The sequence below is a fragment of the Scatophagus argus genome, chromosome 16 (genome assembly GCF_020382885.2).
Source record: "Scatophagus argus isolate fScaArg1 chromosome 16, fScaArg1.pri, whole genome shotgun sequence".
Taxonomy (NCBI): Eukaryota; Metazoa; Chordata; class Actinopteri; family Scatophagidae; genus Scatophagus; species Scatophagus argus.
Window position 1 is genome coordinate 11,749,633 of NC_058508.1, and position 62,784 is coordinate 11,812,416.

The following is a 62,784-nucleotide window of genomic DNA, read 5'->3' on the forward strand; positions in this document are numbered from 1 at the left end:
TTCACATTGCCCTTTTGTTTTGTTAACAAGGCCGTCGTGTGTCCCCTCTCCAGCTCTCTGTGCAAACTATTAACCATCAGCAGAGAAGGCCTTCATACCTCTCAAATCAGAGGGGTGAGTTTTCACTCTTTGATGCTGTTGTCTATCAGGTAAACCTTAGGATAAGGATTTATGCTCTTGCATCAAGGTGTTGTGGCGGCCACACAAGGAGTCTCTGTTGCTCTGCCAATGGTACTGCTTTGACGTGCACCTGTGTCTACACATCAGCGCTACAGAGATTCCACAACAACGGAGATTGGCCAGCTTGCTTTTGCTACTGGTTTTTGATGTCAGAAGAGAGTGTTTAAATTGAAGAAAAAATCTTTAAGCTGTAAAAAAAAAAAAAAAAGGAAGAAAGAAATACTCGGCAACCTTCTTCTTTCCAGTAGCTGAACAACTTTTCACATCTACTTTACATCTACAGGCGGACTGCAACACCTGGATGAAGTAGCATTAACTTAACTTAATTAACTCTCTGGTAAGGAAGTTGAATTCAGTCTATTTTATCATTCTTGCCTCAAATTAGTGCAGTATATCTTCCCAGTCTCCTGCCCTTCTGCTTGTGAATAGCTGCAGCATCACACATATGAATTTTTTTTTTTTTCATAAAGTCATAAAATTTTCAGTTTGAGGGTGTTTGAATAATTTTGACATGGATGTTATTACATCACTTCAATGCACTCAAAATTTCTTGTCCCAAATATGGTTCCATCTTACTACAGCAGCATAACTTCATTACATGCCAAGAATAAAGAAGAAAACGCATTATATGGAGATGTAGATGTTTATTATGGGTGACATTTTCATCCACCAGCAACAGTTGGGTTTTGCACACTTCACTGGAGATCTAAATGGTTATTTTCTGCTCATACAATGAAACCAGAACATTACAAATTGGTCAGAGCAAAACAAACAAAATGTAATGTGACACGGCGCTCGGTTATAACAATTCCATGGTCTGTCAGTTATACCAGGTCCCAGTAAAGCTCTTTAAACCACAGTACAGACAGTCTCCTATATTACGTAATGTATACCGACAGAAATGCTGGCCTACATGAATATGTTGTTCATTCTTCTTCTTCTTCTCACACCCTGATTTGTTGAAGGTAGACCTGCATTTAACTGTTTGGCTATAACTTCCCACAGTCCAAGAAGATGTATGCTTTGCTTTCAACCTCAACAAAGAAAAGTGTCAATTTGTCATATTTGAGAAGCTAGAACCTGGGAATTTTTGCCGTTTTTGCTGTAAATCGATTATGAAAAATCATTTATTTTCTGATGGTCAACTAACAAATTAATCCACTCACCATTGCAGCTCTGCTACCGCTCTGAATTATCAGATGTGCTTGTGAGAAGTTTTGTTTGAGAGCTCAAAAGCACATTTTTGCTTACTGATGGATGGTGATAGTTAATTAACTGTGCATTGCTGCAGAGTGTTCAGAGTGCAGCACAGTTATCAGTTGTCACACCCAGCACAGTGTTTAATTTAACATTAATCAAGTTTCAGTAGACAAACACATTGGAAAGAATGTCAGCAAATTTAGCTTCTTTTTCCTTTTTCTCCCAGTCTTTCCACCTCATCTTTATAAAACACTTTGAATTATGCCCAATCATTTTTAAAAAAAAAAACCTAAAACAACTATACGTGTAGGGAACATTTCAGTTAGGCTCAAACCGCAGCCATTCATGTAACAGTTTTTCTAAGAGTGATTACGTTAATTAAAAGTCCATGAAGTGTCACATCATTTTGTCTCCTGCCTCAATGACTGCAACCTCTCAGCCTAGAGTGGTAGCATTCACTCTGCAGAGGAGACATGCTGCCTTCAGGGTACAGACATCCATGTGTGATACGGGAAGATCATTGCTTTATTTTAATGGGAGATAAAGAAAAGAGGAAGAAAAGTAATGGAGTGGAGGTGACATTTTGAAGCTGTTTGCTTCTAAATTTATAAATGTTAAAATGTATTTTAATTTGGCTTCCCAAGGTGGCTCTTCATAATTTCTGCTCTGCATAAATTCAGATTTTGGGCAATAATGTAAGAGTAAACAGGGAATAGCTGAATGAAACACTCCTCTACTCCTTGTGATTAATGTAACTGGGGACCAATTTCCAACCCAATTTGAAAATAAATTTAAAAAAAAAGAATGTTTGTAAGTTTGTCACCAATTACTTAAAACACAGTAAAGCTGCCAAAGATTGCAATACCTAGAAATGCAGATGCCAAATTAACTACAGTCTGTGCAGATTACAAACACACACACGAACACACACTCACACAAGCACACACAAACGTATTTCATGTCTGTCTCTCAGTGGCCCAGTAGTTTTATGCTGCATTCAGTAACCACAGTATCCTCACAAAGCTCCAAGCTGAGCCATGGATTTATGTCTTCATTTTGTTCCCTGTCTTCTGATCCCTTTACATCTGTATGTATCTGCATATCTGCTAAGTATATTTTCTTTTCTGCTCTCAACAATTTAAATTCGATTGTGTATGAGACAACTCTATAATTTCAAGAAAGGACTGATTTATCACAACTTCACCAGTTTATTTAGGCTTGCTGATAAAGGCTTATTTAGACTTTTAATGTAGCAGCTACTGTAACTGTGTCAACTCCAACAGCTGCATTCTCATGAGCTTCTGTTGAGCCAGACGTGTTATTTCAATGTCTCATGGGCTGCATTCAAATATAGCAGCCACCTGGAGAGTGTTTAGGCTGTCAGAGGAGGCATCATGTTGTGCTGCAGCACCAAAGGAGATGGTAAGGAGGCCAAATACAGCCCCTCCACATGAGCTCCAGCCTTTCCAGTTTCTTGTGATGCTCTTTCAAAGCCAGGGAAGTGCACCCTATTTTAATCACTTATTAACTGTAGTATGAAAACTTGTATGGCAAATACTAAAGTGCAATCTTAAGTCTTCAAATAATAACACAACAATCTGTCAGGTGTATTTGTGTGTCTGTGTGTGTGTATGTGTGTGTGTAGATTAGAAATAAACATCTTATGTTCTGTGCTTAAATAAATCTACAGCTCATCAACTTCTTACTAGGACAACAATACTCACACTGACACTAGTCTTTGGCCTATATGTTACTATCTATGTAACGCCAAAATTCCCCTCTGCTTGCAGTGAGGTGTATACCGGCCTCCTCTGTTCCCTCCCACGTCTGACTGTCTCTTTACCTGCAAGGAAAGAAGAGTGTGTGTTTGCAAGTGTGGATAGTCTTACAGATCTGATTTGTCAAGCCATTACCGTGGGTATGTGCTTCGGTGGCTTTGCAAAGCATTGCTACTCAATGAAATAAATGCACATTAGCCCCTGTCTGCATCAACCTACAACATTTCTCTCATCATCCATCACGTTTTTGAAACATGCGCAAATCGCTCTCTGTCGAAAAAGGCGCAGGGGACAGAAAGCTGTACTGAAAAAGAGAGGAAGGATGCTGGGGAGTCGGTAGAGAAGAGTTCAGAACTCTTGAGCTGTGATAAAAGCATTAGTGTCTTCAATAGAGTGTAAAAAATGTGTGGAAGGTGTGAAACCCATGGATGAGGGGGCAGAAAACACAGCACTGAATCAGTCACAGAGAGGCTGAGTGTCAAAGAGACAACAGATGAACCACAACTCAATCTTGTTATTTTGACTCATCCAAATTCCATATAGTATATAGAAAATATAGTAATATTAGATTCTACCTCTCAATCAAGTATTTTTTCCTATGTGACAAGCTCTATGAGCTCCATTCAAACAGAAAGAAATAGTATAAATATAGAGACTGTTCTGTCTGTTCTCAATGAGGTTGATGACTGCAAAGCTACAGCTTTTTATTTTTCCACAGAGCAGTGACACATGTCAAAGGGGCTCAGAGCTGCTGTGTGAGCATGAGGGCGAAAACTGGTTTGACAGATTCTGCATGATCATGTTCACTGGGATGCAGGCCAGCAGAAGAAAAAAAAAAGATAAAACCAAGATATAATATTATGTTTTTTTCTTGTGTCCGTCTGCGTGCATATATGCATGTGTGCAGACATACCTCTAGCACGAGCATGTGTAAGTTTAGACTTTTACGGGGCCTAATGAGAGCCCTGAGTATTTGGAGGAGTGTGGGTGGCAGGATGATGCTGTTTATGTCGGCGTGCAGTCACAACTCTGTGTTGACTTGATGTGTGTTTGAGGTCAAGCTGTGGAATTCAGACATGTGGGCGTATGTGGTCAGCTGTGGTGAATCGTGGATTTCCCCTGTGTGGTTATGGCGAAACTGGGTTGCTCAGGAACTACTGTCACTGTTCTTGGACACTGGCCACTGTAAAGGAAAAGAAGAAGACAAAGTTCTTCTAGTACATGAGCAAGTCACTGTTTCCTTTATTTTCTGTGTAGGCTGTGTGGAAGAAGAGATGCCATCATTAAAACTCCATTACATAACCAAACACAACATTATGTCCACATGATATTTGAGGAACAATTTGTGTAAGAAATTATTTTTTAGTGCTGAGCAAAGAGAAGCTTGTGGTTGTGACAGCTTATGAAATAAATAGCAAGACAACATTTTTAAGCTTGAGGGTCAGGAAGTCACTTACAAATGGTGAGATTGTGAGATTGCTGGCATTTCCATCCCACACTCAGTAACTCTTCCTGGCTGGCTGTGACAGCTGGTCCTGGACCTGCAGACCACGGAGGCCTAAATGTCACAGCGTCTTCTTCTCCACAGAGGTGAGATAGCAGGGCACCCTAAGTGCTGGTGTACCCACTCACATATCCAACGTTTAATGCTTTTAGCGGAGCGGACAGAAAGTGAAATTATATGAATTAAAGCATTTACAATGTGAAACTTTGAAAGTGACAAACTCTATAAAAGCATTTTACCGAACATGATGTCACCAAGGGTTGACACTTTTTTCATTTTTCTCATATTTTTTGATGCACAAAACTCACTTCTATTTATGCCTTTTCACACAGGCTTCTCCCTCATATACTGTATTGGCAATTCATTGTTCTAGGGACACAAAAAAAGGGGTAGGTAATATCATGTGTAGCTAGACAGTAGGCAGTCTCAAAGCTTGGCACCAATAATACCTTTGGAAAGCTTGTAGTGCTCATTTATATTTAAGACTGTGCCAAAGAGGTGTTAACTCAACTTTATGGATTTTTTTAGACATGTTAGCAGCACAGCTCTAGAGGTGTTGGTCCAAATTGAAATATTTCAGCAACTGAGCTAACTGCCACAACATTTTGTACAAAGATTCAGGGTTCCCAGACAACATATCCTCATGTTGAACTTTTTTTTCGGCTTTTAATGAAATCTCTCCACAACTATTTGCAACCAAATACCCGCAAATGCAGCCTCATCTGTGGTTTGTGTTGTATGCTGATTAGCAAATATTCTCATGCTAAATCCCTGACTAGGATAGTGACCATGGTAAACGTTAAATACACTGTGAGCATTTTGGCAAGCCAAAGTTAGCTGTACAGCCTCACAGAGCTGTTGTAATGACTGTAGACTCTGTCTTTTTTAAATACTACATTGGCACATGCTATACATAACCCTTTTTTACCTTTCCAGACAAAAAGTTGAAGTTGCTGCCACACAAGGCATTGGTAAACTCACAAAAGACATCTTTTAATATATGTAATAATTTACTGCAGTCAAGTTTAATTATGTTGAAAGTACTTTTACTTTAAAAATAATTAACAAGTAGTTTGCTGGAGAAAAGACAAATATGCATCTAAGTGTCACACTATTAAGTGCAGATCTCATCTGAAAAATGAGACTGCAAGGTTTAACTTTGCAAAGCCGCATCAAATTGTGAAAAACTACATAAAATGTATGGAAAGTCTAAACTTTTACTTATGCCACCTACAAGCTTCTCTTGCATATTTGAGAGATGAGTTTGTTATCTTACATGGGAGATTTTCATGCACAATATGAGGTACAAAGAGTGAGAAGGTGAGATAGTTTTTTTTTAATCATTTCCACCCCCACAGTGACTGAAAACTTGATTTAGAGAGGATCACAGATGTATTTGCTAGTGTGTGAGAAGTACTCAGATGTGGTGAATAAGGGCTAGTAAAGTATCTTTGAGAGGATAGACGGTGAAGTCCACAGATGAGATAGAGGAAATTGGAGGGTTAACGGAGACAAAGCTTACTGTGGAGGATGTGTAAAAAAGAGAATGAGAGAGCACATGAGCCAGATAGAGCAAACAGAAAGCTACCCAGAGAGAAGAGACAGGCCGAGTGGTGGAAGAGAGCAGATGGTGGGGTAATACTACTCTGCTCTCATTACTCCTCCTTCCCCAACATTATTGTTTGGGAAATGGATATTACAGCAGAGATAATATCCTTTATCGTAAGTTTTCCCCTGTATAATTCCCTTGGTTCTGCTCCTTCAAAGGCAGATGAAACGCTTACCGGATGAGGGTAGAGTCAGTGCTGTGGAGGAGAGATCTACTCCACTGGCATGGACAGCGTGCAGTTTATTTCAGCTAGTCTTGGTGCAATGCATACAAAATCAATAGAGTAGTTTAAAAATCCATGAGGGGTAAAACGCTTCCAATAACCTCTCATCTGGCTGTATTCTTTACCAGGCTGTTTGGTGCCATAAATATAAATCCTACAGTACTCCTTAAGCCCTCAGTCACAGCAGCATTTTTTCATACAAGAGAAGCCACTCTGTGTCTGGATTACAGAGCTCCATCTTCACTGTATCGTGGCTATTTGCAAACTATGTGCTGTGGCTTTGCATATGCATGTGGATAATGGCCACTAAAAGCATAGTGACCACTTAATGTGTCTGTCTTTGAATAACCATTCATTCAAAACAATAAATCTAACCATGGATAATCTTCTAAATCCTGTGCATGGCCATGCAAGGCAAACCAGAGCTCTGTCATAACAGTCCAATGAATATGTATACCGGTAATGTACAACTGCAATGAGTATTTGAGGGGGGGTGATAGGCTTGATAAGTTCTTTCATTAGCAGAGTGGTACGACCAGAACGGCACTGTGGGCCTAATTGGAATAATTTAACTTCTTACTTTGAAGTGCAAAACACATGTGCGAGAGATGAGGTTCCTGAAAGGTCAGTGCTAGAGGCAGTACACATTGCTGCTTTAGCACATAGAGATGATATCATTATTTGGATTACTATTTGATTACCAATGAAGGAAAAATCTTGTGCATTTTGACCCCGGGGTCAGCTGAGAAAAAAAGATCCATGTGAAAATCTGTACTTTTGGTTTGCAAATGAGTGTGCATGGTTTATAAATCGATTGTAAAGATTTACACATGGTTTTTTTTATTCTCAGCTGACCCAAGGAGGGCTTTGTAGTGCTGTGTGCAAAAGTGCTCTGAGAAATGTAAATATACTCAAGGCACAAAAAGACTTGAAATCTTGCATGTCCAATAATGACTGTAGCGTTTTTGTGGAAGATCCTCTTTGCAAAAAGTAACGGAACAACATGGAGAGAAAAAGGCAACCTGGGTCAACTTTTCATGAGTTCAGAAAAATAGAACTTAATCCAAGATGATTTAAGTAGTTTATTTATTTCTTAGAATTAGGAGAATTTTTTCAGTATGAATGTAGTTCGCAGTGTAAAGTCCTTCCTGGGCTACCGTAGGGCTAGATAGTCATGTCCCATTTGTTTGGCCTGTTATAGAAGCTGTACTGGTGACCGATCAATACCTTCTTTTCCTTGATAATCCCTAAAGCGATCAGGAGGTGAGATCACTGAAGTGGTAGTGCCCTCTGAGATGTAGAGTAGAAGTATGAAGTTGTCCAAAATGGAAATACTCAAGTAAAGTACGAGTACCTCAAATTTAAACTTATTTAGAGTGCTTGAGTAGATGCACTTATTATCATATATATCATATATTAAAGTTATTTACTGCTTCAGAGCTGGTACTATTGCTGTCACTACTAGCATGTCAGTAAAATTGGAATGAATCAATACCAGTAGATGAATAAAAGATGAAACTACAGTTTCACTCTTTTTGCATTAGTATTTCAGTCAGACTTATTCTAACTTTTTTCCCCCCACTTTCCAGCTCAGCCACCTTGTTGATACAACTCTCTTGTCTTTCGCCAGACAGTAAACTAGTTGCTGACTGCTTCCTAAATAATTTTTAAATAATTTCCTGAAAAGATACTTGGGAACACTGTCTTCTCAAGCTGTCTTTTCACTGACTGGTGGCGAGTTCACAAGTTGTGTGACTTCTCATTAATTCATCAGCATGTTTTCTTGTGGCCTGATACAAAATGCAAACTTTCATTATGTGGAAACTATCTGGGCAAGAAGTGCACATATTCAGATGGATGAGTATAGATATTCAGATATTGATGATTATAGTCAGAAGAATCGTGATGCATGATGTTACTGTGTGCACAAGTTTCTCTGTAAATAAAAACATTTTCCCTGTTATGATACATAAAGTCTCAACTGTAATTATATGTAATAAAGTTATATGTGTAATGTGTGTGTGTGAATATTTATATCTGAACTGAACAGCAGTGCAAATCCCAATGAGCCACAGTCGCAGTCTTCTACAAATCCCCATGTGTGCTTTCAAAAAGCCAATTCCACACTGTCCTTCAGGAGACATTGAAAGGCTGGACACACTCGCCTAGCAGATTCTCTGCATGTTTTGTTGTTGTGTATCTACAACACCGTTATACAAAAAGCCTGGGTGCCACACAAAAGCGTTCTCACCAGTATCTACACTTTTATGACTCATCAGATCCAATTATTTGCTCACATGCTTTCACATCACTCGGCCATCCGTTACCTGGTGTTGTCTGCTATTCTGCATGCCATTCACCAGCTGTACACTCTGAGAAAGATCACCTTGGACTTCTGTGTTGTGTTGACATCATCAGTGATATTCCAGCTGAGATCATGTTTATCTTGTTTCCTGATAAGTTTGTACAGCTAAAAGCATTGTACTGGAAAAAATACAGCAATGGTTCAGAATGAAAAAATCATCTAGTAGGTGATGATGTTTATGAATATTTATAATCATATATACATCATATCTTCTATTTCAGACTCCTCTGAACTACTCTTGAAGGAAAGAGTATGATGCTATGAGTTGCTATGCAATCAGAAGCAAAGTTACTTCCTGTGTAGACCAGAGCAAGAAACATTTTGAACAGAGAAATTAATATGAATTAAGGTTATGACAGCCTGCGATAGTGCAGGACTCTAATTCCAAAAGTTCCAAACCTCATTAATATTATGACTTAAAATAAAGGCTAAATCCAGCTTCCTGTGGATGAGGACAAGTCTCACAGAAATAGTACTAAAGCTTTTCATTACTTGATAACTAACTGCACAATAACGAGTCATTATTATGCTTGTTTACAAGTGAATTTGTTAAATGGAAAATAAATGCTAATATTAAGACATCAATAAATGGCTAGAATTAAAAAGGATTAAAAAATTAAATAAAACAGGCTAGGAAGCACAATATTTAAAAGCACACAAATGAATTCAAAAACAATCTGTTTGAAAATGCAGTGTAAAAAGAGAAAGACAAGAATGGATTAACAAATTGAATTAAGTATACAGATTTTAATCAGGCATTTAAAAGGACAGTTTTATTTCCCATTTGCATTTCTGTTTCCATGTCGCTTTTCCTTTTCCTATTAGCTGTTCACTTTGCTTTGCCTTTCAGCCTTTCCATGACACTTTGGGCCCTGCACTAGTAAAATGAGGTATTGAATTGAAACTTCATTACAACTTCTTTGACACTTTTAGTCCTCCATACATACCTGTTTAGTGTCCTTGATGGAAATAAATTAACATTACTTTACAATAAATTAGTCAGCTGATGATGAAATAGTCATTAAAAACTCCCCCTGAGCAATTGGCTTACTCAAGGCTGTCCTGCTTTATTTGGGGCCTCATGCATCATGTATCCATCTAATAATTAATACTGAGACAAAGACACATGTATTTCCCATAATAAAATTTTCTGCAAACTTGCATACTTTTCATCGAGAGTCCACATTGTTGGCTTCAGCTGTTGTCGCTGCAATTTGTTTGCAGGTGGAAAATAATGTAGAAGGGGATATTTCTGTATATATTTCTATAATATTTTTATTTCTGTGTCTCATTTGAATTCCTACAAAGTTTTCTCCAGGAGCCTTGAGGCCTTGAATTCTTTACGTGCAGAGTGGTGGGGGCAGTACAAAGCCATGCTTGGAATCAGAAAAGTTTTTCACCGACGCAGCAAAACATATCAAACAATACACAAGAAGTAAACTCTATCATAAATGTGAAATGCTTGTTATTCAATTTCATATCAGCTTCTTAGGAGAAAATGCCATCACAGATGTTGAATGGAAAATAAAAGTGAATACTTTGAGATTGTCACAGAGGCAGTGAATTGAGTTTGTCATTGTAAGTTGCGCCTTCATGGCAGCAGACGGATAAAAAGAAGAATGTGTCTTCCACTTACAGTGTGGTAAGATATTGGCTTGTGTTGACATCTGATTTAAAACTGGTAATAAAGCGTACAAGATACATCTGGGATTCAGCTTCAGAAAACACGCAGACATACTGTACAGACCCAGACAACACACACATAGACACACACACGCACACACAGCCATAAAACCACATCCCAGCACTTAGCGTGATCACACTGTCTGTCAGACGCTTCCTTGGATAGCAGCTGTTTTATCTGTCTGGCATTTGCAATGACTTTTACCTGGGAATGTTCTCTGATGCTTAATGGCTGACAAATATCTGAAGATTTTACTGAAATGAGCTCATCTCCAGATATTCACCATTCGGGGAATATTTGTGTACTTTCTACTTTACCTGCTTAAAGACACAGTTTGTCTTCCCAAGCAGCAAAGACAAAAGCGAAGAGCTCAACTGCCAAATAGAAATCATGAGTGAGATTGAAAGTTATGAAGGTGAGACCTCCCCTCTGATGGATTCCCTGGGATAACTTCTGGAGCTTTGAAAAACGAGAAAATAGACCACTGAAGAGCAATTTCAGCAATTTTGTTCAGTCCACCATAACCCTTGCAGCCATATTTTCTGTCAGTATTTTTTAGTATCAACCCCTCACATAAATTTATCTTTGGCATCAATCAACTTCACTATACCAATTTTGCTCTTTCTTCCTTTTCTGTTTCCTTCCCCTTCAGTTTCATCAGCCAGTCTGCCAGTCATGTATCTGTTCAATAATTCAGAGTTATATTTTTCTTTTTTTATCTGATAGAGAAACCGTCACCTACTGGTTCCTGCAGAAACTGCGCAGACCTGAGACTGGGCCATGAAATTGGAGTGCCATGCATGCATTAACATGGTTGGGTATGTACATATTAATATGGTCATTATCTTCAGCGTGGAGGGACAAAGTGGTCTGTGGCCCACCAGTGACATTCAAGAGGACACGACACAAAGGCACATGTGTTTGCACTGGGGAAATGTGAATGTGAGCATGTCCACAGAGCTCTTCATCTTTAGCAAAGCACACATGACCCAGCCCGTCTCTCTCATTTTCGCCATTTTCTGTTAATTCCCACAACAGAAGGTGTGGGACAGCATTATTAATCATGCGCAGCTCAGCAAAAAAAAAAAAAAAGCCAGCCAAAACAACCTCAGGAAGCAAACTGTAACTTGTTTACGCAGAAAATTAATTCTCTGTCATGCACATCTTGTTTAAGAATTAAAGAAATTAGCCTGGGGTGAAGACATATCCATAGTGCCTGCTCGACCTTGTTCACTGGCTGGCAGTGCAGGCCTGTATTAGGTTGCTATAGCAGACCAACGACAAAATGAATGTGCAGTATCATCAAAGGATGGGGAATTGTTTGGAGGACACAGTGGAGGGTGTAATGGGGTTACGTCTGAGGAAAACAAACAACAATTGAACACAATAGCTTCTTTATTAATCTTTATTCTCTATTTTTAAGGGACTTTTTTAAAGCTGCTTGAGTTTTTGTAATGCTTGAACTACGAAGGTTATCAATATAGATTTTTGGAGTAGCATATCATACGTATAATTGCAGCCTGTAGCAATGTTTTAATCAACTCATCTTTTTAGTTTCTGTACTTTATCATAGCAGCTGCCCGTTCATCACAGCGATCTGAACAGTTAACGATTAATTCTTGACTTCAGGCTCGACCGTACCCGGGTGAGGGGTGCTTGTTGTTTCAAGTCCCGCAGCAAAGAATGACGTGTGTCTTCTGTTTAAAGAGCATTTAGTTCACTCGTGCTTTATTCCCCTATCGTGAAACACCGTTCATTGTATGGCAGGGTTATATAAGTACACACTGAAGGCTCTTAGATTAGCATAATGACCAGCTGCAGACTTTAAAAGCTGTAATCAAGTTCCTCAATGAATCTATAAATGCTAATTAGACTCATCGAAGGCTCCATGTTGAAAAAAAGAAAAACACGTTTTAATGCACCTTCCAGCACAGTTTAAGTGTAGAGTGAGCTGAATAAATGAGTCCGACGAGTCCAAACACTTAGTTAAATTGCATTTGCTTCTTTATCAAGAAAGGCATTACTCTGCAAAATGTTATGGACTCCTCTTTTGATTATGTCAGTCCATTTAAAGATGTCCGTTTCTATTTTCAGAGCGGACGTAAACACATTCTCTTACAGCCTGACTCGTTGTCCAGTCTATCAAATTTACTCCCAGTGGACTGGAGAAACATTAGCGCAGCTCACTCAGCTTTGTGCCAGAGGCGACAGGAGGGGAGGGATGGGACACAGAACATAAGTACAGCCTACAGTGCTGGTGAATAAAGGAAATTTTATGGCTCCGTTCATGCTGCACAACCTTTGGGGTGGTGGTTGTGGGTGGAGGGCATTTCCTGCTTTGCCAGCAAGTCACATAATTTGAAATACTCCACATTATCCTGCATTAGCGAACGTTAGAGCATGAAATATGGCTGATTGCACTGTATGAAATATTAAATATGCACATTATGAATAGCCTATATATCAAATCAAAATAATATGGTGCAGTGGGTGTTTCGTTTGCTGCACTGCTGGCTCTTAGCCATCGCTGCAATCATATTTTGAAGTTTACAGTTACACATACAAAAGACTGTAATACATAAAGGCTATTTAGAGGTGTGTGTGTACTTGAGTGACCATAAGAGGATGTATGTCAACAGAATTTGGTCATATTTTTTGACCATTCAGACTCCGCAATAAAATTATAAAATGTTTGCAATTGAAGAATGAGAGATCTCTTGTTCAAAGGCTCAAAACATTTGTAGAAACAAAAACTAAAGCGATTCCCATATTTAAGAAGAATCATTGCGAGAACATGGTTAGATTAACTCAGGGTAACACAGGGTTTACATGTTTCTCTTCTCCTGTGAGAACTGTATTATTGTAGACATGAGATAAGCCAAGCAAAAGTTGGCAGGGGATATTTTGGTAATTTGAGAAACGCAAACATCAGCCAAGCTTTGATATTTACTTTTACCAAAGACCAAATGTCAACAGAGAGATGGGTGAAAGAGCTGAAAATAGAGCCCTTTGTCTGACTGTACATTTCTTTAAAATCAGAAACATCCATAGATTTATTTATTAGTTCATTATTTATAATTGTTTAGAATTTATTATTTTTCATTAATAGAAGAATTTTCAATTTTTCATTCTGATTTCAAAATGAGAAAAAAGTGAACAGGAATAATATAATTTCCAGTGTGAACCTTTTGTAACGTTAATCCTATCTATGTAGAACATGCAGCAATTTAATCTTGATGAATCTCTTCACTCTGTAACTTCATTCTTTAAACATATGAGCTTTTTCCCCAAACTCTTACAACATATTTTTTTCAGATAAAATTATGACTAGAATGTGGAAATTTCAGATAATTTTTTTATAAGCTTAAACTTCTTCTTTAATTACTTGGCAAAGCTGAATCTGTTTTTCCGTACTGTCTCAAGTCTCAAGGATTTTTGCATAAAAAGCATATAAGTAACTATAACTGCAATTATGTTGCTGTCACATACACACACAGCAGAGGCCACAGCAGATCACTTAACAAATGTTGTATTAGCAACAGCAGCAACTTTAAAAAGAAAACAAAACCATGCAAACTCAAAGATTTGATTCATCATTTCTCGTCACGTTGATGACACATAGCAACATAAATGCATCTCGGGGTGGAATTTTCCTTTAAAAGCGAGACACGCGTCATAATTTTTGTCATGTTTTAACAAACAGATTGACATAATCTGAAATGATTACATTTGTTTGAGGAGACTCATTATGCAAATAAGCTGTCATATAGTAATTCCTTGAGTTGGCAGTGTCATACTTAAGCTGATTATATCAAAATCATTCTGTCTGTTTGCATTGCATGTTAATTAGGTGATACCAAACTCATTTTGTATGTCTCCATTGTAATATCCAAGCATGAATATGCATGAAGGACTGTTTAATACAGTAATTTCATCTGACGGTACACTAATGCCTGTCAGTGGCAGTGCTGAGAAATGATATTGATGAGATGTGTTTAAACAGCCCTTGCACCCCCAGCACATACAGGCCTGAAGATTACACCCAATAATGAACACTTCATCCCAGCACATAACACAAACATTCATCCCCAGTCAACGTTTTCTAAAAAGCTCCAGGAGACAGCACGCTATGGGCCCCTCCAAACTTTTACTTGGCATGTGTGCACACATGCGTGCGCGCACACCCACACACACACACACACACACACACACACACACACACACACACACGAAAAACACGCCCTTGTATCAGCTGCCCTGAGCCAGCCACCGACTAAAACCACTTGTTTACTCAGTGATCCCATGTTGGCTTTAAGAACACAACGACCTGGGAGCAGGCTAACTTTCTGCAGCCCTGTCTGCCTCATGGCCACTGTCCCTGGCTGAAGATCAAGGCTGTCTGGGTTCACTCAAAACACAACCCAGCCAGAGACGAGGACATAAACACTGTAGGAGAAGAGTGAGTGAAGCAGGCAGGGACACAAGATGCTGGTGACAGCACAAATCACAAACAAGAAAACCGCATCTGTTAACTGTGGTTCTGTCTGAAAGTTCTCGCTCCATTATTTCTGATGAATTATACAATAATAATAATCACTGCTACTACTTATTGTCTCATCGCACAAGAGACATTATGTGTTTTGTCTTTCATCCGATTGTCTTCTGTTGTAACTCTTTTTATTAAGCCTGAGATGGGAGTGGAGAATCAGGTGTTCAGTGCAAAACTGATTAGGCATGGGATGATTAATATTGTGAGCAACAGCAGAGTCAGCAGGACACATATATTGTAGGAGTTAGCAAAAGGTTTTGTTTGTGTTTCTCGGGAAGAAGGTGGAGGATCGATGGATTGATGGTGCAAGGGCAGCTGCAGAGCCAGCCCTGACGTCGCAGCCTCAAATACCTATCGACAGTTGCCCGAGGTGACCCAAAGGTCACCAGGAAATGTATTGATCATACTCAAACTCAAGTCTAATTGGTTGGTACTGGAAAATCTGGAGGAAATTAACCTCAGACATTTTACTGAGACTGTGTGGGATAGCTGTAAAATAGGGACCGCAAGAGAGGAATTATTTACACATCGGCTTCCAATATTCACAGAGGCAAACTATTCAATTTTACACATGGATAATCTGTGAATCTGTGCTAGGAAACGTCAGCAAACAGATCACACTGAAAAAGCCTCAAATGCATTGCACTATTAAACCTGTTAAACCACTTTGAGGGAATTACAGTGTAAACAGGTTTCACACCTGACACACTGCTGTCTCCCCATCAGGCAGGGGCCTCACCTCTGTCATCAATAGGCAATTATTCTAATGCAATTAAACATGACTCTTCTCCCCCTCTTAGAATCAATACCAATTATTTCCTTTAATCACAGGAAATGTGTCATCAAGGTCCAGCGGGGGTGTCACTCCAGCAATTAAGCCTTAGTGCTCCTCACCGTGCTTGTGAAAACCACCAAGCAAACAGGCAGCTAGCTCCCACTCCTTAACCTCATCCTTCCTTGGCAGCATCCAGTTGCTGTCTAATTATGGGCTTCCAGGATGAAAAGTCATGGCCAAACACAACATATCCTACAAGTGGGAGAGCCACCATTTCACTCACTCTCTCTCTCTCTGACACACACACACACACACACACACACACACACAAACTGGCATTGTAATGAGAAGAGAAATGTCTGCCTGTTGCTCACTTGAGAAGCTGAGCAGTGTGTGTGTGTGTGTGTGTGTGTTGGTATGTGTGTTTTCGTGCACTTGAGTGTCTGCCATGTCTTTTTCTGTCTGGATGTTTAGAAGCATAGCCAACGCCCTGCAATGACCTATGTGTCAACAAGCGAGTGGGAGCAGAGCAGTAACAGGATGTGGTCCATGAGGGACACAGCAGCAGGACTAGAGCCATGCCAAACTCTTGTGTAACAAACAAGCCTGTTAAATAAGCCAGAGTCAAGAGGAGGAAGTGGGGCCCAGTGGCTACCCCGTTGCAGACATGTTACACGTACATTTGAAATCAGTACAGAGGATTGCCACATCATCACACCATGGTTGGCCTTCTTGGCGACATGCGACATGTCATGGTAACCTGGCACTGCGGGTTAAACCATCTCCAGGTCATCTCACCCCAACCTGAAACAGAGCAAAGGGTAGAAATTAACTTTAAAAATACAGTATGTAACACACAGAATGATATAAAGATATGTATCTATTAGTTTTGCAATAACTAATTGCGTTTGTTGGTCCATCTACATATTTATTTAAAAAATACTGGCAAGGCTGCTGTGCCATTTTGGTTGTTTAATAAATAAATGATTCATGTTAATTTTAATAACACCTGCTTACGCTTACTCACTTTTGGGTGAGCATTCTTATACCATTTTTAGCACCAAGTTCCCTCTTGTACCCAAGAGACATTAAACTTGTACAGCCAGAATATCATGAAATTTAATCCACATTCCTGTTACACCTACTTCTGGAGTAAATTTGCATTTTCTCTCCAAAGCAGATTTTGACAATAGCAAAGCAGTTAGTATAATGTTTGCTATGTCCCACCAAGTGTAAACCCATTGGTTTGTGGAGTACTGTTATGGAGCATCATGGCCTTCAAATCCCTGTTGAAAAATAAGTTACTCTTATGATGTGACAATGCTATTGTTAGATTTGGTCACAAGAATTACTTGGTGAGCTAATGGATTGTGGTCATAGTTAAAAGAAACCAATGCTGACTAAACAGGAAATGAATAGAAGTCTCCCGTGTGAAAGGTTTTGCTGACCCATCCATCCATCCCAACTCCTCCATAAGAGGACTTTGATGGTCTACAATGATGTCACTTTACTCCCTCTTGACGGAAAGAGTCAGAATTACCAGGGCCTGTACAGACAATTTAATGAAATGACAGATTCTGTTATTCTTATTGAGAGGACAATCTCCTAGAGACACAGGTAGAATATGCAAATCACTGCAACATTTAGTCTCTCTGACACTGTGCCTCAAAATTATCACAGGTACTTTATATATACATATATGACCTTGCTGACCTTTGATTAAACTGTGCCCACAATATCTGAATCCGCACTATGTATACTTCACTGATCCAATAATTACACTCCATCCAAAATGGATCTGGCATCGATTTGATTATTGGCCATGGAAAGCAATTTATCATTTTATTCCATGAGCTGGATTTTATTTCTGCAGTTTCCAAAACCAAGGAAAAAGTACTGTGACTCTAAGACTTTTGTATGGCAAACTAAAGGCAGTCTCAAAACATATAATATTGGAAGTGACACCTCGCTAACAATATCATCATTATTCACTCATGCGCATTACTTTTGTTTGGTTGAGCAGTATTCCAGCTTTAGCCCTGCTGGAGGAGATACAGCCCATGATCTCCCTCTGAGGCATCACATTCTGACATCCAGAGAGCTAATATGACAGCATATTACCACTGCAACCCAGCTTACCAATAACCTTGCTGAAATATAAGACTCTGTTCTGCTACAGTCAGTGGTCATGGGCCTGTCCTCTCTTGCTGTTGGGGTATTGCTGTCATAGCTTTGGACACGGTGTTAATTTCACCTCACGAGTCACTGAACATGATCTTCAGCAATTGGTATTTTCATGTTAATAATATGCATTGTGAACGAGGTGCTGGAGGCACAATAATAATAAATCACTCTCTCCTTTGTCCTCAAGTTCAAAGTCATTTAAACAGGTTCCTGTGATAAGCGTAATAACTATTAAGTCAAACGGAAATTGAAAACATTTTTTTTTCGCCTCATGGTCTTTGTTCATTTGCAAGCTGCTTAATTGAGGGCATAGGTTGTCTGCTCATAAACTCACCAACCCTTTGTTACACACACACATATGCACGTACCACCACACAGCCATACTAAAAACATATAAATGTGAAGAACCAGAGAAGATCAAGTGTGACCTGTGACACTCGTTTGGATGGACTGATGCAGGCTCATCTCTGGACTCTGCACAAACAGAACAAATCCTGTACTGTCAAACCTGTCAGAAGATTCACAGCCCACTCAGTCATTATTCCGCGCCCTCTTTCAGGTGCGTCAGCATCTGATGTCAGTCGAAGAAAGATGATGCTTTAGTTGGCAATAAGTCAGTTATTAGGCCCAACGAAGAGAGTTCAAGACACTCTGGCATCAACAAATGATATCAAACAGGCATCACTAGCTCTTGGGAGGTATATTCAGTGATTCATCAGTGTGGGGCACATCAGCAGAGATTTTTATATCTCCAAGACATGAAGGAACTGTCTTGTTACTGAAAGGTCCCACATGCTGTATACATAATATGTTTGTCATCAACTGTGTAGCATGTCCTTAAAGGTGAGCAGTTCAGCAGAGAAATCTCCTCCAGGCATGTTGACAGCATCAGCCTAAATCACAAACAGGGGCTACAATGGAGAGAAGAGTTTCTGCTTGAGGTTTATCTTGTGTGCCCAAATAACACTTTAATGTCGAGTACGTTACACTTGTACCTTCACAGGAAATGTTAAAACATAAAGAGCAAGACATAAAAAGGTCTCTCAGTGTGGAAGCACTCCAGAGTAAAAGGTATATTGTGGATGTTTCCCCTTTATGATACCTTTAGTTATTGTTTGCTTTACAGCAAACAAAGTGCACCTCAATTCTATCAAGTTACATCATTTCTACTTGCCCACCATTTGGGAGGGGATTTGGAGCAAATCCCAGCATGCCCTGGGTGCAGGCAAGGCAGCACAAAGTCACCAGTGTATTGCATGGCTAATTCTCATACATTAACGCTCACATTTGCACCAATTTATATCCTCACTTCACCTGAGCTGCAACCGTCAGACTGTGAAAGAAAACCGCTGTAGTCATGTATGTGTTGCATATGAACTACAACATTTTCATCATCCATCAACCTGGAAACTCAGCTAAAAGGAAAAGACAGGCATCTATTATGTGTCCTTTGATATCAGTATGAAATGGGACCTTGGGTGACAACAAGGTGTCAACTACTTTGTCAGCAGATGATGGACAGATGAGAGTTCACCACCTGATGATAGATGGGGCCAGTGGCTGCTATGTTACAGCAGCGTGTCTTTCAGGAAAAGTCCTTTCATACGCACACACGTACCCACACCAAGTTGCACAAAACACATATAACCGTCGCTTCTATGCATTAACTTCCAAGGTCGCACCCTACCACCTTCTAATTTAAAATCCCCAAGCTCAGTTTTACTCTTTGAGTCTTTGAGATAAAGAGATCAACACAGCAGGACCACCCTACTGCTGCTGCGCTTGGCGCCGGTACTCTCATTAGTCTAATTCTACATCATGCTGTGATTGGCAAAGGGTCCAAATGAAAGACTAGAACAGCCTATTTGTCAGAGTGAAGCTTTACATTGAAATTCATATTCATATTCATGGAAGAACCTCATAACACTGATGTATTCAGCATATTTCATTATATGACACCATAGTAATGAAAACTGAAAGAATGTAATATTGTAACATTTATAGTCATCAGCTGATTGGTGTAGAGGTTTTACACATACAGAGAAACAACTTACACCTTCAGGCAGTGATGGGCCCTTTTCACACACTGTTTCTGTCACGTCCCCAGAGAAGTCCATTCTCAGCTTGTTCTCAGTCAGGTGAATAAATGTGCCATTACTCAACAGCCTCCCTCACACTGTCAGCCACACCCTCCTTTCTCTTACTGTACCAGCAGTGCCCACTGACAAGCCATTTGTCATATCGACATTTTTATTGCTTATTCTCCAATTATAACTTCTATACTTGTGACATTTGCACAGCCATTTATCCCTCAGCTTGAAATTAGCTGTTAACAAATCATCATATTCATAAAACTGCCTAACAAGGCTTGATGTAACTGAGCTTATGGCCTTTTATGAAACACAGTGATAAAAATGGGTAAGTATTTTTTTGTCATTGCTCTCCAGAGAGGAATTGTGCATGTTTGATGATTCATTGGATTCTGAAGTAAATGCCTTAATCTGGTACTAAAGTTACCTACCTATTGTTACATAACCTTGATTCTTGCAGACTGGTTTGACACTGGTGAGGTCAGGGAGCTCAAGTTAAACATCTGAAAGTCTGCTGCCAATCTGAGGAACAGACGAGCCATTGGGTCAAACATTCAGACACATGGACGGACATGAAAATAGCAGCAGACCACGTCAGGCTAGAACTGATGGTATGCATTGATTTGTTTTTACCCTTAGTTTTAGCTCATGTGTTTCTCCTTCTTCTCTCTTCCCATCATATTTTAAACACAAGGTTAATCATTCTCTAATACCCAAGGCTAATCAGAATGTTATGAGACCAGCATCAGCTACCGAATGCAGAATGACTTTGGGTCCCTGTGAAGCTGAACTATACTCCATCTTTAGTCACTTTCCCTTCTTTGAGTCCAAGGTTACCAAAGACTTGCCACAGCAAAAGAGATAAATTGGATTCACAGAAAATGGCGGTCTGGAAATGTGTCATACAGTTTCTAACTTGAAAGCACATTACCAAATCATTTACTTGGGTTGAGATTGTAAATCTGCTATTACCGGTTTAAAAACACACTGTCATTATTAATAACCACAAAACATGTGAAATACTGAGACAATTCCTTGCTATTTTTTTGTCAAACTATGTCACATTATATATATGCTCTCTGTTTTAAAACAGATGTAGTGAAAAAAAATGTGTTCATTTCCTGCAAAAATGCATTCATATTTCTGTTGTTATCAGACAATTTTATAAAAATAAGAAAAAACAGCAAAGCTTGTGTTTTGCTTTTGCAGCAGATTGAGACTTTCTGTAGGTTTTTAGATTACAGTCAGATGACTACAACAGCATACGAGGCAGAATTTATAGTAAATTTGAAAATTGGTTGAACAATTAATTCAATATCAGCAAGTTGCTCAAGATTTGCACAGCACTCAAATTTAGTGGAAGCCCCATACAGAATAGCCTTAATCTTCCTGGAAGAGGCCAACCTGTTATTTTCATTTCTTTCCTGGGGCTTTCGAAAATGTCAGAATAGTTATGGCTCATCCTGGAGCAATTTTACCTCTAAATGAATTTGGCTTCATGGTATGAACCCAGAGCTAAAGAGACTCATATTTTTTGTTGCCTTCTTCAGGTCTCTTTTTTTTGTATCCTTCTTGACATTGTAATAATTCCTCATTCATTTAAATAAAATAACATCCAATCTGAATCTCTCAATTTTCTTTTCCGAGAAGTGCTTTTAATTGCTCTGTTGCCAAGAGCGTAAATGATATAATTTCTTCATAATCAGCATATAATGGTGTTGCTTCTCTTTTGTACCAGTGACGATTTGCAAATACATTTTTTAAAAAAAAACTCTTTTCAGTAAATGTATTTTCATAAAATAGAGAGAGCAGGCATCTGCAGCTGCTTCTAGCAGACAATCACAAACATTCCTCCTCAGCTCATATAGGTTAGGTCTGTGCTCGCTGGCGACGCACACTGATGTTATGTGCCAAAAGCGTTCCCACAGGCCCACACTGCTCCCACAATAAAATCTCTCATACGCATGTACTCTTTGAGCACAAGCAAATTACATAATTCACAGAATACCTTTTTAGTATCAGTGGATTCTAACGTGTCTGCGCTTGCCAATTTGTTTTGTTTGGAGCACGAGATGAAATGGGACAGCAGGCTCGCCTTTGGGAGAACAATTTGTTTGCTTGTTAGCTTTAAGATCCTGTTTTATTTAAATGCACAAATCTGCCAGTGGCATGAACTCCAACTCAGTGCCTCTGGGAGGAGGGGCAGAAGCCAAGTGAAGCTCTTCCAGTGGCGCTCACTTGGTGAGCCTTACACAACACGCTCATAAGCCAAAAGAATATGTGCAATATATTTTATTACTTGACTCTTACTTTGTGTGCTGTATACCCCGTCTGCTGTGTGACAATATGGATTAAACTGATGTTCAAAGTGTGTTTGTTTATTTTTTGCCCAGCAGTCAGAAGGCCCACATTTGGGAGCTTGAATGGACTTTATGGCAATTAAAATGTTATTCGTTTAATCCTGTGAAGTCCCAGGTATAACTGCTGGATGCAGTAATCGCTGCCAGCATTTTGCCCCCCTGCAGCTTTAAATGAAAGGTGTGTTTTACTTTCTCAGCAAATAGAAATAAAAAATAGTCCATAAGAAAGCAGTTAGTCGTGTCTTGACTGCAAAACATCCACTGGAGAGGATTAATTGCGCTCGTGAATGATAAATAACCCAATTAGAAATCCTTTGATTAGAATGAAATAAATTGAGTTTTGATGTACAGTCAGCACCGCAATATACTTTCTAATGTATTTTGGATGCTAACACAGAATTCGATTACTTAACATGAATGTGAAATTCACTTTAGGGTCAAACACAGTCAGAATTAACAGGCTTCACATACAGTAGATCATATATATGTTATGTAGATCATATTATGTACTAGCGCTCATCAACCCCTGCAATTTACACTGTCTACAGTCATTTACAGCAAACAAGCACAGGCAAGCCAGCTGTACAGTGTGTGCCTGGTGAGGAGAACCAAGCATGTGTGCAAGCTAAAGGCCTTCCTCAGGACTTGGTGGAGACAAAACTGCATCTACAACATGACTGGATTTATTTATTTTTTACTGGATTTTTCTTTTGCTGGCTATTCTCAGGTTCTCTGTAATCGCATTTTGCTACAGACTCTTCTAAAAGTTGAATTTATTCATATAATGTAGTGTGTGACAGAGACAGAAAGTTGATCCAGTAACAGTTGGCTCATTAATCTACAAATAAATCAACTGACACTTGTACTGACTTATAACCCTGAAAATCCCATTTTTGTTATCAACTGCTTTTCTCTGTTCTTATGCCACTGCAAACAGACTTTTAATGAATTTTCTTTGAAAATTCTGAAATTTTCACAATTTTCAGACATCATATACATTAAACAAGTGATCAGTCAATCATAAACTCATTATTATAGTCAATCATAATCGATATCTAACTGCTGGAAAAGTTTCCAGCAGAGCGGCCCATGATAGAGGATCTTTTGTGTCTGGTACGAGTGTAATAATCCGTATCTGTCTACAGTGCAGAGTAAAAGTAATCTGTTAATCCACAGCCCTCTTTAAGAACCAGTGGCTTATTGTGCACTTTGAAAAATTGTACATACACGCACATACACACACATTGTCCTTCAGATCATGTATCACACAGCCAGCACAGCGTTTCAGGTTGTGACAACGCCCTCTGCCTGCGTACAGAGGAGTTGCAGCCTGAAAGGGTTTCAGTCCACAGCATTTCCTCCCCGACGCTCGCCTTTCATGTCACTTTTTCTACTTGTATGTGCAGACGCAGCCAATCTCTTCTCTCATGACGCCACCGAGGCTGGGCTCAGAGGGCTTGGATCACAATATTAACACACCCACCCTGGATGAACACTTGGAAGGGAAACAAGGCAGTGTTAAGGGGACAAATTGCAACCAGGATCCCTGCACCTGCCAGCCAGTCTCAGATTTGACTTCGGCGGGGGCTCGCAGCAGCTCCGGCGGAGAAGCCGGACCGCAGCCAAGCATCTCAGCGAATCGCCTGTTATGTTTATAGGATTTCCACTTTCTTTTTGTTTCAAAATTATCAACCAATCGTTAATACTATGACGACCGTGTTTTTGCGGACTATATCAACCTCTCCTGTTTACTTTTTTTCACCCAGAAGACAGTTGTGACTCATTTTGACATCTCACTCCGAGCTCCGAGCAACACGAGGAAGCAGATTTGAGGAAGAATATCGGTGTTTTTTAACAGGACGCTCCTTCCCCTCGCTACCTTTTCTTAACGATTCATTTAGTGGCCCGTCCTCCCGAAACTGTATCCTGTTCAACAAGGTAATGAATGAAGAACACTTCTTGATCCGCTGCCAGTGAAGTGTCCGGTGATCGCGATGTGTCGGTCTGCCCACCTGTCTGGGAATGAGGAATTAGGACTCTTGTAAAAAAAAAAAAAAAAGAAAATACATGAAAAAAATGAACATAGACTGATCACACGATGGAGTTGTTAACATAGATTGACAGGCATTATGTGTGCAGTGATCACAGTAAATCTTCAAACCAACGTCGCTGCTTTGTCATCGCATACTGTTGGACATCAGTGTCGGTGCCGTGAGGTGCGCTGCGCTTAAAGCTCATCCTACTCTGTGTCAAGAAAGAAAAACAAATGATAAAGATGATATTGTTTCGTAAATTCAGGGTGCTGATACTCATGGTGTTTTTGGTAGCGTGCACCATGCACATCATGATAGACTTGTTACCCAAACTAGAGAAGCGAGCGGCGGGAGCGGACGGCGGGGAAGGCGGCTGTCAGTGCGCTCACCACCCGAGCGGCGAGTCGCAGGGCTGGGGGAAGCAGCGCGCCAGGTCGGCGGCTGAAGCGGGCTGGCCTAACAAGCACACGCTGAGAATCCTGCAGGATTTCAGCAACGAGCCGAGCTCCAACCTCACGTCCCACTCCCTGGAAAAGATCACAGCAGCCGCGGATAAAGCAGAGTCTTTCAGGCGGACGAGACCGTCGGCGGAGGACAACAAGCCCCTCATCGGAGACGCGAGCGGGGGTCGCGCAGTCCCTGCCCACGGTGCCTCCCGTCTGTCTGCTCTGTTTGAGCATCCTTTGTACAAGGTTGACCTTCCTCCCCTCACGGACGATGACACTTTGTTTAACGTCAACACCGACATCAGGTTTTATCCCAGAGCCCAGGGGAACCAAGGATGGTAAGCTGTTGGGAATTTGTTAAACTTCAAGCGTTACAAGTGGCACAGTCAGTCTGCTTTAACATGCTTTAGTGCTGATGGAATGCAAGTCAGGGTCCTCAAGTAGCTGATGTTTGCTTCATAAAGAAATATAGGCCGAGTAGTAAATACATTGTAAAAAAATAAATAAAAACATAAATATAAATAAATAAAGCTCATCTGATATCTATATAAAAGTAGCCTGGTTTGTGGGTCCATGTAGGCCTAGAAATCAGAAATGAGACTCTGTCTATCTATCTATCTATCTATCTATCTATCTATCTATCTATCTATCTATCTATCTATCTATCTGTCTGTCTGTCTATCTATCTATCTGTCTGTCTATCTATCTATCTATCTATCTCAACCAGCCCATCAGTCTAACTGACAGTTAGATTCTGTGTCTCCTTTGCCTCCAGGATAATGTCCATTTACGCACCTGCTGCATTCACCCATCTCTCCTACTGTCATGCTGCCTTATGTTTTTAAATACACACCTTATCACTTACCACCCTGATTTTGATAATCTTGGATAATACTTCATAACAGCATTAACTCCATGTGTTATTACAGAACACAGTGCTCTGTGGCAGTTTCTGCAGACTCAGTTTGCCTGAATTATATTAAGAGACTTCAACAAATACTGTAACTATCAATTAGACAGACTAAAAATAATCTTCACAGGAATCTGCTTGCACCATAACTCCTACACTAAGCCTCTTCAACTCTTCCTTGTTTTCAGGCACAATGAGGAAGGGAATGAAGAGGAGGAGGAGTTCTCGCCAACTGGAGAGGTGACTGCAGAGTCTTACCCCAACTGGTTACGTTTCCATATTGGCATCAGCCGCTACGAGCTGTACTCCAGACACAGTCCTGTGCTGGATGCTCTGTTGAAGGACCTGGTCACACAGAGGATCACCAGCGTGGGTGAGTCAGTCAGAGACACTGTGTTACCGAGGTGTGTGTGTGTGAAGTGAAGGAGTTCTGTAAACGTGCAGGTACTGGTCCAATTATGAGCATTTGTTATTTGTTGAGCATTGGCTTCATGTTTTACAACACCAACATGATGAAACTTAAGAGTCTACAAAAGACTTGTTATTTTGGTTTCATTTTTCTTCACAGAACTGATGATGAAATGTGGGTTGAACTGGCTTAAACAACTAACAGCCTACCTGAAAATGCTGTCAGCGCAGTTTGTGCCTCTGTCCTGTGATATAATTCAACTTAAGAGGCCTTTCTGCTCTGACAAGAGTAAAATTCTGTTAGGTAAATGTAATAGCAGTCTTTATATTATGAAATAAAAGTAGTGTCTATTAAGTCTTGGAAGCACTCTCAGTCTTCAAAAACTGAAACTGTCTTAACCATAGAGAGAGTGTTTTGCACAGTACCGCTGCGTGTGCATGTGTGTTAGAAGAGATTACAATTACAACATGCACATCTGGCCCTGTATCTGTATTTCTGCGTATGTTTACGAGTTAATAAATCTATGTCCAGCTGCCTTTTCTCTCATCAGCTTGATAATCAATCAAATTATGTGGATGTGTCTGTGTGAGAGAGAGAGTTGGTTAAGGTATGAGTTTTATGACCTTATCATTAATTATACCCAAGAAGCCCCAAAACGGGACATGCTGCATTTCATTTCACCTGACCAATGGGAATATGCAGGGTGTTAATAAACTGAAAGTGAGGATGGATGATAGATGGATGGAAAGGAAAGATCACACATGCCTAAATTCACATAGCAAAACATTTTTTCATTTCTAAATATTCATGACTGCCATTTGGAGACGCTTCTGTGCAAATTCTGTGCAAAAGTGAAGCTGTGCGCACAGAGACAGGACATTTCAGTTAAGATAAGATTTCCTTTATTGTCCCACAATGGAGAAATTCACAGTTCTGCTCTGAGAAGTGAGAAAAGTAGAAATATGTCAAGGTGCAAACGTGGCTGTGAAAGTAAGTGATTTTTCTTCCTCATAAATGGCATGTCTGCCATTATGACTGTTATCACTGTAAATGATACCCTATAAATGTACTCTGCTGTAGTTTTTCCAGCTTCTGATTATACTGGTGCCGTCTTGGGCAAATCTTATTTGTGAAAGAGATGTTGTCTCAGACTCAAAGTACATAAGACAAATAATTGTGATAAGTAATATCGGGATCGAACTCAAACTGGTAAGAATACCAAAATATCTTCCACTGCTGCTATCTCTGTCTCTTTGTGTGCTTATAAAACAGCGTCATTGTACTTCTTATTGATACTATCTCCACGGTCTCATTGTTAATACGTCTCTCCATCTCGCAATCATTCATGCTACACACCTCAGCCTACACTTTAACAGTTTGTTTAAGTTTTTTTGCCCCATGTTTATAATATACTGAATAAAGCACCAATCTGTTCCCAGACATACCTATGAAAACACTGTATGTCTGCTACAAAGCAAACCCCATGTGTGTGTGTGTGTGTCTGGAAGCAAACATTACAAGCCTTTCTGCCACCGTAAGTGGTACACACACTTACCACTTACCTGTCTCACTAAAATCGCAAAACAGAGACACCATCAGAAAGTTTCCCTGTTCAGCGTTTTCTGCAATGTAGAGCTTCACTCTTTCCCCCCCTCTGTGTCTGTCTCTCTGTGGCCTTTTGTGCAGGCTTCAGCTGGACTCATAAATCATACGCACAGTAGCGTGCAGTGGCACAGGTGAGAACACGGTGGATTTATCATCTCAGCTTTGGGATGGGAAGGGGAATCTGATGATGGTGGCGAATGAGGCCTGGAGCTTTCTGAAAGATTGGAGAACATGAAGGTTTAGCAACGACGGCAGGGACATCGATTCATTTGTGGATGCTTGGAGAAACGAGAGTAACATATAGATGGTTAGATCAACAGAGACACGTATGTTTGCACACGGGTACTGAGACAGATGGCCTTTAGGAGACTCAAAAGAATGTCTTGTTGAAGTTCAAGCCATGTTTGATTGCATGTCAGCGCAGATCCAGAGAAACAATCAGTCGAGCTTTTGCTGGGGGATTTTCACAAGGGATTACCTTTTGTAGTTTTCAATTAGAAACGAAATTTTTATAAACGTCCAGCACGAAGAAGCGAATTGAGGTCAGTCCCTTAAGGATTGAAGCTTATGGGTTTCAAGGTCACAGCATTAAAACATAGTTGAGTCATTTGCAATCTCTCAAAGGTTTTATGCTTGCTGTATAGCTGCACCAAGTTTAAAGATTACTCTGGGGCACCGTCCACTTGACCTGGCTGCAGCAAAACTGGCAGATGCGTCAATCTAATGTTGTCACTGTATTCTCTGGCTTTGGTTTCACTCAATATCCCTCCTCTACTATACAAGAAAACAGGACCTGAGTGACCTGAGGTTATTTAGGTTGTGCTTTGTGCAACAGTGGATGTAAAATACAAAAGCTTTTGAAAATGAGTCACAGTAAATGGGGAAGCTTGCCAGCAGTGAGTAAGACAAAGTGAGACACACAGAACATAACAGAGAGAATAAAAGGACGACATATACAAACAAGAAAGAGATAAAAGCAGAAGAAGAAATGAAGAGATGCAGAAAGAGAGTCAATGAACATAAAAGATGGCTCTGAGCAGGGAGTAGAGTGCGGCCAGCTACTCAGCCAGCAGGCCAGTCAGTAAGTGGGTCCACTACAGGGGACTTATGTTGATATTGGGGTTAGGCACAAGTGCTGTGTTGTGTAATATGCTCAAGTTAATGCGCTGTAATAAATGGGCAAATCCCCCGAAAGCCTGTCCATTATGACGGAAACACAAGGCATTTAGACAGGCCTGGCGGTCCCTTTGTTTGAGTCGGAGGCAGGCAGGAAGCTCAGAGCGAGTCTCCATCAGCCTCTGGGTGACACTGTGGACATGACTGATAGTCAGAGACATGTGCCCTGGCTGCTTTCCCAGGGTGCAGGAGGTCATCTTGGTGGAGTGAGAGGAGAAATGGTTGTTGAGAGTCTAACGTGCACGAGATTGTGTGCAATCCAAGTGAGTTTACAGAGAAACATCTGGTCAGAATTAAGTCTGTTGTGCAGCATGTGCACATACACACACACGGATGAAAACATGCAGTCGGGGTCAATTTATTCATTCATCAAAGGAGTAATCGCATCATAATAACATGCTGCTGAATTCATGTTAAAAACAAGGTTTTTTTTTGTAATTTTAAGGACAAAATGCAAGCACACACAGAGTCAGACAAATTGTCCATTTCCGTGGTCATGCCTCCATCAAACCCAGAGCCGTAGTTACCAGCAGATGCTCTCCATGCCACGTCTTGCTCTCAGTTACATCCAGATCCTAACTGCCACAAATGCACTTTGATTGTACAGCAGATGTGATATCTCCATTATGCATTCGTGCAAAATTGCCTTCTCCTAACTGGCAAATAACAAAACAGCTGTGCATATGTGCAAGCATATTTTTGGTGTGTGCTTATGCGTGTGTGTGTTTATGTGTGTTTGTGTTTATACTTCAGATACTGATCTAACATTTTGATTGTTTTCCTCCCAGCCATGAAATCAGGAGGCACCCAGCTGAAGTTGATTATGACTTTCCAGAACTATGGACAAGCACTGTTTAAGCCGATGAAGTAAGTAGCACCACAGCTGACATGCATGAGAGCACAGATAGAGCAAATTTGCACATTAACCTACACCGCATCATGTTCAGATATTGTCATTGTTGGAGCACCCTTATTTAAACTTCCAACAACAGCTTCTGTGCTTTTAACACATTTCCCAGATTTCAACAAATCTGCTGTAATAACATCAGAAATCTTTTTGATACACTTGGTTTGATGCGCCCACTTGTAATGCATATGTTTCGAGAGGGCTACAGGAAATCTCATCTGAATAAGTGCCAACCACCGCCGCTGCATCTTTTGGTGCGTTCAGATACACAGCGCTCCGCTCTGTGTGATCTTTTTCTGTCTGCTTTTTAATTAACATCAACAGGCTTATGTGTTAATTAAAATGAGCATTGAGCCATCGTGAAGACATCTTCAGGGAGGCATATATGCTGGCAAGGCGCACTGCACATAAAAAAGAAATGCCCTCCCTCTCATCTGTCTGAGTTTTGCCCGATGAATTCCCATGCCAGTACGGATAAACAGTGTCCAGGCCAACTGGGCTGCGATCAGAAGTAATTGCTCAGGAGCCCGGTTTGATTGCTATGAAATGCAGAATGGTTTTCTGCATGAGAGCCCCAGCGGAGAATATTACATTGTGGGAGAGAGAGAGAGAGACGGAGACAGGGGGAAAGAGCTAGAGACAGACAGAGAGGGCGTTTGCACATGTTTTGCTTGCAGACCTGGTGAGTGATGCTTGTGAAAGCTCAAAGCACCATATCTTGACAACCTGCGTAGATATAGTTTGTGATGATTTTGCAGCGAAAGTCAAATTAGTGGGAGGATAAGCAGTCCAAGCCTGTGAGTTCAGTATCAGCTTTAAAATGAATGATGAAATGTTGCGCCTGAATATCTTTTCACTGTCAGGACTTGATTTATTAAGAAGCTGCAAAGTTTTTTCACAGTTTATTTACCAAGTGTTTGGTGTTCTTGTCCCTTAGTGAGCTCCCCTTTATCTGAATGCAGTGCAACTTTATCCTTTAATATGTACGCAACAGTTCAGTTGCACTTGTTTGGATGAGTCATTCTTCTGTGTCCTAACTTGGCATTTAATTCCAAGGTCAATCAGAGGCTGAATATTAGAACTTTGTTTGCTGAATTAGCCTCAGAAAATACTGTACAAACGATGGCAATCCGAACATCTGTTGTAGTTTTCTTGCACACAAACCTTTCAAGTCAACAGCAGCGCCTTGCAGGCATCAGTGGTATGTGTGACTGTTTTTGAGTAGCTATGAGACTGGACTAGACATTCAGGGGCTGCTTCAAGGCAACATGGACAACCGAACAATATGTGAGCGTGCGTGAGAAGTACGTGTGAGTGTAGGCAGGATGGGTCAGCAAAGGAGGAGAGCGAGGTGAGGTGTGACTGGGCCAAGAGCTGTTGCTCTGAGCATCGTGTGGCATCAGGAGATAAATCATCAGCAGTCATGCTTTGTCTTGTTATATAATAATATAATATATGTATTATTCAGTTTTTCACAAATGACTCTTGTCTAAAATGTGTGTATTACAAAATTCATTATAATATCATTGCAACTTATTCTACATACTAAACATAAATGACTCGCTTATCAATTTGTTCATGGGCAAGTGAGTAATAAAGTAGTATATCCATGGTCACATTAGGAGTCTCATGTTCAGACTTTAAATTATATCTGCTTCGAGCTTCATTTTCAAATTTTAGCAATGCAGGAACTGGATATATAACTCTGTGTCCGGTTAGCGAAAAAACTGGGAGAAGTAAAGTTCTGAATTCTTACAGTAGATTCTCAGTTGCTGTCAGAAGCAGTTCTGACAGTAATTGCATGCCAGTTTCTGAATTATATGCTACAGATTCCTGCAGCTCTTTATTTAGCCTGTCATATTTTATTCAAAGTCCTTGCTTTGACTGTCACAGTCATCTGTCTCCAGTGTTTACAGATATTATACAAAAGTCCTCAGAGCGGAAATACAAAAATATCAGTTTTCTGAGAGAAACAATGGAGAAAAATAACCTTTGTTCTACTTTTGTTAAAGCACATCATGAGGGTTTGTCGTTTCTCTCATGGCATTGATGTGTCCCACTTTTATTTTCGGAACTGCAGTGCATTCTGGGTACAGTAGTTCAGAGAAACGCTGCGTGCACTGTTTTACTTCACCTGTCCCATTGTGCAGCATCAAGTGGTGCTTCAAAGAGGCTTTGATGTTTCAGGCCTCCTTTGAGCCAAATGCAAATCTGTACACTGACATGGGCCAGGAGACTGCACAAGCTGACAGCTTGGCAGACACCTCCACACGTTGTTTCCTCTGTGCAGCGCTGGGGGAAAAAAAAGTTTGGAGCTTTGTTTTATCTGTCAGACTAACTCTGTGATTGTGTTTGTGATTTAAGATGGGTGCCCGCAACGGAGTAGAAGATGCTCATTTAGCTTTTCAAACTGCAATTTGTGTTTCAGGTCACAACGGCATGTTTTCTCCCCACAGCAAATGATCACTGTTAGGAAGTGATCTAATTGCTACGTCCTTTACAATCTCTGTTGTTTGTGCTGTCCAAAGAATTATAATCTGACTATCATCTACAAACATAGTTCCTTGGTTGTGGTTATGGTAAATAATTTTCAAGATTTTAATTCATGCAAAACTGCAGGTATCTACACTAATCGTAATGCAGACACTTCAAGAGTAAAACATGGATGAACTCCATGGTGTCACCATGAGAAAATCTTTCCTTTAGCCAGTAGAAATGAATACAAAATAGACTGAATTTGGACCTAAGATGGACATGTCAGATGGCTGTAAGTAAAAAGGGCTGCAGAGGAAGGAAGTAAAATGTGGCACATGAATAGAGAGAGGGTTACTGGAAGTAGCACTGGAAGACGGATGAGAAGCAGAGATAGACCAGAGGGTAGGGGAGTGGTTATGCTTGCCAACCTTTCAAGGAACTGGGTCTTCCAGCTGGAGCCAGGTTAGAGGCCGAGTGGAGACCCCCCATGCCAGGCCTCTGTATCTGTCTGGCTCGAGTCCCTGGTGCCCATCTTACCCATCCCCTGCCAAGACCCTGTTTGTGCTGTGTGTATACAGAATGTTCATGTCGTGCTAATTGGATTTGTCAGATGGAGGGGTGAGGGATTGAGAAGGGTGGTGTAAGCCTCAGATATGCAAAGAAAGAATTAATTTCTCCATCACTTGCTGTTTGACAAGCCCACCCCCCACCCCCGTCCACTTTGCTTTGATTTTGTTGATAGTCTTACAGTTCAAAATGGCTTATGCATTGCAAGAATAGCAGAAATGACTTTGATCGTCCTTGTTTGTTGTGTACATTCCCCATTTATGCCCAGAGCTGTTACATCAATGCACGGGGTTCATTATATGTGAAGACCTGCCAGAACATATCTATCTATAAATGTATATGGGGCACACATAGATGCATGCCCATCCTTGAGCACCATGGGGAATCAAGATACATGTTCATCTGCCTACCCATCAGTTTTGAAAAGCTTCTGCTCTTAGCAGCAATAAAACCAGTTGTTTGGCCATGGAGCCTCTTAGCTGCAACACCCAAAAGGCGGCTTTATCATCTCCAGGCTGTCTGTTGGAGGGTTTCAGTATCTACTGTTCCCCAGCTGGGTTATGACTGACATTCCTCTGTGGAGCCTCTCTCTACAGATGGGGATTGAAGCCATCTAATGTCCTCTAGAGATAGCCTCTCCCTGCTCTGGTTATAGATCTGATCATGAAAGATTGATGGTTTTATTATTGATTTGAATGCAGTCATGTAAAATGCAGTGGGAGGAAACTGTTCATAAAGTGCTTTTGGTCTTGATGGTAGGTACAGACAGAGTTCACCTGCTGACTACAAATATTTCATCAATACAAGACCAGGCATTTAATCTTCTTCAGTCATGGAGATTTTAGACTCGTGCCAAACTCACAATCCTGTAAACTCATCCAGATATCAAACATCTGTGGACCAAATGACAATAACAAGAGTTGTTGCTGTTGTTCAGTTCCGATCATGAATAGAAACCCAACGAAAGGATAATGGTCTTACACTACGGAAAAAAGCCAAATCACACAAAACCTTAGAAAATCCATCCTGAGCCAAACAAGTCCCATTGTTAAGAATCTGAATATCTCATTTCATGGATGAATATGGCATGATTATATACACATGTGGGCACATGAAAGCACATGCATATAAATGTGTGCATGCATGGCACAAAGTCTCCTCCCGAATTCCTCCTCATTGATTAACTGACTTTTTCATTATCTTAAAATATTGTTGAGACCACATGATTTACAGCGTTTTCCTTCTTCTTTGGTAATCATTTGTGTGGCAGGGTTTACCTATAGAGCTCCCATGAGGGCCATAAGAATGCCACCGGCTCTCATAAGTTGGACACATTTTTGAGAGGTGCCATCTGAGCTCATCTTTGGGTGTGTGCACAGATGAAGCATGTTACTATAGACAGCTGTTCACACAGCTGCTGCTCATACACACACATGTACACTCATGCGCACACACAAGCTGCAAAGAGAACAATGTTGTTGGGGTTATGAAGTTCGTGCACCCTCCATCAACCAAGGCTGGTACTGGAAAATCCACGTTCAGCGAGCCAAGCCACAGCTGCAGCCACTCAGTCAGAGCTGTGGGTATATTACACAGGAGGTGATGACTGGAAGCCCACACTCTGCCCCTGCACAGAACAGAAAAATAACTCATTCACTCTGGACCACTCACCATTCAACACCCCCCTAATGATTTTGCCCATGACAAGTCAAAAAGCCTTAAAGCAAATAAGACTTTAAATGTGACGAAACGCCAGATTTCATTCACACTAACTTCCTCATCCACGATGAAGTTTTCTGACCTTAAGCTTGCATGTCATAAAAACGGTTCAGCTGAATTTGTCACATCTATCTTTTCACATGTTGATAGCTTGTATACACTTTGGCTGCACGACTTTGTGGCTTCATCAGCCTTTTCTGGCAGAAAACTGTTTGGCAGGCAGAGACTCCTCAGGTTTTCAGCAGCCCCTGCTGTGCCTTCCTGGCATCAGAGCAGCCTCACACTCATCCTACTGAGTCTACTCATGTCACACAAGCACACCAGACCAATCAGCTGGCAGGGGACAGAGCAGCTCGGGATGGCAGGCAATTTGTCTGACCTGGCTGTTGAAATCAATGACAGTCTGCAGTGAGCAGGTGTGTCGTTTGTTCACGAGTGGGCAAAGATCAAGGAGGCTATAAATTAGTCTCACATGTCTGTTCATCTGATACTTTTTGATTCTCATTGTATCTCGTCTCTTTAGTGTTCATATCTGACTGTTTATAATTGTGTGTGAGATGCTGAGGTTTGTTACTTGGCGTGTTTTCTGTATTTTGCAGAGAAAAGAAGACCAAGAAAAAGAATGGAAAAAATGGGATAATGTAAGATTTATGAGGTAGTTAGAAAGAAAATCTGCCTGCCTTGTGTTTAGACAGAGAAACCGTTGAGCATTGCCTAGCAGGTTTGTCCAACATTTCCCAATGAAATCAACAGACAGTTTGAGTGTGTTGACATCTATGTTGGGGTTAGTCATTACTTTTTCTTGGTAATGATTTGAAACTTGCTATTCGTTTCAAAATCGTGTATTTTGAAAGCAAATACAGCAAGTTTAGTTCAGTTTTAAAAGGGAATATAGTCAAAGTATTGAAAGTCATTATTTTGGTTTACAGTGTGGGCTTCAGGATAAGACTGGCTTTTGAAATTGATTTAAAAATAACACTTCAGAACTTGCAGTACTGAATGTAAAAAAAGAGTGAAAACAAATATTAGCTTTTAGATCTGCATCTGAGATTCAAAACTACTTCCTAAGCTACTTTAAGCTTTTTTTATACCAGACATTATTCGTGAATGCTAAATCTTTGATCTTGTTACAGAAACACATTATGCCTAGGAATTACAACCACACTGGACATAATGTGTGATTTCTCACATTAGAATTTAGGTCCAGTGCAGAAAGTATTGTGGCCTTTGTGAGGTCTAACCCTAACCCTAACCCTGTGAGGTTTTCAATTACAGTATTATTATTGTTTTACAATTACAGCATTATTATATTAGTTTTTCAGTAACAGCATTATAGCTGTTAAGTTACAAATTACAAAAGGCTCTTACAATTTAGGCTTGTGTAGAGTTTGCATCCATCACAATCCAAGCAATTAACTTGTATTGTTTATTATCCATAACCACAATCTTTTCCTAACCTTAATCAAATGCTTTGCCTCATCCTAACCATATCTTAATCTTAGCTTATTTAGCCACAACCGCAATCTTACCCTAAGCCTGGGAAATCAGGCAGAGCTGAAGATGTTCTTTTTTTTGCCTCAACCTCACACACACACACACACACACACACAGTGAGTGTTGTGGTGTCAGCTGTTGACAACATCTGTTTCTCGTGCAGTATGGTGGCTCAGTGGCTAGAGTGGTTGCCTCACAGCAACAAGATTCTGGGTTTAATTCCCTACTGGAGCTTTGTGTGTGGAGCACCCAGTTTCTTCTGGGTGCTAGGGTTTCTCTGCATTCAGAACATGTATATTAGGTTAATTCTGTGGTGTGGCATTGGCTGATGTCTGCCCACTGTAGAGAAGTTTAACTATGCTTGACTGTATGTGACAAATAAACATTATTCTTCTTCATGCAGCCAGAGGGCCAGGCCCACTGGCTCTTCCCGAAGCCCTGGGCACTACTGAATTCCTCTTTAAGAATAATTTGTTTTTTAAGCGGCTCTAATGTGGTCGAGGATTGCTCATCTTACACAGCTTCCCCCTCCTCCCACCTCTTCATTGTCCTCTTTCATCCTCTCCTGACTTCACTCCTCCTTCTCTTTTATTCCGTCTATCAAAGAGCTTTGTGTCCTCCTGCTTCAGACTGACACTGTTGTAATGTCAATAGTCTCATCATTTACATTTACAGTTCTACCATTAACGTAAGTTCTCATTTTTTCTTTTGCCCTCCTATTTATATTTTTCATATTTAAGGTATCCATGTAAACCACATATGTCAAACCGGTCCACAGGAGGGCCGGTGTGGCTGCAGGTTTTTGTGCCAACTAACCAAGAGCACACCGTTTGACCAATCAACTGTCTGAAGACGTTGATCAGTTGATTAAATGAGTCAAGTCTGGTGTGCTGCTACTTGGTTGGAAAGAAAACCTGCAGCCACACCGGCCCTCCTGTGGACCGGTTTGACATGCCTGATGTAAACAAACTTGGTTAATGATAGTCTCGGTCTCTCCATTTTACATTGTGATGTTGCTTAGCTGATGATGTGTGCTGTTTGAACTCAAAGTGTTTATAACTCAGTAACCATGCTCGTATGTGTGTGTGTGTGTGTGTGTGTGTGTGTGTATGCAGTGTAGTCAGTGTGTGGGCACTTTGATGTGCTGACCTCTTGTAGGCTGTGAGATGAGTTGGTTAATTAGTTTGATGCTTTAACAGTCATGTAACCAGATGCAGTCAGCAGTTTGTCACATCTGCAGTCATCACACACACACACACACACAGACGCACGCAGGCAAGCACGCATGCAAGCACGCATGCACGCACGCACATACGCGCGTATGCGCACACACACACACGCTATATTTGAATTGGGACTCTGAGTTAGCTTGGTGAAGTCCTTGTGAAGTCTGCAGAATTTCTGTGTGACATTTTAATTGAAATGTCAATCATCTCTATGTGTTCTGCTTATTATCTAATTATGTCTCATCATTAAAGTATGTGTTCAGGTGCAGCCACACATTTAGGTCTTCAGTCAGTCACTTTCTATCATTCATATCTTTCAAAATTACCACTGACTCACGTATATTCAATTTGCCGGATGTTCTCTAAAGAAGTTACAGATGTTTCCTGTTCCTCTTTCTTTCTGTCTCACTGTTGGCAGTTTGTGTCTCATTTAGTTGTGTATTATTGATTCGGGAGGCTGGCAGTGCAGCATGCGAGTGCGCGCACACACACACACACACACACACACCCCCAACACAGACACAGAAATACACAGGGACTGTCTTATTTTAGACTCCCAAGCCTTTAACTCCCCTCAGACCCTCCACATATACTTCCCATAACGACATCTCTCATGAATGTTTTACTAGGTCAGCTCCTGAGGAAGTGGCGTTTTTCATCACCATCTCCCTCTCTCTGTCTCCACCTCCCGTTCATGCTCCTTTTTGGACTTGTTTGTTTGATTCGCTGAGGCGGTACAAATTCTCTGCTTGTCCCTTGTCTCTGTTCAGAGCCTCACTGCTCCGAATTTTTAGATTCTCTCCGTTTTCTCTCTGTCTGTCTGTGTTTGTGTACTCACAGGGTAATGTGGCAGAACAGTGAGTACCTCGATCATAATGTGATTACAGGCCAGCTGAGTTGCCGGAGATGATACTATGAGTGGTCTTTGTTTGTGTGTGTATTTACTTCGTTATGGGTAATGACCCAGTCACGGGCAGCCAAAGTCATATTTCAGTGTAGCATCTTCTTACAAGTAATGTGATCATGTCAGTGATGAATCATTTAAAAAAACATCAAAAAAGTATCTTCCCCTGCTTAAAGGCAAATCCTTTATTTTATGATCTTTGTTTTGTTTTCATATACTTTTGGCCATCGTTGCTATCACTGATAGCGTGTTAGGGAATAAACATCTTTGAACAAACAGTTTTATTTATTTATTTATTTATTGGAAGAGGAAATGAAGTCAGATATCAAAACAATTAATCCATTGTTTCTTCAAAGGGTAGAATTTCCAGATCTCCTGGTCCTGTTTTGCATGTGCACAGTTGAATAATGAGTTTGAGCAGTAACTTCTGAGAGTCTTCTTGTCACCATTGCCACGAAACCTGCAGAGACACCAGGAAGTCAGTGTTCCTGCCAAAGAAATAGTCTGTCACAGAACTCTATAAAACCTCAACACCTTGTTTTAACACTTTGTTTTTCATACATATTAAACAAGCTTAACTGCACCCTCCATCACCCAAGGCTGGTACTGGAAAATCCAGTAACTATTTAACTTTTATATTTACAATTAGTGAGCTTTAGAGGTGCTGGTTGGTAGAACCAGGCTTTCTAGTTTTTTGACTAAGCTAAGCTAACTGATCTTCTCATCTTACTCTCGCCAAGAAGACACAATTCCCAAATGTCAAGCTATTCCTTTAACAGACCTTACAGCAAAATGGACAAAGTAAGGGTCTTGTCTCAACCCTCATGACTGCCTGAACAATCATGTTCCTCATTCAGCAGAAAACCTACAACATGCTCAGATTTCAGCAGCTTGCTTGCTGAGCAAATTGTTATCATTGCAATTTAGAATAATGGCTCAAACTATGAAAGGACTTGTTTAAGCTGTTTATTTCAACACATAGAGCACATTACCAGCACACTGTATTTTTAACACCTAAATGGTTAAGAGGTATTCATATTGGCATCAGGGTGTTTGTATTTTCAAATTAAGAAAACTCTTAATACATGCCTTGGACTGTTTAAAGGTTTTGTGTTGTCAAAACAGGTGTTCTGCAATCAATCATGGATGCAGTCTTAACAGATATTTGATGACTAGATCAAGACGTGTGTTTTTTCATCAAACCAACAGCTTTGGTCCTGATATCTGAATTGACTTGTGTTTTTATGTGGACCTGAGTGTGTGTGCTCCTGTGTGTTGCAGCACATCCAGCTGAATGCCATTTTTGCAATTGTGCATGCTGTTGTGGTTCTTGACTCTGTTTTTTCTCACTGCTGTCGTGTAGCTATGTTGCTCAGCCAGCCTAACATATTATTATAGCCTAAAATACTGTATGGGGGAATTCCTAAGCTTCCCACTAGGAATGTCGCTGCCACATTTGTCTGGAATGCTGAAAATTCATTTCCCTCCAGGAGGTGAATTCTAGACAAATGAGCATTTCTTTTTATGACGAGAAGAAAACAGGCCAGACCTTGACTCATGGTTGGGATATTTGTGTTCTTTCAGCAGGAGTATCTGCTGAAATGACACAAAATAAGCAGGTTGGTCGCCTTAATCGAGCACTCAGGACTGCTGCATTTTATTGAGGGGAATTATCAAAGGCTAATTGTCATCTAAGTGCTTTGGTGAATACACTATCTGTTATTAAGACCTTACATTTTTGCAAATGAATCCTCCCAAGTTAGACAACGGCTCTCTGTGTAAAATAATATCTCTCTAATGGCCCTAATGTTTCTTTCTCAGAAGCTCTAATGAGGATAATTATTTGGACTTAGACAAAAGTTTTTCATTACAACAGTCTGAAAATCACAGAGCACACATACTTTATTGTTGTTTTGTCACAAAATCAGCTGTTGCCCCTTATCGATGGGACCACATGCACTGCACCACCCCATTTGACTGAACTCCATCATTAGATAAAAACCTTTCCCAGGTAGATCTATCACAGTCCACCTGAATGTCTCTCCAAGCCGAATGAATGAAACAGTTCTTTGACAGAAAGAAAGAGAGAGAACATTGTGACTCTGTAACTTGGGCCTTTGTGATAGCATGCAGAGGTTAATACATCCATTGTGGCCCAGGCCCGCGCTTGTCTAAGCCTGTCCCATGCAAGGTGGCAATTAGGTTCTGTGTGACTCCCTGGTCCCCCTGACAGAGGCCAGTGGAGGGAGACAAGAATGTAATCATTGTCTACCAATTAAACCAGGGGAGGGCTCTACCTGGCTTTGCCCATTGTCAGGGCAGGGTGTGGGAGGGGCTGCAGTGCCCAGGTCTGATATCACTGGGCCAGCTAGGAGGAAATATGATCTAAGGTCTTGCCTGGATCACCCCGCCCAGCCTCCTTTTTGCAGCTCTGGGCAGCAGTGATGCGGACAGAAGAGCCTCTGTGCCGGTGGAGCAGGAAGCCTCTTAGTCAGTGTTGCTGGTGCTGGGAAGAGTATTCATAAAATGAGTGGAGTCTCTGAGATGTGAAAAACCTCAGACTGTGCTGTTTGCATGCTACCTTCTCTTGACCATATTTCAATTATGCAACATATTACAAAGCACATAGAAGACAAGTCACATTTATTTTTACATCCCAGAAAAGAATAGCAACCACAACAATTGAAATACATGAGCAGACTGACCATTTCAAGTAACTGCTGTCTTCCCGGTGAGCCAGTCAGTGTATGGACATCCATCTATGTCTGTGATGGGTTTATACCCTATTAAGAGTCTACAGCCATGCTAGCAGCTCGGTGAGGCTTAAGCACAGTAAATGCTAATGTCAACATGCTGACACGCTGATGTTTGACAGGCTTTCCATTCTCGCAGTTTTAGTTTGGTACATTAGAGTTGTAAGATTTTCTAATTAGTGCTAAATAAAAAGTATACCTCAGACTGATGAGAATGTCATATTTTGGTGGTGGCACTTAAGCAATCACCAGAGTTATAATTCATCTCAAGGGGTCATGTACATCCGTACCAAATTTTCTGGCAATGGGTCCAAACATTGTTAAGACAATCCACTTAAAAGCACAAATGTTGGGCTCTCTCTATTTACAATTTAATTAAAGAGTTTGGTCTAGACCTGCTCAAATTGGAAAGTGTCATGAGATAATATTTTGTTGTGAATTGGCGCTATATAAATAAACTGAATTGAATTGAATTGAACCTCAAACAAATGGAATGAGAGAAAGAGTGGCAGGATCATCAGTTAGTAGGATTTATCCTTTGTGCAAGTTCCTTTGGATAAATTTCAAGGCAATGCATCATTGAAAAGATTTTACTAAAAAGCAGACATTTAAACTGGCTGGTGGCACTAGAGGAAAAGTCAGAGCATCACCAAAATCTGTAGGCTTTTTGTAGGCTGGCAATCATCTTGTAATTGCAAAAACTTTACATTTTAATGTAAGATGTTCACGTTCTTGCACCCTTATTTGTGGTATACACACAGTGAGGACCAGTGTACCAACAACATCATTAGAAGATGATGCATTGGGACACAGTCTGCAGCAACATTAAAGGTCACATTACAAAATGTAGCCGTCACACAGTGATGCATGGACATGATGCACTGTGTGGCCTGTAATGGTGGAAGGAAAATATCTTCCTTGGATTCTTGCTTTAATACATTTGCGTGAGTGTTTGATGTGGTTTCTGCGCAGAGAGCATCTCTTGTGCTGTAATGTATCTTTAGAGTGATTTGTTTTGAAAGATACAGAATATAAGAAATTTGATCAGAAATATATTTTTGGTGTGAGCATGAAGATGTACTCCTCCTCATGTCTTTCACATACAAATTAACTCTATTCACCCTCAAGTGCGCTGGACTTGCTCCATCCCACTTAGCTCTTACACAAGCATAAATACAACCCTTCAAACTGTTTTTCCAGTGGTTTCACCACTTCCTCCTTCACCGCCGTCACCCACTCATGACCACAATGACATCTCTCAGCCACCACTTAGCCTCTGATAGATGGTTTCTATTTAGGAAACGGCATCTGACCACAAACCACCGAGCACAACAAGACCGTTGACAGGTCTAAATAGAAAAGTTCAGCTGTGGGAGAAACAAAGCACAAACACCCATGCCTCGATTTGGGGTCCTCGTCTGTAAAATAGCTCCTGTCCCAGACTCCTTTGATTGCTTTCCTTGGTTGAGGTATCAGAGTTTTGAGTTTTATGTAGTAAGGTTTCATGCTGCGGTGTGCAATCCACTTTGGGACTGTGAGGAAAAGCACTGTTGAAAATAACCGACAGCCCGCTAAAATTGAGCTGTTCGCTGTCTGAGCTGAATGTAGCGATAGATGAACTGTAGGAGCTTGTAACTTGTTTCTGTGACAAGCCCAAAGCTTCTCAGGTAATTAATAAACAAATTCATTAATTCAAAAAAAAAAAAAAAAAAAGACAGCTCTACTTAATCAAAGGCCATTCTGTCATTAGTCGTGCGTTACAACAGAGCTCATATTGGACTAATTAGGGGAAAATGTTACCAAGTCTTTCTGGCCTGTTATTGATTAAAATCCACAGATATGGTCAAAAATAAGCGACTGCCAAGTTCCTCTGTAAATCTGCCGCTGTGTACATCCATGTGTGTTGCCATGTGAGTGTGTGTGTGTGTGCTTGCATCTGACAGTCTTTATCTGCTTTTTCGTCGTGTCCACATTTAGTTTAAGTAAACGCAGATGGGGAAGGGAGTGACTGGCCGGCAGCCACGGTGCCCTTCAGAAGAAGGGAATCAGAAGAAGTAGGAAGGAGGGAGGGAGGGAAAAGAAATTGATAGAGATGTGTTTGTGGATGCATCACTGACTGGTTTATAGCCATAGCACCTTAAAGTGACAGGGTCCTCCACACTACAGACAAACTTGGGAGGGGGAAAGATCTCCAACCAGAACAGCAGGTGATGTTCAATACGGTTTTATTCAGCAAGTGTGAGAGAGCAGAGGGAGAGAGAGAGAGAGAGAGAGCTTTTTTCTTATCTTTGGGTCAAGATAATGAAATTGCTTTGGATGAAATGCCTCAAGATAGTCACCCCCTCTGATGGGCAAAGATAATGGACTTCCAAAATGCTTACTCACAATCCAATTAACTTCTCTTGGCTCAGACCATACAGACACACTCATGTTGTAGCTTGTGTGTGTTTGTGTGTGTGTGTGTTGGGGCAGTCAGTCTGGAAAATTAATGCTTCCCAGGAATTAACATAATTTGCTGTAATTGGTGCTTGCTGTTCAGCAACTACTTAGCGATAATCAAATAAATTCTTAATGGTCTGAACCACAGGCCAGTTTGGAGGATGGACCTCAATGCAGAGCCTTTCAGTACAGATTCTTCCTTTAAAGACAGATGATATATGTGGTTTTGGCAGGTGTTTCAGTCTCATCTTGCTCTGCGCTCATTCCGATGCATTCATCTGCCAATTTCCAGTCGGGAAATCTGCTTTGAATTTTATCCAGAGAGGAGAACGGAATCATAATTTCACCGTGGTCAGAAATTTCTTGTAGGCTTGTATAACATCAAATTTATTTTATGACTTAGAGAAAGCATGCGACCAATCCAAGAAACATGCCGTTGCTCCAGCTTTGAAGCCCTTTCCATTTAAATTATACGTGCTCAAACTTCAGGCATGGCAGCATCCGCCCTTCACAGTCACAAACGCAGAGTGCAGAGTCTGAGCGGAGACACACTGAAGTGTAGCTGCTTTCTGTATCTTTTTTCAAAATCCTCCTCAGTCTGAGAGGAGAGGTTACTTTTTGCTCGCCTTTCAGTTTACTGACACACTCAGACTGGGATTCCCCCCACTCCTCCTCCCGTCAGCTCCAGCTTCCATGTTATGCTGAATACCGGGCTTGTTATTCAGTCCCTGTGAGATGAAGGCTCATGGTAATGCACATTGATTTTGTGCGCAAGCAGAAACAAAAACTTGCACACTCATGCAGGGAAAAGCTCTTAAAATCCAAATTGATCCCAACAGGCAGAAAGCTAGCCAGTTTGTTTTCATTATGGAAGTAATACCGGCCTTTGCGGACTTTAGTGATCTTTTATCGTCCCTGTAAGACCAGCAGTGTCAAGTTGGATGCCAGCTTTTACTTTTTCCCACATTATTCAGTTTGAATCTGGCTGCTGGTTCTTTGAAGCATCACTCCCTCCCCCTCTGCTCCTCCTATAGAGCTGTGAGGGATAGAGACAACTGGTAGAGGCTTTCTGGAGGAATTTCTTGCTGGAGTAGATCATGGACCCAATGCACTCCTTTGTTCATGTGTATTAGCGACTTCTTCTTCTTCTGTTTTTGACACTTTGGGGTGGTTGGGTGTAATGTTTGTGGTGGTGTGGAGGAAAATAACAATCCACAACATTCTTAAATTCCCAGGGAACCTCTGCATACCTCATCCACATGGTGGATTTTTTGGTTGGGATGTTCAGTCAGTTTGGTATAGCTGTCAAAGTTTTGGAGACATTTCTAGGAACAGCTGCTTGGCCTTAAAAAAAAAAAACTACTGTTCATGGTACAACATGGGTGTTTGTGGAGAAAAACATAATGAGGAAAGCTGCAGTGTCAACATATTCTGCCACAATTTGAAGCTTATTGTTCTAAACATCCCCAAGCTTGAGCATTGTGATATCTAATCACTGCTGACCCAAGAATACCCTTGATGTTTGTGTGTGTTTTGCATAATTTACAGTTCATATTCTGTGCAAAGCCTGTCATGAATTGTGCACCCTGTGAAGGATTGCTTCAGACTTGTGCTATTGAAAACAGCTAATCCTCTGTGGAAGGATATGTAAATATGACGAAGTGTGGCTCTGCGGTGCTGGAACACTCCTGATTGTTGAGGATAAACCCATGTGTGCTTTGTTTGTCGTGGGTGATGGTGTGGGAGAGAAGGAGAGAGACAAGAAGAAGGGTAACTATAAGCACAAAGACCTCATCTCATTCTTCAAATACATGAGAGCATAAAATCCCCCCTAGTGAACACACACACAACATACATGAAAACAGCCGTATTATTGGAGTATATGAACCCTACAGTAAATGCACATTTCTGCTGCAAAACTCTGGTTTTAATTATTCCTTTCGGTGCATTCGGATTGCTCTTTTTCATGCCATGCTTATTAAAGAAATGTGCAGAATTGAACTCTTTGGAAAGCATTCTATTATTAATGTGTGATTAATTAGTTCGCAAGATTCTCAAACTTTTTTTTATTGCCTTATTAAATATTTTCCTCCATGTCCCTTTTTGGGCTCTGACTTTATTTGTTTTACAAAACAAAAAGCAACACCTGCTTTCAATAAAAGTGCAACAGTCTGGGACCTTGCTCTGTCAGAAAGTATACCTCCAGTATGACAAAGGTGGGGGAAATGGCACTTGTTTTAACACATTTAATTCACTAGAAATCAACATATTTTAGGATGCTGTCATTTTTCTGCTGTAAAAGCTGTTAGAGCTAACTTTTTCATGATATGAAAGGATACAACACATCTTTTTCAAAGAAAAACGTTGCTGTTTTGGAATTAAACTGACTGAAATAATCTGTTTCTTCTTTAATATCTGTGTGCTGAAAAAAAATTCTTTTGATTCTTTTGATGTTAAGCTGTCGTAGTGTCACAAAAACCACACTGGTGTCTATTTTCTGATTATTGTGAGTGAATGAAAAGCGGTTGAGTCACCAAACATTTAATCTATTGATATGGGAAAGCTGCCATTGGGTATCACTTCTTCCTGAAAGTCACCAGTGAATACGCTTATCGAGTAACAAGCACATCACTTATTTTGACATGGAAAAAGCACTAATGCATTCACCAAAAATGTGGCTTGTGAAAATGAAAAATACGCAGTGATACTAATAAGATTTTCCATTTTTTTAAATACATATTCCAAGTGTGTTCGTGACTCGGGGGAGCCCGTTAAGATGATTGTGGGGAAGGGATCCCAAAAGCCCAGATATAATTCTGCAGCTTTGCATCAGGTCTTCACAGTGATTTCAGGCATTTAAACACTCTATGGAGTGATGTGCTCAGGGGAACACGGCTGAATATGACACGCCAGACAATTAAGGCCAGCAAAAAAAAATTCAAAAATAGCTCTAGGAGTAGCGTAGAGCACTGAGACGAGGAAAGTGAGATTATGGCTGCATAGCTGCAGCAGGGGGACGTGTCCATACAAGAATGTAAACAAGTAGGTGTAAATGAAATAATTTTAATGAGGCAACTATGAGTCTAAAACATGTATGTTCTTCTTGCAAACTGAAAGCGTAGTGGCTTAGTTTGTTCATTCAGATACTTATTTTGGTGGATAACCTAAGAGTATTTCCAGAACAGGTTACAGACTATCTTTCACACAGTGAAGAAGTGAAGAAGTGTGAAAAAGTGAGAACTGTCGGTCATCTACTTGAAATACATCTCTCCAAAGCAAAAAAAGCTTGCTGAGTCTTTCCAGACGAAAAGGGAAGGAGACAGAGAGTAGAGAGACTGCGGGCAGGGACTGCGATAAAACTCATTTTCTATTTATGAAGCACTGTGCTGTTGATGGGCTTAATGTGTCTCTTACTGTGTGTGCGCTAATCGCACTCGGCTTGTTAAAGGGCTTTCAATCGCTGACAATCAAATTTTGATCTGAGCTTTTATTATTCACATTGTTCCCTGATCCCCAACCTGTCAGCAGTCATATAGCATGTTGTGTGTTTTATTTCCAACGTTCTATGCATAATCTGCCTTGTTAAACTGCATACGCATTGGGAAGTAAGAGAGCAGCAGAGCTTTACAGACCCATAAGCCAAGGACTCATCCCTGACATATACAGATGGGGACACCCAGCCATCTGGCCAGATGAGACAGTTGGATAGACACGGTCCCTCCCTTTCACTCTCTCTCTCTGACACACACACACTGACATACACAGACACAATTTACAGTAGTTCTTCGAGTTTCTGTCATAAATCTCAAGGTTAGGCAGAAGAGCTCACAGATAGTGACCTAGCCCACAGCTATGCAGCTTCCCTCAAAGACGCACATTTAGATTCAGAACTCAAGGCTTCGTTTTTTTTTCCCCGCAGGTTTTATTATGGACAGAAGGTCAGACAGCCACGAAAAAGTGAGGGAACTGAGGATAATTGAGAAAGGAGGAATATGTGAGATAGACTGAATGAGATAATTGGAAGATAGAGAACAGAGCACACTGTGTTTTTGAGCAGGCAGGGAAGTTCTTTGCTTTGTAATTTATGGCTTTGTAACAAAGTGGATCTACGCATTTATAAGTAAGGATTTTCCTTTAACTGTATCTTTATAAGACACCTTTAACCTTTAAACCATTTAGATTTATATAAGTATGAACTGAATGAATAGGGTCAAGCCACAGAGATACGCAGTTGTTTGCAACACCACGCTGAACTCAATTAAATGTCTTTTAAATTCAAAGAGACCTCATGGAGTGTGTGACCATCTCTAGATTATTTGGGCTGCATGTTCTACCAGCACACATGCACACACACACACACGCACGTTGATAGACATTTATGGGGTGGAAATGCATTTGTATAGTTGGTGGCAATAAAGGACCATGAAAGCTAACAGTACTGATGTGTAAAAAATAATAAGAGGCTACATTCCATGATAAAAATAACAATACCAGTCAGTAATTTACTCCTATCATATAATTGTTTTTAATGTCACTGTTCAGTTTTAAACATCATGAATAAAATCCCTTAACCTCGAAGTTTGTAGCATTTGTATTGCTAGGCAACATTTAGCTGAACAGAGAGGGATTTTCAAGGTTGGGCCAGGAGCTTTGTAACCAGGGGTAAGGAGAAATTTACTGATTCTCAATCTTGAGAACAGAGAATAGCGCTGCATTCTGCCATAAGTTATTATTAAAACTGACTCTCCAGTGATATCTATCTCCAGGATATAAGTTTTAGTCGCATTTCCGCTCCAGTCCTCTCTCCTTTCCCCTGCTGCTGTCCCTTGGTTATTTTGGCCCTCTATTCAAGTTTTCTTTCCTTCTCTTACTCTTAGCTGATAGCGGATTTACATAACTATCATAAACACTTCAAATGAAATTTCGGATTTGGCACTGGGAGCTGTTTATGCTTATTTTATAGACTCCACATCTAAACTCTCAAGCTATAGCTCACTGTGCAAACAAACATGTACGTCGTAGGTGTCTGGTTATACTGTGCGTTTATTAAAAGTTAAACTGCACCTGCCAGCCAATCAAAACCCCCACCAGCATGTGAAGTATGGTGCATTTCCTTCATAATGGTCCCAAATGTCCAATATCATGCACTTATTTTAACAGCTCATATCTTTACGGCAGATCATTAATGAAACTTCTCACGACGGCTTGTTCTGTGTCGTCATGCTGAACACTTCACTGATCACCGAAACTCCTGCTCAGTCGTCATATTAATCCCACACTCTCTGCCACCTCATGAGTATCTAATAACTTTGAAATTGAAGCACTGACTGAGGCCGTCATCCATCTTCTTCGAGTCAAGTCTTTCTCCCTGCATTCTTATGATAACATCGCCCCTGCTGCTTCCCACACAGGCAGATAACTTGCTTTTCCCTACTGGTGGTGCCTCACCCTGTGTGTTGAAAATAGCTGAGGCTAGAACACAACTTGTGTAACATTGATTTGAAATTCAATCTAGACAGCTACCTTGGGGCCCTGGGCTGATTCTTAGATCCCTATCCTCTGCCGATACTGGAGGAAGCCAAGAAGCTGCATGTATGGAGGGAAATAAAGAAGAATAAGCAATCACAGCTTCAAGAAAACACACAAAATGTATATATGTACGAACACAGTTTGCAGATGTGAGCAAAAGCACATACTTGACGGTCTCTGCTTGGGTTTTCTCTAATGCTTCTGCGTGTTAGAGCTGCTGACAGACAAGCGCCCTCTGACACAAATCACCAGGCTGAAGAGGTTTTATCTCACAATCTTTTATCCGGTCCTCCATCCTTCCACCTGTCTGTCACCTTGAGAGGCGATGTGAGATCTCAACAAGGTGCCACTTACCCTCAAGTGCCCTGAATAAAGGCCTATTACGCTGATCATTTGCATTTTCTTTAAATTCCAAAACAGACTCTCAGCTCACTGTTCCACCGCAGAAAAGGCATACTGTGGCGCAACTTTGAAAAGAGGGAGAAAAAATTATATGGTTTGGTTAAATTTGTTCGGTAGACATCAATCTGTTGTCTTTGTTTTGCCATAATGGAAAAAGTGCAGTGGGGGAAAAAAATGAGACGTTGATTGTTGGGAGATATCTGTTATGGAAGAGAATACAAAGAGAAGGAATAACAGAGACACATGAGCATGTGAAATGAATAAGAGGAAGAAAAAAGGGAGAGGAGGAGTATAGGAGAGAAGATGTTGGATGCTTGATAATTGGTGTTAAGTAGGGTCAGGCTGGTGAGAGGGAATTTCATCTGACTGCACGGTAACCAAACAGAATTGGTGAATCAAAGCAGGTTAAAAAAAAAAACTGAGCAGGGTTTAATATTCCTGAATCCCCTCTTATCCTCCTAGAAAATGCTTTCTTACCACAGCTGTGTGCACACATTTTCTTATATTATCCTCTTCTTGTAGTCTTATGACTTTTTCACATGTATACTTGGTCAACCTCACATCCTCACTAGAGGATGCAATATATACATATATATTACCTGTTGTAGTTAAACCCAAATGAAAGGTGGCTGTCGGTTGAGAGGGTTGATTGAAGGTCCGTGGTTTGTTACCATGAACCACATGAGAGCGCAAGGGTAATGTTTGTGGATTGCAGGGAAAGGCCAAAGAAAAACAAAGAAAGCAATGTGTGTTCTAAATTTGAATAACACTACTTAGCGGCTCAAAAGGCTTCAAATTACATGTGTTGTCCAAAGCAACAGCAGTAAAACAAATTAACCTCAGACAACAAAAAAATTTTCTGTACCGACCAGGTGAAAAATGTCTCTCCTCTGTGTCCTTTCAGTACTATTAACACAATAATGTGTCCTGATCAAGCTAAGCTTGTGGTCTAATTACATTTCAACCACTTGAGAACAGCAGAAACAAGTTGTTTTTATGATATGGCAAGCTAATTAGCAAAAAGTTGCTTATTTACTCACCCAGCACATACAGTGTTGCTGCTTCAATTTGAATCATGCTTGTGGTCACCTGATGAATGTAAGATCAGTAGTCACTCTCTATTTAGCTCTGTTTTTGGTCTCTACTAACTACCAGGGAAATATCTGACTCTTTAGCTGATAAATGCTGTTCACCAGCTGTTATTAACTGTATCTGCCTTTTGGTGTTGAGCTGGGAATGTACAGTGGGTTTTTAGAGCTTATTTACTGAAAACAACTGCCTGCAGCGCCTGAAAATGACACTATGAACTCGGTGAGAGTGAGCCATCCAGTAAAGATGTGACCAGACAACTTAATACTGAAGTGAAACGCATTGTAAATCTCCTGCAGCTTCAGGTGATTATGCTTCACATACTGTCAAGTTCTTGAAAATATCACTTATAGCCACTTTAGCAAAAAGAGTGAAGGCTGGTGATGTTTTTTGTTCGAGATCTTTTAATTTGTGTGTGTGCATGTACAAGTGTTGCGCTTGTATGTACCCAGATCTCATAGCAAAACACCACCTATGTCTTCATCTTAGCCACCCACACACACACACACACACACACACAACACACACAGGACAGACGGGCCAGACGGAGACAAAGACACCTGTCAGTGGGGGTCTGAAATCTGCTGTGGATTACCAATAGATGACAGCTCTCCCCTGCTCCCTCCCGTTCTCTTGTTCTTTATGTTGGATCAGCAACAATGCTATTACTGCACTTAGGTCCGTAGGAGTATGTGCTGAATTCACACAGTTACATCTTCACTAAACATGAACGTGTGAGGACAGCGCATTATATCCTCTCGGTTTTAGTCTAAAAGGTGACATTGTAGGGGTTTGTGCATTGGTTTTCTCTCACTGGGTTTGTCTCTGCTGCCCTCTGTCTGTCACCAGTGTGTATCATCAGTTTGGCTGCGTGACTGTGTGTGTGTGTGTGCATGCAGAGTCTGGGACACAGCTGTTGTTGTGTTCACCCTCCATCTCTTGAATATAACCCTCTTCTGTGCCGATCTAAGCTCATGAAAGAGCATAGAAACCGCAGAGTCAGCACAGCCCCATAGGGAGGCAGTTCAGCTCAGCTTTATCACTTGACGCACACACACACACACACACACACATTCTCAAAGATTCTGCTGAACTACATACAGTACGTTTGCTGTAGTCTAATCGCACTTCAGATAAAGGGCCTTTTATTATCAAGGGCACTCACTCACAAAGTGTGTGCGTGTGTGTGTGTGTGTGTACATATCGTAACTGTGAGTGGAAATTTGTCTGAGAGTTTGTGCTCTTGTGTTACAGCTTTTTCACATCACATCCCATTGTCTGCATTCAAAATTCTAAGCAACTTCCTCCATGACAGGAAATTGCATTTTTACATCCGGATGACCATAGCAACCAAAGCCTGTGATGCCTAACTGTCAGTCAGGTTTGTGGTTACACATTTTGCACAGTTGAAGGTGAAATGTGTGTGTGTAGAGTGTATATGTGTGTGTTTGTGAGGGGGGCGACTCACCTTTATGTGCCGCTGAGCCTTTTTCCTCAGCGCTATCAACCCATGATAAAGTGCCTGGTTGATAATGGCATGTGTGAATGATAACAAAGTGCCCTGAGTGCTCCAACGTGTATGGTCAGCTTTTCAAACCAAGAGCCCTTGCTGCCTTTTATTCTATTTGCTTCTTTTATCCCCTGTCTTGCTTCCTGAAAATAATAATAAAACACCATTAGTCCCCTCCCTGCTCTGTATGGGGATCACAGCAGCAGATTGCAGCAATTGATTTATGGGGGTAAATGGCTGCTTCCCTTACATGTCAATGAATTGGAGGACAGGTTTGGCTGTTCTAGCACATCCCTGAAGTCCAGGCCACACTAATGGAGAGGGTGGAGGGTAAAGCAGGTGCAGGATGGGGGTGGGTTACAGTAAATATGAGTATGACTCACTGAGTGTGTGTAAACAAAGCAGCTACAGTAGGATAATGTCAGACGTTTCTGCATGTGTGTGCATGAGAAAGAGAAAGCAAGCATGGAGACATAATGTCCCGTTGCCAGACGAGCAAACAAACACACAGGCAGACAGAGAGACAGACACAAAGAGGCTTCCAGCAGTTCTCGACTCAGATCCATGGTTTGGTAGGCTGGGATTCACATCACTTGGATGTCTGTCTGTGTGGGTGCGTTTGTGCATGTGTGTGTTTGCTTGCTTGGAGGAGCTACAGGATGTGAGCAAGAATCTCATCCAGCTTCTCTTCAGCAGCCTTGTCCGCTCTGGCTTTGGCCTCATGCATCAGCTTCTGTCCTAGAAAGGGACACAGATACGGATGAGCTTTGCATTGGCAGAAATGGCTGACTGACAGTTATTACAGAGATATTGTTTTGGATTAACTTACCGATGTCTTTGTTACAATGTTGTTTATAAGATCGTCCCGTTCCTGATGAGTCATTATTTAAGAAAGGAACGGAAAAGACATCAAGTTCACATTTTATCATCGCTCAGCCCTGAATTTTAACATCCTTTTCAGTTTAAAGTGGCCATGAATATACTGTGGAAATGTAAGGGATTTCCAATTATTCTTCGTTCTTATCAGGTTTCCTTTTGTTGCCCTCATTTAAAATTAGTTTATGGAACAGCTAAGTATAAAATTTATGAGTACAAAGAAATCCCACTGGAGAGAAATGAATCCTGCTGATGTTATGTGTAATGTTTTCTTCACTTTATCTTTCAGGCAGACCCGGGAGCAGGAAACCCCACCAGACTTCTTCTACTTCTCTGACTTTGAGAGGCACAATGCTGAAATTGCCGCCTTTCACTTGGACAGGTGAGCACCACCACCACCACCACCATCAACCCCCCAAAAAATGCTATCATACTGAGATTTATGGGGCTCATCCGTTTCTCCATCTGAGTGCTTTTTCACATCACCCTTCACCGTCTGTTCCGGGGAAAATGGCAGGTCACACATGTCCGTTCACTCAGACAGTGGACAATTTAACTTGTTTGTAACCTGGAGGTGCACCATAATGGACTTAAGCCGTGAAAATGTGAATGGGATTTAGTACATGAGGGATTAGATAACAATCGGATCATCTCCTTTATTTGCCGCTGAGTATATTGATTTGTACATGATCCTCTTACTCTGCAGGCTTCAGCTGACAAGGTAATAAATAAATAAATACATACATACATACATACATACATAAACTTCTCCTTAGAGGAAAACTAAGATGAGTCAAAATGATTGTTTGGGATTCTGGGGGAGGATGATTAATGCAGTGCAGGTTGTTTTAAGGTCTGCCGGGGGCATGTTAATTACTTCACACACACACACACACATATATATATATATGAGGTCAGTGGCGTGTGTTGGTGTGGGCAGGAAGATGGAGCTAAACAGGAAATCACAGGCACGCCATTACCACCAGGACGGGTTGGAGAGCAGTTTGAAAGAGCAGAACAGCAGTTTGTTTTTAGATTGCGTGCTCCATGCAGGGCTGCCTGTGAATTATAGTCCTGTTGCCCGACCACAGCGGCCTCTGGATACCAGTCGGAGCTATTGCTAGTTTATGGCTTCATATTGACTCAGGAATGCAGAGTAGGAGGATGTTTTGCCCTTCTAAGACTTTCTTTAATTTGATTTCTAATTCCAGACAGTTGTGATGAAATGTACTAAAATAGCCTGAAGATTTAAGGGAAGAGGTGGCATCACTGCTTTCCAGTAATTACTTCTACATCTCAGGGGGTAGTTTTTTTTTTTTATCCTCTGCTCTTTGTCGGTGCACTATGCTACCATCTGTTGAAGTCCTTGTGACTCAGGGGTGTGTAGCAAGTGGAGTGCACACAGATAGACACACTTGTGACCACACACACACAGACTCTCTTTTTGTCACCAAGTCTAACATGACGGTGCAGTTTGCAGCTCCTGAATGCTGTTCTCTGTAGGCTGAAGTTTCGACAACTCTGTTCCACTCAGCCAGCCTCCGTGTGTGTGTGTGTGCGTGTGCATGGATGTGTGCATGTGTGTTCCCAGGAGGCTGTAGCGAACATACATTGAGACAACAGGGACTGAATAGAGAGGCTGTAGTGAATGAGACGGACACATGGCGACAGAGAGAGAACAAGAGTGAAGTTAAAATGAGCTTTAAATCTTCAAATCTAAATATACATAAGTTGTTAGAATAGACTGTGATTAATAAGTAGGATGCATATTTGTCTGTTTGAGCGTGTCTTGGCAGGATAGATGCAGGGAGGCAAACACACACAAACACGTCCCTTGTTGTGTTCAGAAGCGGATGTTGGAGGTCAATATTAGGTTTGAATCACAACCACAAAAGAGGAAGGAGAGCACTGTGAAGATGATGTAAAGATGATGAACATCTTGTGTGCTGGAATGACTCCAGTCAAACCTTGTTCCATTCAAACAGACATGAATGGAAAACCATGAAATATGATTCTTATGTGAAATAAAAGCATCCTGACGCTTATTTTTGGGCTGTCTTTAACAAAAGTATAAGCTCTTATGCAGACATACATAAGGTGATGTGTCTAAATAGATAAACAATGTGTGCAGGGGAGGGTGCAGAAGTCACAAGCATTTGGTCAAAGCAGCTCACTAAGACAGGACAGGTGCTCAGTGCTCATGACTCTGCTGGTTGGCAGAAAGGGCTCTGGAAACCTACACCGCCTGGGGCACCATGGGAGGAAGAGCTGGAGGCTGGAGGTGCTTTGTAGCTGCTTTAATTAACTGCAAACAAAGTCAGAAACAGGGTGTGATACAGCAACACTTAGACCTGACTGACTGACTGATCGCCTCATGGGAGCCTTGATGTTATTGCCAATCTGCAGCACCTCACATGAAGAATCAAAGTTTGTTAATTGAGTCTGTTAACAAAAACAAACAAGCAAAAGTATTACAGTATTGCGGTTGTTCACATCTCTCCTTCTTTAGAATTCTTGACTTCCGGAGAGTGCCCCCGGTGGCAGGACGACTTGTCAACATGACGAGGGAAATCAGAGACGTGACTCGTGATAAGAAGCTGTGGAGGACCTTCTTCATCTCACCAGGTAGAAACTCTGCCCGCCCCCGCAGCCTGGTGCAGTGATGTGGATGCATGATTGCACCGCTTGTCCCATTGGGACAGAACTGTTCTTTGGCTACAGCTTTGGGTTAACTGGGTTATGTACAAAGTGATTTATGTACCTGCAGTTGATGGTAGTCTGAGTTTGTCCTGGTATGCTCTTCAAGGCAGGCCAAATGGCAAGAATGTACATTTGGTTGATAGATAAAGCTATGGCCAAATGTGACCACAGGGGGGCACTGTAAGTCAACTCATTCTCAAAGGCTCTGCAAAATGACCTGTAAACTAAAATGAATATACAACCACTCAATGAGATTAGACATAAATGAAGAAAAAAGCATTTTAAAATCCTATAAATTAAATGAAGACTCAGGCTTTTCTTTGTTTTTTATGTTGTAAGATTAGCATGACAAATTGACCTCAAAAAATAGATAAACTGTAATCAGTTGTAGCAGTGCAAAGCAGGTCATCCATCACATTAATAGCCGTCAGGGCGCCACAAAGGTTCTAATTTCTTAAAAATTTCACTGGTTAACACTAACAAATTGTTGTCATCATATGACTGATGTAGAGATTAGCATGTAAGCACTGTGGAAACAAGGACCTGGTTTGTGAATGAGAAGGTACATGGATGAGCTTTAATATATCTTTGATGTGTCTTTGATCATTATTAAACACTTTACTGAAGCAAAATATAAAATTCAAATGAAATGCTTTTCCCTTTTAGCAGTCAGTTTGATCAGTATTCACAGTGTCTCAGGAGGGAAACATATTAAACAGTGGTCAGGTTCTCTCTGTGTCCTGTGTTTAACTCTGCACACGAGACTAGAAAACCTTCACCACATTGATTTTTCACTGTCACTGTTTCTCTTCAATGTCTCCAAGTTTGATTTTCAACCATAAACCACCCTGTGTGGGTGCTTCCTCTATTACACCATTTTTAAATCCTGTTTTCTTCTGCCCCCTCAGCCAATAACGTCTGCTTCTACGGTGAGTGCTCGTACTACTGCTCCACAGAGCACGCTCTGTGCGGTAAACCCGACCAGATTGAGGGCTCACTAGCAGCCTTCCTGCCAGACCTGAACCTGGCAAAACGCAAGACCTGGAGAAACCCCTGGAGACGTTCCTACCACAAACGCAAGAAAGCTGAGTAAGGAAAAGACACCAACGCACCACCTCACAAACCTGTCCACCTGCACGCATTGTAACTTCTGAGTCAGGGTTTATTATGTAGTCCTCCATCCATCTGTGACTAAATATTGACTTAATACTTATATAAGTGTGCATATTTGTGCATTCTCAGGTGGGAGGTGGATCCAGATTACTGTGACGAGGTTAAGCAGACTCCTCCGTATGATCGAGGCACTCGACTGCTGGACATCATGGATATGACGATCTTTGACTTCTTGATGGGTAAGAGTAGATGTAACGTGTGATCGCGTATAACTGCGACTGCAGAGTCCTCCCTCTGAATCACACTTCGTCCCCCTCTTTGTACAGGCAACATGGATCGACATCATTATGAAACTTTTGAGAAGTTTGGAAATGACACCTTCATCATTCACTTGGACAACGGGCGAGGGTAAAAGACATTCAGTTGCTTTTAAACAGTCTTACTAACTACTAAATGCATGACATGCTTAATCATCTTTTGATCTTCATCCTCATGCCTGTAGGTTTGGAAAACACTCCCATGATGAGCTGTCCATCCTGGTGCCTCTCAGCCAGTGCTGCAGGTCAGACTTCTAGTTGTTTGTGAATTTAACAGTCCTTTTGGGAAGGTTAGCGTGTTTTGCTAGCAATAAGACCTAACGGACGTCGATCAAGCCATCCAATAGTTTAGAGTGAAGATATCTCAATAACTCCTGAAAACTGAAATATACAGTGGAATGAGCTGGGTTGTTGTGTATTCTGTGATCTGGATTTCAACATGAGGCATCCTGGAGGTAGACACAATATAACCATTTAATTCTCGGTTTGATTCATAGCTGTAGCTTTCTCTCCTCATGTTTCTTGTCTATATCATTTCATTCATTCAATAAAGAATAGGATGAAAAACACATGGATTTGTACTATATAGACAAAGTATTGGGGTACCTGAACATCACACCAACAATACATAGACAGCTTTGCAGCTATAACAGCTTCCACTCTTGTGGGAAGTCTGGGAAGGCTTTCCATTTGTGAGATCAGGCACTGATGTTGGACCAAAAGGTCTGGCTCACAATCTGCATTCCAGTTCATCCCAAAGGTGTTTGGTGGGTTTTGAGGTCAGGGCTCTGTGTGGGCCAGTCTTTTTTTTCCACACCAAACTCATCCAGCCATGTATTTATGGACTTTGCTGTGTGTACTGGGGCACAGTCATGCTGAAATAGAAAAGGGCCTTCCCAAACTGTTGCCACAAAGTTGGAAGCATAGCATTGTCCAAAATGTCTGACACATTAAGTTTTCCATTCACTGGAAGTAAAGGGCCGAGACCAGCCCCTGAAAAACAGCTGCATAAAGAGATCTTTCTGCATACTTTGTCTATATAGTGTATCTCAAGTACTGTCGTCAAGGTAAACTTGACATGCTCCCTTGTCCCTTGTTTCTAGGGTGAGGAAATCCACTTACCTGCGTCTCCAGCTGTTGGCCAAAGAGGACTACCAGCTGAGCTCGCTGATGGAGGAGTCTCTGCTCCGTGACAAACTGTCCCCCATCCTCATCCAGCCTCACCTCCAGGCCATGGACCGCAGGCTTCGGCTGGTGCTGCAGGTCCTGATAGGCTGCATAGAGAAAGAAGGCTACATTAATGTCGTGGAGGAAGATATGGCTGGGGACATGGCCACCCACAGGAGCCCAGGCCACAGGTAGTGAGGGCAAGGGGTGACAGAAAAACCACCAGTGACACATGGAAAATGGGCCACGTCTGTGGCTGCTCAAGCAATGGGACTGCACCAGAAGTCTCACTTTACTGATATCGAGCTGAATTCAGTGAATTCCAAGACTTGCCATCATTGCCTCTATGGAACCTGCTTTTGAGTGTGTCTGTAAAGAAGAAACTGAGCACAGTTGCCATGAAAGACTCCCACAGAGGCTTTGTATTTGTTAGCTACAGATGTATTTTGGTTGTCAGATGTTCTACCAGACATAAAGGAACCGCTGCTGTGTTCTGACTTTGTCCTGTTTGTTTTGTATATGGAGGATTTGTTTCATGTGTTTTATTATATTAGTACATAACCAAATGAGAACCTACACTGACTGGGCAGCATATGGTCAGACAATAAGCTTTATGAGTTATAACGACGGATGAAAAAGGTTAAATAGCGTGTGGACGTTTTCAAGATATTTTGTTTTCGCATTCGGTTTTCACCTTTTGCAATCAGCCATATCAGCAGAGAAAATGAATTCAAGCCTGGCACGTACCACCCACAGCCAGGAAAATAAAAGTTTCCGAGTAGTGTGTTCTCTTTATCTTTATAAGCTTTTTGTCTCGGCACAGACTTTCAACAGACTAGACTGAAAATGTTATCACGAACATAGATCTGAGTGCAAGTATATTTAAAGCTGTGGTTCAGCCTTCTCTTTGCCTTATTCTGATTTGATATCTCTCTCTTGTTTTTACTTTCTCATCTCCCCTGCAAGTCTGTCTTGCAATACAACTTCGCAACACTAAAATGGTATTTACCAAACCAAAAATATTCACAGATCAGTGTGCTGGTTCGTGTTCATTAAATGGCATGACAGTTCACTCACTAAAGCATTTAGTCCCATCTGCGCTATGATTTCACAGTTTACGCAATGCAAAATGTTTGTATGTTGATTCATTTTTATGAGATTTCATGTCCAAATAACTATTTATTGGTGTGTTACAAAGAATAACAGTTGGTTTAACAAATTCTGGGTTTTATATGTTGGGAAACATTTATCGTAGGGTTACGTTTGGATAGTATTTAAATTGACATTCCTTTGGGTACTATTTTTATGTTGAAATTATAGAAAACAAGAAAGCTTTTTGGACGTTTTACGTTGTTAACGTGGTGCCATGCGATTTTCAATTTCCTCCCAAGAGTCCTGTGCACTGGCTGACCCAGTACTTGTGCAATGACAAATAATACACTACTTGAATGTTTTTGGGTTGGCAGTATGGACAGGATTCATCAAACTACAAACAAGCCTGAGCGGCTGGACTCTGAGAAATGCTTTGGGGTGATAAAGGGGTTAAAATGCCTCGTCCCACTGCAGGGATAACCTCGGGCACTGCTCTTTGATTTTCATATTCTCAGTGTAAATACCTATAAATACTTGGAAGACCTAACAAGCTTCACCGCACAGTGATTTGCTTCTGTTTTCTGCTGTTGCATCGTTACTGTGAAGATCTGTTTGCTAAACGATTAAAGTGTGCAATAAAAACGAAAGTGAGCACAAATCTCTCACTGTGTAGGTGGCTGTGGACATGTAAGACTTGTCTTGCTTTTTGCGTGAGGGTGGCCTGAGTGAAGATCAGCAGAACTGTGCAAGTTAAAGTCTGGTTTGACAGCAGAGCATTGAACTCGTGTTGAACTCATCCAGACAAAGAGCGGCATGAGCCAAGCCAGCCTACATGATGAAAGTTATGACTTTTATTATTATGCATCATTGTACAATTTATTATTATTCACTCATGCAGATTTTACAGCTTAGAAAAATTTAAAAAGATTTGGAGAAGACTGTGCCAACTCTGCGGTAATAATAAGGTTTCGCATCTCAGATGTTCCTCGAAGTGCATCAGTTAGGCTCAATGCTGAAACTCTGCCTGCTGCTAACCGCTAAAGGTGAGTCAAAGCTGCACGCACTCTGACACGCATTTCTCTTCAAGCAGTAATGACAAGAGGAATATTTATTCACCACAAAACATCGATATCTGTCATGAGAAAACAAACTATTATTTAAAATGAATACTTTGGTTTTGTTGGGGATATTAATTTGAGTGTTAGCCTACTTATCTCAGTCAGCTGAGAGCCACATCACACAGTCAGTATTTTTACACAGGAAGAGAGAGGACTGCTGATCTGACATATGTGTTTGTGGTGTTAAAACTGGGGGAATACAGCAAGTAGTTTTTTTTAAAAATAAAAGGCCTTTTTCCTGCTTTCCTTCTAAAAAGTCTTGTGGCAGTTTCCCGTGTTTTCAAGGGAATAAAAAGATGTATTAATAGTGTAAATTGTGTTAATAAAAGCAAACGTGGTGAGAGGCACATTGAAGAAGCATTTTTCCAATTAGGTTAACAGCTTATTTCCACCTTCCGTGTGAAAACATTTATTTATTTATTTATTTATTTTGAACGAGGAAAAATATCTTGGATATGCTATCTAATCTGCATCATTTCCTTTTCATTTAAACAATCTTAAATGTAATTCAGAAGCTGAGCCCATATCCAGTCTGACATCTACCTTCTATAGTCATAAAGAATCAATAAAGAAACCGAATCTGTTCGCATAACACATTTACGTTTCTAACTCATAGAAAACCTTACATATGTGTATATATATACAGTATATATAAAACAATGGAAAAAGCCTGCTGGGTTAGAAGTTATGACACCGTGTGGACAGGCGGACAGAGACACTCGACGCTGTCCGTGGTACTGACGGAAAACAACGGCGGTGTCAGTGCTGTGAGCAGCACCATGGACAGCGCCATGATGTTTATCTGTTAAAAACTGGCAGGGGATGGACGCTTCCCTTCCCAGTGATGGACGAGCCGAGGAACATCGTGGTAGCTGTTGCCGTGATGCATTTCGCGCTCGTTTCATGATACTGGATATTAGATGTATTGCCTTGAAAGTTCCGTGCATTCAGCTGTCCTCACTCAGCGCTATAGTGTCTAAAAACATAGCACAAGAGAGAACAGTTTCTCTTGCCAGAAAGTTATCAATGGCAGCTGATTGCTTTCACGTGGCAAAAAAAATCCTGTTTTATTTACAATGAGTAAATGTATTTCGATTATTCACCAGCAGGGGGCGCGAGTGTACTGCAGCTCTGACTGTGTTGCTCGGGAAGAAGATGCTGTTACGGGTAAAATCCACCAGGTGGCAGTCGAATCTCTTGTTATTGATTTGACAGGTTTGCATCCTTGTCACGGAGATGACGTTATTTGTTGCCCTGGGTAAAAGTTACAACCGGTGAATGATTTCTCCTCCGTGTGATGAGTCGGTTTAAACTTGGATGCTTGATCACGTCCTTCAGTCCTTTACTTGAAGGACACGGAGGCCACAAGCAGTCGTCGGAATGACGCTCTGTAATATCACAGTCTGTTAACAGGCAGCCGAGGCCTAAGGTTGGAGACGTGGCTTGTGATCGGAAGGTCCCTGGTTCGATTCCCCCATTCGACGGGCAGGAGGAATTTGAGTGTGGTGGAGTGATTAATGCGAAAAATGCTCTTCCCCCCTCCATTAGTCGCCTGTACGAAATTCAATCATTGTTATTGACTGGTTGGACGAAAGTGACAGCAAAACTTAAAATGCAGGGTTGTTTTTCTTTTTTCCTTTTTTCAGACAAGTTCGATGTTGCTGTGTATTTCATCGATTTTTCTCCTCAGACCTTTACAACTTTTTCTAATTGTCATTTCAACATTGTGAATTATTTTCCTCCTCCTGAGAAAATAATCCGAGCAAGAATTAAGCCTTGACGTTCTTCCCGGCCACTCCCACTCTGCCCTGATGTTGTTTACCCTCCACAGCAGACCGCCCCGCATCCTCTCATCTCATTCAGAAGCAGCCTCCCTCTCCTGCCTAGTAACAGTATCCAACACCATTGTCCTCCCGTCTCTATGGCAACAGATGCAACCCCTTTCCTGTCCTGCTTCCCATTGATCCAAGGTGTGCGCGGCTGAGTCCTAGACGACCCTGACCCTTGCACCTCCCCCTTCTCCCCCACCGGTAAACTTGAAGTAAATCTGCCCCCAAAAATATCACAGCAATAAGGTAAGTTTATAAAGTTCACTGACATCACATGAGAGATAAATAAATCAAGTCATTTTGTCAAGAAATGAACCGTTGAGAGCTTCTTATTACTCGTGAAGGCCTCATTCTGCCCGGGTTTTCTCGCTTTCCACAGAAAACAGCTCTCCTGCTGATATATTTGAGTGGAAAACACTTTTGTACATGCACGCATGCTTCCACAAACTGCACACATGCACAAACGGGCCAGCTTTCG

The 62,784-nt window shown here is 41.0% G+C and overlaps 1 protein-coding gene across 1 annotated transcript; it reads left to right on the forward strand.

Moving 5' to 3' along the window:
- The first annotated feature begins 23,843 nt into the window (after nucleotides 1-23,843).
- Nucleotides 23,844-60,017, forward strand: fam20ca (FAM20C golgi associated secretory pathway kinase a). Its single transcript, XM_046414961.1, has 10 exons — nucleotides 23,844-25,318; nucleotides 26,079-26,263; nucleotides 29,869-29,947; nucleotides 53,260-53,352; nucleotides 55,480-55,595; nucleotides 56,579-56,759; nucleotides 56,913-57,022; nucleotides 57,110-57,191; nucleotides 57,286-57,345; nucleotides 58,204-60,017. The coding sequence occupies exons 1-10, from the start codon at nucleotides 24,768-24,770 to the stop codon at nucleotides 58,460-58,462; spliced, it is 1,716 nt and encodes a 571-aa protein (XP_046270917.1). The 5' UTR covers nucleotides 23,844-24,767; the 3' UTR covers nucleotides 58,463-60,017.
- The last annotated feature ends 2,767 nt before the right edge of the window (nucleotides 60,018-62,784 follow it).

Coding starts and splice junctions, on each gene's coding strand:
- fam20ca (XM_046414961.1), top strand. CDS start 24,768: ATGATAAAGATGATATTGTTTCGTAAATTCAGGGTGCTGATACTCATG. Junction 25,319..26,078: donor GCCCAGGGGAACCAAGGATG/GTAAGCTGTTGG, acceptor CCTTGTTTTCAG/GCACAATGAGGAAGGGAATG. Junction 53,353..55,479: donor GCCGCCTTTCACTTGGACAG/GTGAGCACCACC, acceptor CTCCTTCTTTAG/AATTCTTGACTTCCGGAGAG.